Consider the following 72,089-nt stretch of genomic DNA (forward strand, 5'->3'; position numbering starts at 1 on the left):
TAACGGTGAGGTAAGAGGAAGGCACATACACAGAGGTGAAAGCAGATTCAGCAAATGAGGCCCACTAATACTAGATAGCAGAAAATAGAAAAGGGAATCTATGCGGTCAGTAAAAAACCCTTACAAAATATCCACTCTGAGATTTCAAGAACCCCCACACCAACTAACGGTGTGGGGGGAGTAACTCAGTCCCCTAGAGCAACCAGCAAGCAAGGAAATCCCATTTTAGCGAGCTGGACTAAAAACATAATGAACATTGATAATCAAAAAATGATCAAACAAAAACTTAGCTTGTCTTGGAAAGACTGGGAGCAAGGTAGACACAAGGAATCTGAAGAGCACTGAATACATTGATAGCAGGCAAGGAACTGAGTCTCCAGGTGAACTAAATAGGAAACCAACCAAGGATAACGAACCAGCTGATGCAGCCAACCTGTCATGATTCCCCAATGGCATGGGAACATCAGAAGCACAAAATAACAGACTAGCTCTCGGGTGATGGAAACTCAAGCTGACCGTGACCTAAATCTACCACACAACTAACAGTAGCCAGGGAGCATTACTACGGCTGCCTAAATGCCACGCGCCAGCCGGAGAACTAACTATGCCTGGAAGAGGAAGGAACAGACCTGGCTTACCTCTAGTGAAATTCCCCAAAGATGATAGTAGCCCCCACATATATTAACGGTGAGTTCAGAGGAAAAGACATACACAGTATGAAGGTAGATTTAGCAAAGCGAGGTCCACTTACTAGATAGAGGAAGGATACAAAAGAGGACTTCACGGTCAGCTGAAAAACCCTTTCAAAAACCCATCCTGAGATTACTTTAAGACTCCTGTGTCAACTCATGACACAGGAGTGGCAATTTCAGTCCACAAGAGCTTCCAGTAACAGGGAATGACAAAACTGTAAACTGGACAAAAAATACAAAACAAAAAGGACAAGAGTCCACTTAGCTGATCAGCAGACTAGTAGCAGGAACATGCAACTGAATGACTCAGGTTACAATGATGACCGGCAAGGAAGTGACTGGAGAGCAAGGCTAAATAGGGAACTCCCAAAACTGATGGAAACAGGTGAGCTGAGGGATTAAAGCACACACAAGCCTCCAGTACCACCAGCCACCACCAGGGGAGCCCAAAAAGTGGATCACAACAGTACCCCCCTCTTAAGGAGGGGGCACCGAACCCTCACAAGAACCGCCAGGGCGACCTGGATGAGCCCTATGAAAGGCACGAACCAAATCCGAGGCATGAACATCAGAGGCAGTTACCCAAGAATTATCTTCCAAATACACAATCATAAATTTATCCAGATATTCACGGAAAATATCATGCATAAAGGACTGAAAAACTGAAGGTGCATTAGAAAGGCCGAAAGGCATCACCAAATACTCAAAGTGGCCCTCAGGCGTATTAAATGCGGTTTTCCACTCATCCCCTTGCTTAATTCGCACCAAATTATACGCCCCCCGGAGATCAATCTTGGAGAACCACTTAGCCCCCCTTATACGAGCAAACAAATCAGTAAGCAGCGGCAACGGATACTGATATTTGACTGTAATTTTATTCAGGAGTCGATAATCAATACAAGGCCTCAGTGAGCCATCCTTTTTAGAGACAAAGAAAAACCCAGCTCCTAAAGGTGACGAAGAAGGACGAATATGTCCCTTTTCCAGGGACTCCTTAACATACTCTCGCATGGCAGCATGCTCAGGTACAGATAGGTTAAACAAACGACCCTTTGGAAATTTGCTGCCTGGAATCAGATCTATGGCGCAATCACACTCTCTGTGGGGAGGGAGAGAACCAATTTTAGGCTCCTCAAAAATATCCCCAAAATCCGACAAAAAAGCCGGAATCTCAGAGGGAATAGATGACGAGATAGAAACCAAAGGTATGTCCCCATGAGCCCCCCGACATCCCCAGCTTAACACAGACATAGTTTTCCAGTCCAGTACTGGGTTATGAGATTGTAACCATGGTAATCCAAGCACTAAAACATCATGTAGATTATGCAACACGAGGAAGCGAATCACCTCCTGATGGTCTGGAGTCATACGCATAGTCACTTGCGTCCAGAACTGTGGTCTATTACAAGCCAGAGGTGTAGAATCTATACCCTTTAGAGGTATAGGAACTTCCAGAGGCTCCAAATCAAACCCACAGTGCCTGGCGAAGGACCAATCCATGAGACTCAGAGCGGCGCCAGAGTCCACATAGGCATCCACGGTAATAACTGATAATGAACAAATCAGAGTTACAGACAGAAGAAATTTAGACTGTAAAGTGCCAATAGAAACAGACTTGTCAACCTTCCTAGTACGTTTAGAGCATGCTGATATAACATGCGCGGAATCACCACAGTAGAAGCACAAGCCATTTTTGCGCCTATAATTCTGCCGCTCGCTTCTTGACAGAATTCTGTCACATTGCATTTTCTCTGGCATCCCTTCAGAAGATACCGCCAAATGGTGCACGGGTTTGCGCTCCCGCAAACGCCGATCAATCTGAATCGCCATTGTCATGGACTCATTCAGACCTGTGGGCGTAGGAAACCCCACCATGACATCCTTAACGGCATCAGAAAGGCCCTCTCTGAAATTTGCCGCTAGGGCACACTCATTCCACTGAGTAAGCACAGACCATTTACGAAATTTTTGGCAGTATATCTCAGCTTCATCTTGCCCTTGAGACAGGGCTATTAAAGCTTTTTCAGCTTGAATCTCCAAATTAGGTTCCTCATACAGCAACCCTAAAGCCAGAAAAAACGCATCCACATTGAGCAACGCAGGATCCCCTGGTGTCAATGAAAATGCCCAATTTTGAGGGTCACCTCGCAGCAAAGAAATCACAATCTTAACCTGCTGAACAGGATCTCCAGAGGAGTGAGGTCTGAGAGAAAGGAATAATTTACAATTACATTTGAAATTCAGAAACCAAGATCTATCTCCGGAAAATACCTCTGGTGTAGGAATCTTAGGTTCAGAAATAGGAGTACGTATAACATAATCTTGTAAATCCTGAACCTTCGTAGCAAGATTATTAAAACCTGCAGCCAAACTCTGAGGGTCCATCCTTAAACCGGAGAGATCAGAGCCATTCAAGGGTTAGAAGGAGAGAAAGGCAAGGCTGTAAATAGAGCAGAAATACAACTGAGCCAACTAAGTAGCAAACATGAGAGGGAAAAAAAAAAAAAATCTACAGACTTCTTTTACTCTCCTTTCTTCTGCCAATTACTTTAACAGCGGCCGGTCATACTGTCATGATTCCCCAATGGCATGGGAACATCAGAAGCACAAAATAACAGACTAGCTCTCGGGTGATGGAAACTCAAGCTGACCGTGACCTAAATCTACCACACAACTAACAGTAGCCAGGGAGCATTCCTACGGCTGCCTAAATGCCACGCGCCAGCCGGAGAACTAACTACGCCTGGAAGAGGAAGGAACAGACCTGGCTTACCTCTAGTGAAATTCCCCAAAGATGATAGTAGCCCCCACATATATTAACGGTGAGTTCAGAGGAAAAGACATACACAGTATGAAGGTAGATTTAGCAAAGCGAGGTCCACTTACTAGATAGAGGAAGGATACAAAAGAGGACTTCACGGTCAGCTGAAAAACCCTTTCAAAAACCCATCCTGAGATTACTTTAAGACTCCTGTGTCAACTCATGACACAGGAGTGGCAATTTCAGTCCACAAGAGCTTCCAGTAACAGGGAATGACAAAACTGTAAACTGGACAAAAAATACAAAACAAAAAGGACAAGAGTCCACTTAGCTGATCAGCAGACTAGTAGCAGGAACATGCAACTGAATGACTCAGGTTACAATGATGACCGGCAAGGAAGTGACTGGAGAGCAAGGATAAATAGGGAACTCCCAAAACTGATGGAAACAGGTGAGCTGAGGGATTAAAGCACACACAAGCCTCCAGTACCACCAGCCACCACCAGGGGAGCCCAAAAAGCGGATCACAACACCAACCTGCAGAAAGACAACACTACACAGTACCGCTTGTGACCACTAGAGGGAGCCCAAAAATAGAATTCACAACAGTACCCCCCCCTTGAGGAGGGGTCACCTGTTATGATCCTAGTGGTAGAGGATCTCAGGAGTTGTAGCTAAGTCCGCAACCACAAAAACCAGCTCATAGGGAGGTAGTAACTTGGCTGACCGCATACCTGATCCTAGCACAAACAACTAGAAGCAGCCGGGGAACGTGCCTACGTTGGTTCTAGACGTCTCGCACCAGCCGGAGAACTAACTAACCCTTTCAGAGAAAATAAGACCTCACTTGCCTCAAGAGAAAGGACCCCAAAGTTAATATACAAGCCCCCAACAAATAATAACGGTGAGGTAAGAAGAAAAGACAAACGTAAGTATGAACTAGATTTAGCAAAGAGAGGCCCACTAATTAATAGCAGAAAATAGGAAGCGGACTTATGCGGTCAGCAAAAACCCTACAAAAATATCAACGCTGAATATCCAAGAACCCCCGCACCGACTAACGGTGTGGGGGATAATATCAGCCCCCTTAGAGCTTCCAGCAAAAACAGGAATCACATTTTGTACAAGCTGGAACAAAATAAGAACAAATGCAATAAACCAAAATAAGAAAGCGGACTTAGCTTTTCTTGCAAAAATCAGAGGACCAGGAGTCAGGAGAAAACAGACATAGACTGATTACATCGATTCCAGGCACTAGACTGAGCTTACAGGAAGTCTAAATAGGAACACCCAAGGCCTAACGAACCAGGTGGGTACCAACCTGGAGAAAGACAATCAAAGTGTCATACCGCTAGTGATCACAAGAGGGAGCCAAGAAATACAGTTCGCAACAGTCACCGAACCCTCATCAAGACCCCCAGGGCGATCAGGATGAGCAGCGTGGAAGGCACGAACCAAATCGGCCGCATAAACATCAGAGGCGACAACCCAGGAATTATCCTCCTGACCATAGCCCTTCCACTTAACCAAATACTGAAGCCTCCGTCTAGAGATACGAGAATCCAAAATCTTCTCCACCACGTACTCCAATTCGCCTTCGACCAGCACCGGAGCAGGAGGCTCAACAGAAGGAACCACAGGTACCACATACCTCCGCAACAAAGACCTATGGAACACATTATGAATGGCAAACGATGCTGGGAGATCCAAATGAAAAGACACCGGGTTAAGGATTTCCAAGATCTTATAAGGACCGATGAAGCGAGGCTTGAATTTAGGAGAGGAGACCTTCATAGGAACATACCGAGAAGACAGCCACACCAAATCCCCAACACGAAGTCGGGGACCCACACCGCGGCGGCGGTTGGCAAAGCGCTGAGCCTTCTCCTGTGACAACCTCAAATTGTCCACCACATGGTTCCAAATCTGCTGCAACCTATCCACCACAGAATCCACCCCAGGACAGTCAGAAGGCTCAACCTGACCCGAGGAAAAACGAGGATGGAAACCAGAATTGCAGAAAAAAGGCGAAACCAAAGTAGCAGAACTAGCCTGATTATTAAGGGCAAACTCGGCCAATGGCAAAAAAGTCACCCAATCATCCTGATCAGCAGAAACAAAACATCTCAAATAAGTTTCCAACGTCTGATTAGTTCGCTCGGTTTGGCCATTAGTCTGAGGATGGAAGGCCAACGAAAAAGACAAATCAATGCCCATCTTAGCACAAAAAGTCCGCCAAAACCTGGACACAAACTGGGATCCTCTATCACACACAATATTCTCAGGAATGCCGTGCAAGTGAACCACATTCTGAAAAAATAGAGGAACCAAATCGGAGGAAGAAGGCAACTTAGGCAAGGGCACCAAATGGACCATCTTGGAAAAACGATCACACACCACCCAGATGACAGACATTCTCTGAGAGACTGGAAGATCCGAAATAAAATCCATGGAAATGTGCGTCCAAGGCCTTTTCGGAACAGGCAAAGGCAAAAGCAAACCGCTGGCACGAGAACAGCAAGGCTTAGCCCGAGCACAAATCCCACAAGACTGCACAAAGAAACGCACATCCCACGACAAGGAAGGCCACCAGAAGGACCTAGCCACCAAATCTCTGGTACCAAAAATCCCAGGATGACCCGCCAACACCGAAGAATGAACCTCGGAAATAACTCTGCTGGTCCATCTATCCGGGACAAACAGTCTCTCTGGTGGACAACGGTCAGGTCTATCTGCCTGAAATTTCTGCAGAACTCGTCGCAAATCTGGGGAAATGGCAGACAAAATCACTCCATCTCTGAGAATACCAGCCGGCTCAGAAACTCCCGGGGAGTCAGGCACAAAACTCCTAGAAAGTGCATCAGCTTTCACGTTCTTCGAACCAGGCAGGTATGAGACCACGAAGTTGGAACGGGAGAAAAACAACGACCAACGAGCCTGTCTAGGATTCAGGTGCTTGGCAGATTCAAGGTAAATCAGATTTTTGTGATCAGTCAAGACCACCACACGATGTTTAGCTCCTTCGAGCCAATGTCGCCACTCCTCAAATGCCCACTTCATAGCCAACAACTCCCGATTACCAACATCATAATTCCGCTCGGCAGGCGAAAACTTTCTTGAAAAGAAAGCACATGGCTTCATCACAGGGCCATCAGAGCTTCTCTGCGACAAAACAGCCCCTGCTCCAATCTCAGAAGCATCAACCTCGACGTGGAAGGGGAGAGAGACATCTGGCTGACATAAGACTGGAGCTGAAGAAAACCGGTGCTTCAGCTCCCGAAAGGCCTCCACGGCCGCAGGAGACCAATTAGTCACATCAGAACCCTTCTTGGTCAAATCCGTCAAAGGTTTAACCATGCTAGAAAAATTAGCGATGAAACGACGGTAAAAATTAGCAAAACCCAAGAACTTCTGAAGACTCTTAACAGACGTGGGCTGAGTCCAGTCATGAATAGCCTGGACCTTGACTGGGTCCATCTCCACAGTAGAAGGAGAAAAAATAAAACCCAAAAAGGAGACCTTCTGTACTCCGAAGAGGCATTTTGAGCCCTTCACAAATAAAGCATTAGCACGCAGGACCTGAAACACCATCCTGACCTGCTTCACATGGGACTCCCAATCATCAGAAAAGACCAAAATGTCATCCAGATAAACAATCATAAATTTATCCAGATATTCTCGGAAGATGTCATGCATGAAGGACTGAAACACAGAAGGAGCATTAGAGAGTCCAAAAGGCATCACTAAGTACTCAAAATGGCCTTCGGGCATATTAAATGCTGTTTTCCATTCATCTCCCTGCTTAATGCGCACAAGGTTATACGCACCATGGAGATCTATCTTGGTGAACCAACTGGCACCCTTAATCCGAGCAAACAAATCAGACAATAGTGGCAAAGGATACTGAAATTTGACTGTGATTTTATTCAGAAGACGATAATCTATACAAGGTCTCAAAGAACCGTCCTTCTTGGCCACAAAAAAAAAACCTGCACCAAGAGGGGAAGAGGATGGGCGAATATGTCCCTTCTCAAGAGACTCCTTTATATAACTCCGCATCGCGGCATGCTCTGGTATAGACAAATTAAAAAGTCGTCCCTTAGGGAATTTACTACCAGGAATTAAATTTATAGCACAGTCACAATCCCTATGAGGAGGCAGGGCACAGGACCTGGGCTCATCAAATACATCCTGGTAGTCAGACAAAAACTCAGGGACCTCAGAAGGAGTGGAAGAAGCAATAGACACCAACGGAGTATCGCCATGAATTCCCTGACAACCCCAACTTGACACAGACATAGCTTTCCAATCTAAAACTGGATTATGAGCTTGCAGCCATGGCAGACCCAAAACGACAACATCATGCAAATTATGCAGAACAAGAAAGCGAATCACCTCCTGATGTACGGGAGTCATGCACATGGTCATTTGCGTCCAATACTGAGGCTTATTCTCAGCCAATGGCGTAGCATCAATTCCCCTCAGAGGAATAGGAAATTCCAAAGGCTCCAGGACAAAACCACAGCGCCTGGCAAACGACAAATCCATCAGATTCAGGGCAGCACCCGAATCCACAAAAGCCATAACCGGGTAGGACGACAAAGAACAAATCAAAGTAACAGACAAAATAAATTTAGGCTGTATAGTACCAATGGTGACAGGTTTAGATTTCTCTTTTAAGCGTTTAGAGCATGCTGAGATAACATGAGTAGAATCACCACAGTAAAAGCACAACCCATTTTGACGTCTATGACTTTGTCGCTCAATTCTGGTCAGAGTTCGGTCACATTGCATAGACTCAGGTCTCTGAAAATACCGCCAAAGGATGAGCAGATTTGCGCTCCCGCAAACGCCGATCAACCTGAATGGCTAAAGCCATAGAATCACTCAGACTTGCAGGGGTGGGAAACCCCACCATAACATTCTTAACGGCCTCAGAAAGACCTTCTCTGAAATTTGCAGCCAGGGCACACTCATTCCATTGAGTAAGCACCGACCATTTCCGAAATTTTTGACAAGACACCTCTGCTTCATCCTGACCCTGAGAGATAGCCAGCAACGCTTTTTCTGCCTGATTCTCAAGATTAGGCTCCTCATAAAGCAGTCCAAGAGCCAGAAAAAATGCATCCACATTAAGCAATGCAGGATCTCCTGGCGCCAGAGAGAAGGCCCAATCTTGAGGGTCGCCGCGCAACAAGGAGATAACAATTTTAACTTGCTGAGCGGAATAACCAGAGGAACGAGGTCTCAGAGATAGAAATAACTTACAATTATTCTTAAAATTTAGAAACCTAGATCTATCTCCAGAAAACAACTCAGGAATGGGTATCTTTGGTTCTGACATAGGGCTATGAATAACAAAATCCTGAATACTTTGCACCTGTGCAGTAAGATGATCCACACTAGAAGTCAGAGTCTGAACATTCATGTCTGCAGCTGAGCTCAAAACCACCCAGAGTTCAAGGGGATGAAAGAAGCTAAACAGACTGCAGCAAAGGAAAAGCGGGAGGAAAAAAAAATGTACTCAGGTCTTCTTTTTATCCCACTTCTGCAATGCATTAAACACTTTTTGGCCTGCTATACTGTTATGATCCTTAGTGGTTGAGGATCACAAATTACTCCAGCTAAGTAACAAACATAGGACAAGCTCTAGGGAGGTGGCAAACTGGACTGACCGCAAATCTGAACCTATCCAAACACACTAGAAGTAGCCGGTGAACGTGCCTAAAAATCCTAGACGTCTCGAGCCAGCCTGAGGAACTAACTACCCCTAGAGAGAAAGAAAAGACCTCTCTTGCCTCCAGAGAAATAATCCCCAAAGATATAGAAGCCCCCAACAGATAATAATGGTGAGGTAAGAGGAAGGCACATACACAGAGGTGAAAGCAGATTCAGCAAATGAGGCCCACTAATACTAGATAGCAGAAAATAGAAAAGGGAATCTATGCGGTCAGTAAAAAACCCTTACAAAATATCCACTCTGAGATTTCAAGAACCCCCACACCAACTAACGGTGTGGGGGGAGTAACTCAGTCCCCTAGAGCAACCAGCAAGCGAGGAAATCACATTTTAGCGAGCTGGACTAAAAACATAATGAACACTGATAATCAAAAAATGATCAAACAAAAACTTAGCTTGTCTTGGAAAGACGGGGAGCAAGGTAGACACAAGGAATCTGAAGAGCACTGAATACATTGATAGCAGGCAAGGAACTGAGTCTCCAGGTGAACTAAATAGGAAACCAACCAAGGATAACGAACCAGCTGATGCAGCCAACCTGCAGAAAGACAACACTACACAGTACCGCTTGTGACCACTAGAGGGAGCCCAAAAATAGAATTCACAACATCCTTCCCTTCCGAGCTCTGCCATGCGCCCAAACAGTGGTTTACCCCAACATATGGGGTATCAGCCTACTCAGCATAAATTGCACAATCAATTTTGGGGTCCAATTTCTCCTGTTACCCTTGAGAAAATAAAAAATTGCAGGCTAAAAAATCATTTTTGAGGAAAAAAAAAAGGATTTTTTATTTTCACGGCTCTACTTTATAAATTTCTGTGAAGAACGTGGGGGTTTAAAGTGCTCACCACACATCTAGATAAGTTCCTTAAGTGGTCTAGTTTCCAAAATGGGATCACTTGTGGGGGGTTTCTACTGTTTAGGCACATCAGGGGCTCTCCAAACGCGACATGGTGTCCGATCTCAATTCCAGCCAATTCTACATTGAAAAAGTAAAACGGCACTCCTTCTCTTCCAAGCTCTGCGGTGCGCCCAAACAGTGGTTTACCCCCACATATGGGGTATCGCCATACTCAGGAGAAATTGCACAACAACTTTTGTGGTCTAATTTCTCCTGTTACCCTTGTCAAAATTAAAATTTGGGGGCAAAAAATATTATTTTTGAAAAAAAATGCGACTTTTTATTTTCACAGCTCTACGCTATAACCTTCCGTGAAGCACCTGGCGGTTTAAAGTGCACACCACACATCTAGATAAGTTCCTTAAGGGGTCTAGTTTCCAAAATGGTGTCACTTGTGGGGGGATTCCACTGTTTAGGCACATCAGGGGCTCTCCAAACGCGACATGGCGTCCGATCTCAATTCCAGCCAATTCTACATCGAAAAAGTAAAACGGCACTCCTTCTCTTCCAAGCTCTGCAGTGCGCCCAAACAGTGGTTTACCCCCACATATGGGGTATCGATGTACTCAGGAGAAATTTCACAACAACTTTTGTGGTCTAATTTCTCCTGTTACCCTTGTGAAAATAAAAATTTGGGGGCAAAAAGATCATTTTTGTAGAAAAAAAATCGATTTTTTATTTTCACGGCTCTACGTTATAAACTTCTGAGAAGCACCTGGGGGTTTAAAGTGCTCACCACACATCTAGTTAAGTTCCTTAAGGGGTCTAGTTTCCAAAATGGGGTCACTTATGGGGGGCTTCTACTGTTTAGGCACATCAGGGGCTCTCCAAATGCGACATGGCGTCCAATCTCAATTCCAGCCAATTCTACATTGAAAAAGTAAAACGGCACTCCTTCTCTTCCAAGCTCTGCGGTGTGCCCAAACAGTGGTTTACCCCCACATATGGGGTATCAACATACTCAGGAGAAATTGCACAACAACATTTGTGGTCTAATTTCTCCTGTTACCCTTGTGAAAATAAGAATTTGTGGGCGAAAAGATCATTTTTGTGTAAACAAATGAGATTTTTTATTTTCACGGCTCTACTTTATAAACTTCTGTGAAGCACATGGGGGCTCAAAGTGATCACCACACATCTAGATAAGTTCCTTAAGGGGTCTAGTTTCCAAAATGGTGTCACTTGTGGGGGGTTTTTACTGTTTAGGCACATCAGGGGCTCTCTAAATGTGACATGGCATCCGATCTCAATTCCAGCCAATTCTGCATTGAAAAAGTCAAACGGCGCTCCTTCTCTTCCAAGCTCTGCGGTGCGCCCAAACAGTGGTTTACCCCCACATATGGGGTATTGGCGTATTCAGGAGAAATTGCACAACAATATTTATGGTCAAATTTCTGTTTTTACACTTGTGAAAATAAAAAAAAATGGTTCTGAAGCAAAATGTTTGCAAAACAATAGTTAAATGTTCATTTTTGCCTTCCACATTGTTTCAGTTCCTGTGAAGCACGTAAAGGGTTAATAAACTTCTTGAATGTGGTTTTGAGCACGTTGAGGGGTGTAGTTTTTAGAATGGTGCCACACTTGGTTATTTTCTATCATATTGACCCCTCAAAATGACTTCAAATGTGATGTGGTCCCTAAAAAAAATGGTGTTGTAAAAATGAGAAATTGCTGGTCAACTTTTAACCCTTATAACTCCCTAACAAAAAAATTTTGGGGTTCCAAAATTATGCTGATGTAAAGTAAACATGTGGAAAATGTTATTTATTAACTATTTTTTGTGACATATCTATTAAGGGCATAAAAATCCAAAGTTTGAAAATTGCTAAATTTTAATTTTTTTTGCCATATTTCCATTTTTTTCATAAATAATCGCAAGTAATATCGAAGAAATGTTACCACTAACATGAAGTACAATATGTCACGAAAAAATAATCTCAGAATCAGCAGGATCCGTTGAAGCGTTCCAGAGTTATAACCTCATAAAGTGACAGTGGTCAGAATTGTAAAAATTGGCCTGGTCATTAAGTACCAAATTGGCTCTGTCACTAAGGGGTTAAAATAATGCAGGACTTCTAAGAGGAGACAAATGTTTTTATAGAGGCACCATATAGGAGCACATGTAACTATAGGGAGTCCACATGCTGCCATAAAGTACTCATGTACATGCTTCTGCTGTATGCAAGTGTCTTAAATAGGATCTGTCACTTGCTCAAAAAATGAGTTAAATATCTTGTATCACTTCATGAACTCTTGATGCTATTGTTTTGTTTTGTGCATCATCACTTCATTGCAGAGATATTCATATTCATTGCTTTTGAAGTGCAGTATGTGAAATCTCTGCTTGAAGTTCAACTGGGTGTTTGTTTGGAGTCTTCTTTGGGGATGTGCGCTTTCACTCCTCCTCAGATGCTTTCAATCATAGCTCGACAGCTGATCTGGCAATCTAGAAGTCTCAGAAGCTTCTGAGCTGTGATTGGCAGACGGAAGGGTGAAAGCACACGCCCCAAGAGAAAACTCTGAAGAAACCCTCTGTTGTACTACAGGAAGAGATTTCACATTTCGCACTCCAAAAGCAATATATGTGAATAGTTAAATAATGGAGCAATGGAAAAAGATGAGCAGTGTAAAGTAGAGTTGAGCGACTTTTACTTTTTTCGGATCGAGTCGGGTTTCGCGAAACCCGACTTTGTCAAAAGTCGGGTCGGGTGAAATCGGCCGATTATTGCGAGAAGTCGGGGGCCGACTGAAACACGAAACCCAATGCAAGTCAATGGGGAATCAAAGTCGGCAGTGAGTGGAGGACAGGAAAACACCTACAGTGCCCATTTTAATACCAAAAACATCAATTCTTATTACTGAGGCTTGTCAATCTTAATTTACTTTATAATAATAGTTAGGTATTGAAAACTGGGGGTCATTTGGCTAAAGTTGTGTGGGGGTAGGGCTTACTCACGATTTTCGTGGGCCCAGGAAAAGCGGAATATGTCACGGCGGTGGAGCAGGGAGAGGTAAGTATTTCAACTTTGCAAGTGCTGTGATCCTGAGCAAGCAGTGGCGGCCCACTCATTGGCATTGGCACTGGCACAGGGCTCCTCATAGTACGGCGGTGTGTTTGACAATGGGTGGCGCCTCCCACCGGCAGAGACACTTTTGCGTACTATGAGGGGCCCTGTGCCAGTGACGTCGCCAACGAGTATGCACCCCACCTGATGAAGGAACCTGCACTTTCATCTGCACCTTCCTCTTTGTCCCCGTGTAAGGTGGTATAGTATGCGGGAAGGGGAACCTGACTTTCAGCAGGGTCAGATTCTGGCTGTGTAGAGTTCAAGGGGAATGTAGTGGTCTGAGTCAATGTACCAGCAGACTCATCTAGCAGTGGCTGGGCAATGGGCAGGATGAGGAGGAAACACAGATATAGGCCCAAATAATAAAGTGGGCTAAATGCAGTTCAAATGTGGTAACAGGACTAAACAGGCGGCATTGCTTTGTTCAGTGGAGGAAAACTGTAATGAGTGGCAGACATAGTTAGTAGGCCCAAATAATAAAGTAGGCTAAATGCAGTTCAAAATTGGTAACAGGACTAAACAGGTGGCATTGCTTTTTTCAGTGGAGGACAACTGTAATGAGTGGCAGACATAGTTAGTAGGCCCAAATAATAAAGTAGGCTAAATGCAGTTCAAAATTGGTAACAGGACTAAACAGGCGGCATTGCTTTGTTCAGTGGAGGACAACTGTGTAATAATTATAGGGGATAACGAAGGAGACTCTTTGCATGGAACAAGACAACTACAGGACACAGTTTTATAAGTGGTAAAGTCTATATTATCACACGGTGATTCAAACAGGTGCAGAGAGAAACTCAAGTCCACAACACTTGGTGCAAATATCAAATATCAGCTCAGCAGTCTATAGGAAACTTCAGAGGAAAGTGCAATCACGCAGAAAGTCTATGAAGCACAATTATTCTTGAGGATGCTTGACACAAATAAATCCTTGTCTTAGTCCAAACACAGATAGATAAGCTTATAAGGCAGTTCAAATAATATCTTAGCTCAACCAGGGAGGCCTGGTTAATAGTCTCAGGTTTTTGCAGAGCAGCAAACAGCTTACATGTCCAGCAAATGCAGATGGAAGTAAATACGAGCAGCAGATGAAGGAGGATTACTGGAACTGGTGTATGCAGCAGGAACGCAGAGCAGAGTAGCAGGATCACCACACAGGTTCACAGGAGCAGGTATATAGCCAGGGAGTAATCAGAGGTCAGGAGCTGGATGGAAGGCAGAATACTCTAGCACAGACTGAAGGCTGGGGTGGAGTTTTATAGCAGGAAGACACAGTGCACATGAGACCAAAGACGCCATCTTGGAAAAGGGCAGTAATGCACAAAAGGTAAAAAATGTTCAGAGTCCTGACAAACTGTAATGAGTGGCAGACACAGTTAGTATGACCAAAAAAAGAAAAGCCAATGCGTATAAAAGTGCACACCTGCTGCAAAATGTAAAAAAATATATATAGAATACATTTTAATTACAAGCAAAGACACAATAAAAATATAAAATCAATTAAAACCTATACCAAAACACAACACCCTTATCCAACAGCCTATATGAAATGATATATGATATACAATAAACACGCTTATACATGCTGTGATAATGAACAAGGCACTAACAAAGTATTGCAAATGATGCAAAAAATGACAAATTCCCCCATGCGGGGATTGCGTGATATGTCCCTACATGCCACCAACAAAAGATCATTTTACCAATCCTCTTGATAAATCTGATCATTCTCTTTATCAATATGTCAATTATAGGTCAAGTTTTACGCAATCATCTGCCCCTGTCGGAAAGTCTACGTTGGTCAAACCTCGCAGGAGCTGAGGAGATGTGCACAGAAACATCTGTCAACAATTAACCTGGCATCCACGGACCTTAAGAAGGGTAAGACCTTGACTCCCATAGCACTGCACTACCTCAAGAGTCATGGTGGCAACCCCAGCAACACCTCAATTTATGGCCTGCAGAAAATCTTTTGTAATGAAAGAGGTGGTGACAGCGTAGACTCCTTCTCCAACATGAAGCCCGCTGGATTTTTCGCCTAAATTCCATGGCGCCTTCCGGATTAAATGAAGAACTACTATATACAGGTTTCCTGGGCTAACTGATATCTCCATATGGCCCTGCTGTCCTGTTATTTCAGTCATCTGTGTCTGTTACTTCTGGACTTTGTTTGTGTATTTTTGTTTTTTGCAATGGTCCCAGGGAGCTACTTTTTTTTTTGTATTGTGTCTTTGCTTGTAATAAAATTTATTCTATATATTTTTTTGTACATTTTGCAGCAAGTGTGCACATTTATACGCATTGGCTTTTCTTTTTTTGGTCATATTTGCTCTTTCCATGCTTTATGTGTCACCCTGTCATTTTATTATACATCGCTTAATACTTTAGTAGTGCACCCGCTACTATTATCTCTTGTTGATTGTTGTTCATATTTATATATAAAACCATGAAATTTGTCTTTGGAGGTCATCTATACCTTTATTTAGGTTATTGTATGTACTCTGTCTATAGCTTTATATGTTTATTGGCTCACGATTGTAGTTATATAATTTACATTCTTATGGGTCATTTATTATTGCTTTATATTATTTTCTCTGTGGGCATAATTAATATGTACATATTCTTATTTATTTATATGTTTGTTCTGCTGACATTTTTCTGTAGTCACATGCATTTTCTAACATTCATCAAGTTTTTTCTCAGGTCATGACTTAAGCATATCCTGCTCTATTTTCTGCCCCTTCATGGCTTCAGCATTGCTCTTTCTTCATTTCTTTTTGTCTGCGCTCTATTTTTTGTTGTGCGGCCGCACACTGCACCAGCTCCCCTCTCCTTTTTTATCATTACCTCCGGCTGTTCTTCTTTTTATTTTTCTGCCCACGCAGGCGCCATATCCTGCTGTATTTTTCTTCACTTCTGCACGTGCGCCGTCCTCTTCCACTGACTTCCGGTCTTTTCCTATGGACGCTGCACACCGGTAATTATTTCTCTCTCATCATATTATTATATATAGCGGATACTTACTCTCGGGAAGTAACTCTCCCTGATGAAGCTGCTATTTTGCAGCGATACGTGTGGGATCTTCCCACACCCCGTATTTTTGCCTTGATGTGCCCGGGTCATTTTTTGGACTTGCATCCTTGTTGCCTTTATTTCCAGGCACTACACTTTTCCTTCTCTTCCTGAGATCTGTATACTCGCGCTGTTTGTGTGATCGGTCTTTAGGGTGTATCACCTTTATTACTCGGCTCATTAGATCTTGTTTGTCCATCCTGAGCTGTTCTCAGGCTACACCTGCAGATTTGCACACTGTTGTATTCATCTTGCTTGCAATCCTCCTCTTACCTCCATAGGGCCATAGTTTTCATTTCACACATATGCATGTTACATGCTTTTTGGCTATAATTATGACACAAATAGGGACGCCTATATTGTGTCTTCTGCAGGGCATGGTTTAGCAATTTTGGTTGCTATATATAAATAGAGTTGGCTTTATTTGTCATTTTTTGCATGATTTGCAATACTTTGTTAGTGCCTTGTTCATTATCACAGCATGTATAAGTGTGTTTATTGTATATCATAAATCATTTCATATAGGCTGTTGGATAGGGGTGTTGTGTTTTGGTATAGGTTTTAATTGATCTTATATTTGTATTGTGTCTTTGCTTGTAATAAAATTTATTCTATATATTTTTTGTACATTTTGCAGCAGGTGTGCACATTTATACGCATTGGCTTTTCTTTTTTTGGTCATATTTGCTCTTTCCATGCTTTATGTAGCACCCTGTCATTTTATTATACATCGCTTAATACTTTAGTGGTGCACCCGCTACCATTATCTCTTGTTGATTGTTTGTTAGACACAGTTAGTAGGCCCAAATAATAAAGTAGGCTAAATGCAGTTCAAAATTGGTAACAGGACTAAACAGGCGGCATTGCTTTGTTCAGTGGAGGACAACTGTAATGAGAGGGAGACACAGTTAGTAGGCCCAAATAATAAAGTGGGCTAAATGTCTGCCAAAAAATTGTTCATAAATAAATAGGTGGCATAGCTAGGTACAGGGGTGGGCTCCTCTGCTGAGTAGCAGTCAGTGGTAGTAGGCGCAATGTATTAACTGGTCTAAATGGAGGCCAGGGCACCTGTATATTTTAACTATCAGCTATCATTTCAACAAATTTGTATTGGCAGTGCCATTGAAGGATTTAACAGCACAGACTACACAGTGGTGGATCAGGGAGAGGTAAGTATTTCAAGTGGTAGGGCACTGTTTGAGCTGGGGGGAGCACTCTCTCGTGGGCGGTGGTACTGGCACAGGGCCCCTCATATTACGATGGTGTGTCTGACGTTGGTTGTGCACCACCACCGTCAGAGACACTTCATTGTACTATGAGGGACCCTGTGCCAGTGCCGTCGCCCAAAAGTGGGCACACCCACCTGTCCAGGCAAACGGCACTTGCACGGGTGCTTGCGCCAGGTGGTGACTACGGCCCTGTGGGGGGAGTCAACCCATTTAGGGAGGTATAAAAATGGCCTATGGTGGACATTCAGCAGCTGCAAATGGAGGAATTGGAGAAGTTAGCAAGAGGAGGCCAAAAGCAAGACATTTTTCAGGCAAGCTATGTGTCAGCAAGGGAAGGTGGGTCCAAATAATTTGAAGTCCAAGATTGGTTCATTTTGATGAAGGTTAGATCATCAACATTTTGGGTAGCCAGACGTGTCCTTTTTTCGGTCAGTACTGAACCAGCAGCACTGAAGACTCTTTCTGATAGCACACTAGCAGCAGGGCAAGTGAGCTCCTGTAATGCATATTCTGCCAATTCAGGCCAGGTGTCTATTTTAGATGCCCAGTAATCAAAGGGAAATGACCTGTGAGGGAGAACATCGATAAGGGAGGAAAAGTTTTTCGTAACCATACTGGACAAATGCTGTCTCCTGTCACTTTGAATCGATGCAGCAGTACCTGTCGTATCAGCGGTCATTGCAAAATCACTCCACAACCTGGTCATAACACCCCTCTGTCCAACGCCACTTCGGATTTGTGCACCTCTAACACCTCTGCCATGTTGCCCCCTATGACTCGTGTGAGAACCATCACCGCCGCTGTGTGCTGGGAATGCCTGAACCAAACGGTCTACAAGAGTTGCTTGTTTGGTAGCCAATATTTGCTCAAGGTTCTCATGTGGCATGATATTTTGTAATTTTCCTTTATATCGTGGATCCAGGAGGCAGGCCAACCAGTAATAGTCATCGGTCATCATTTTGATAATGCGGGGGTCCCGTTTTAGGATATGCAAGTCATAATCAGCCATGTGGGCCAATGTTCCAGGTGTCAATTCACTGCTTGTGCTGGGTTGAGGAGCACTTTCTTGCACATCAACATCACTTGTGTCCCGCAAAAACCCTGTACCTGACCTTGCAACGCCACCAGTTTCTGTTGCCCCCTGAGAAGCATCCTCCTCCCATAAATATTCATCCCCATCATCCTCCTTCTCCTCCTCTTCGTCCGCCACCTCGTCCAGGAGAGTTCCCTGAGCAGACAATGGCTTACTGTCATCAAGGCTTCCCTCCTCCTCGGCTGCAGACGCCTGCTCCTTAATGTGCTTCTGCATTAGTGGGCTGCTCATGCTTATGATGGCGTCGTCTGCACTTACAAGCCGTGTGCATTCCTCAAAACACTGAAGGACTTGACAGAGGTCTTGTAGCTTCGACCACTGCACACCAGACAACTCCATGTCTGCCATCCAAGTGCCTGCCTGTGTATGTGTATCCTCCCACAAATTAATTACAGCACGCCTCTGTTCGCACAGCCTCTGAACAATGTACAGCGTGGAGTTCAACCTTGTTGCAATGTCGATTATTAGACGGTGCTGGGGAAGATTCAGCAATCGCTGATGGTTCAGCATACAGCTGGAGTGTACGGGCGACCGGCGGATGTGCGAGCAAAGTCTTCGCACCTTCAGGAGCAGGGCTGGTAACCCCAGATAACCTTGCACCTTTCCACTGACTGATTGCCTCAGTGCATGGACAATGCGGTCTTTGACATGCTGGTGGAGGGCTGGGATGGCTTTTCTCGCAAAGAAGTGCCGACTGGGTAGGTCATAGCGTGGTACTGCGTAGGCCATCAGGTCTTTGAAAGCTTTGCTTTCAACCAACCGGTAGGGCATCATCTCTAACGAGATTAGTATAGCAATGTGGGCGTTCACACCCTGTGTACGCAGATGAGAGGATGAGTACTTTCTTTTCCTAACGAGAGTCTCTTGTAGGGTGAGCTGGACTGGAGAGCTGCATATGGTGGAACTAGCGGTGTTGGTGGTGGTGGACATGGCGGATTGAGAGAGGGTTGGTGATGGTATTCTTGATGTTGGCCTACATACAGTGTTTCCTACAAATAACCTTGTGATTCCCTGACTGCTTTGGCCTTGCGACGATACCTCCACATTTGCTGCTGGTGGTGTCCTAACCGGAGGGCATACAGTGAGGGAAGCAATGTAGCATTGCTGACTACCTTCATTCTGAGCAGGTGCACCAACGGTATGGGACGTTTGGTAGTTAGTCCAGGCTTGCAAGTGCATGCTGGTTAAATGTCTAAGCATGCACGTTGTATTTAAATTTTCCCTCTGCTAAAGGTCTTTGAGCATTTCTTACAGATAACTTTGCACTGATCATTCGGATCTTGCCACACTACACTCTTCCTACGGAATAGTGCCTATGGAATACCTTTTCAGGCATTGCACGCTGTGCTACTTTCACTGGATGGCCATGCTGTCCTAAAACTGTTTTTGTTTTAGACAAACGTTTTTGGCCTGATACGGGCCTGCCGGATGACAGCTGTTGCGATGTAGATAACTGCTGCAAATCATCCTCCTCTGCTTCTGAGCTACTGGCAGCGGTACCCTCTTCCCCCAATGGCAGCCAATCTGGGTCAACAACTGGGTCATCTATCGCCTCCTCTTCAATGTCATGTGCACCTTCCTCTGTGTCACCGTGTAAGGTGCTACAGCGTTCGGGACGGGGCACCATAGTCTCATCAGGGTCAGATTCTAGCTCAGTACATTGCGAGGGCAATGTAGTGATATGAGTCAATGGAACAGCATAATAATCTAGCTGTGGCTGTGCATCAGTGCACTCCATGTCCGATTCATCTTGTAATGGGTAGTGTTGAGCATTCCGATACCGAGTTCCGATATTTCTGTGATATCGGGAATCTGTATCGGAACCATATTCATGTGTAAAATAAAGAATTAAATTAAAAAATATGGATATACTCACCTCTCCGGCGGCCCCTGGATCTTACCGCTGTAACCTGCAGCCTCCGTTCCTAAGAATGAGCACGTGAAGGGCCTTCGATGACGTCGCGGCTTCTGATTGGTCGCGTGAGCGCTCATGTGACCGCTCATGCGACCAATCACAAGCCGCAACGTCATCGCAGGTCCTTCACGCGCTCATTCTTAGGAACGGAGGCTCCCGGTTACGGCGGTAAGGTCCAGGGGCCACCGGAGAGGTCAGTATATGGATATATATATATATATATATATATATATATATATATATATATACACTCACCGGCCACTTTATTAGGTACACCATGCTAGTAACGGGTTGGACCCCCTTTTGCCTTCAGAACTGCCTCAATTCTTCGTGGCATAGATTCAACAAGGTGCTGGAAGCATTCCTCAGAGATTTTGGTCCATATTGACATGATGGCATCACACAGTTGCCGCAGATTTGTCGGCTGCACATCCCAAAGATGCTCCATACAAGGCAGGATGGATCCATGCTTTCATGTTGTTTACGCCAAATTCTGACCCTACCATCCGAATGTCGCAGCAGAAATCGAGACTCATCAGACCAAGCAACGTTTTCCCAATCTTCTACTGTCCAATTTCGATGAGCTTGTACAAATTGTAGCCTCAGTTTCCTGTTCTTAGCTGAAAGGAGTGGTACCCGGTGTGGTCTTCTGCTGCTGTTGCCCATCTGCCTCAAAGTTCGACGCACTGTGCGTTCAGAGATGCTCTTAGGCCTACCTTGGTTGTAACGGGTGGCGATTTGAGTCACTGTTGCCTTTCTATCAGCTCGAACCAGTCTGCCCATTCTCCTCTGACCTCTGGCATCAACAAGGCATTTCTGCCCACAGAACTGCCGCTCACTGGATTTTTTTTCTTTTTCGGACCATTCTCTGTAAACCCTATTTCCAGCCCAATACGAGCTCTCAGTTTAGGAATGTTCTTTTTGAATAGTCCCCATACAGAACCTGGTTTCAGGTTATCTCCACCCTCTCTTTTATCTATGCCATGATTCATTGCCCTTGGACATAGATGTGTCCGTAGTTACAAACTGTGGGCATACATATGTATATTTCCTGTATATAATTTTCATGTAGTTTTTTTATATACATTTTGTAGCTTGATTAAGGAAATTTGTGTTTTTTGTCTTTATGAATTGCATGTTTTTCTATGCACATGTAAATATGTACAGCACACTTATACGTTGTATTTATTATTGCAGTGGGGTTTGAAAAAGACCGTGCCAGGTCGAAACGTCACCCTACCTTATGGTCCGCAACCTCTTGTTATCTATGTAAAAATCACTTGATGATGCCTGTACACTTGAATAAAAACAAAAGAAAAATCTTCACATTTCCAAGACTTGAGTGCGGCTATTTTTTGTATATATGGTACTGTAAAACAAGGTAAAAGGTATAAACTTGTTGAGAATTTGAATCTCCCTTTTTTGGGTGGGAGACTGAACCAAAACTCAGGCCCAGTGTATAAAACAACACAATGTAAGTGGCAGAAAGAAGCTGGCTGATATACGACAAACTAACAGGACTGTAGTATATCCACTTTGTGAGAATTTGAATCTCCCTTTATTTTGGGGAGACTGAACCAAAACTCAGGCCCAGTGTATAAAACAACACAATGTAAGCGGCAGAAAGTGGCTGGCAGATATGCGACAAACTAACAGGACAGAAGTATATCCACTTTGTGAGAATTTGAATCTCACTTTTTTGGGGGGAGACTGAACCAAAACTCAGGCCCAGTGTATAAAACAACAAAATGTAAGTGGCAGAAAGTGGCTGGCTGATATACGACAAACTAACAGGACAGAAGTATATCCACTTTGTGAGAATTTGAATCTCACTTTTTTTTGGGGGGAGACTGAACCAAAACTCAGGTTCAGTGTATAAAACAACACAATGTAAGTGGCAGAAAGTGGCTGGCTGATATACGACAAACTAACAGGACTGTAGTATATCCACTTTGTGAGAATTTGAATCTCCCTTTATTTTGGGGAGACTGAACCAAAACTCAGGCCCAGTGTATAAAACAACACAATGTAAGCGGCAGAAAGTGGCTGGCAGATATGCGACAAACTAACAGGACAGAAGTATATCCACTTTGTGAGAATTTGAATCTCACTTTTTTGGGGGGAGACTGAACCAAAACTCAGGCCCAGTGTATAAAACAACAAAATGTAAGTGGCAGAATGTGGCAGGCTGATATACGACAAACTAGCATGACAGAAGTTTATCCACTTTGTGTTAATTTGAATCTCACTTTTTTGGGGGGGAGACTGAACCAAAACTCTGGCCCAGTGTATAAAACAACACAATGTAAGTGGCAGAAAGTGGCTGGCTGATATACGACAAACTAACAGGACAGAAGTATATCCACTTTGTGAGAATTTGAATCTCACTTTTTTTGGGGGGGAGACTGAACCAAAACTCAGGTTCAGTGTATAAAACAACACAATGTAAGTGGCAGAAAGTGGCTGGCTGATATACGACAAACTAACAGGACTGTAGTATATCCACTTTGTGAGAATTTGAATCTCCCTTTATTTTGGGGGAGACTGAACCAAAACTCAGGCCCAGTGTATAAAACAACACAATGTAAGCGGCAGAAAGTGGCTGGCAGATATGCGACAAACTAACAGGACAGAAGTATATCCACTTTGTGAGAATTTGAATCTCACTTTTTTGGGGGGAGACTGAACCAAAACTCAGGCCCAGTGTATAAAACAACAAAATGTAAGTGGCAGAAAGTGGCAGGCTGATATACGACAAACTAGCATGACAGAAGTTTATCCACTTTGTGTTAATTTGAATCTCACTTTTTTGGGGGGGAGACTGAACCAAAACTCTGGCCCAGTGTATAAAACAACACAATGTAAGTGGCAGAAAGTGGCTGGCTGATATACGACAAACTAACAGGACAGAAGTATATCCACTTTGTGAGAATTTGAATCTCACTTTTTTTGGGGGGGAGACTGAACCAAAACTCAGGTTCAGTGTATAAAACAACACAATGTAAGTGGCAGAAAGTGGCTGGCTGATATACGACAAACTAGCAGGATAGAAGTATATCCACTTTGTGATAATTTGAATCTCACTTTTTTGGGGGGGAGACTGAACCAAAACTCAGGCCCAGTGTATAAAACAGCACAATGTAAGTGGCAGAAAGTGGATGGCTGATATACGACAAACTAACAGGACAGAAGTATATCCACTTTGTGAGAATTTGAAACTCACTTTTTTTTGGGGGGAGACTGAACCAAAACTCAGGCCCATTGTAAGTGGCATAAAGTGGCTGGAATGTAAGTGGCATAAAGCCACAATGTAAGTGGCATAAAGTGGCTGGAAGATATATGAAAAAATACAGGACTGTAGTACAATTTCAATCTCCCTACAATGATCTCAGGACAAGTATGGCAGCAATAAAAAGGACTGCTGCACACAAAAGTGTGGACAAATAAACAAGATAACTATGCAGAAAGGAGCAACAGGATTTTTGCTTTTAAAAAAGCAGTTGGTTTGCACAGCAGCGTGCAAACAGCAATGCAGCTATCAGGGAGCCTTATAAGGAAGCCTAATAAGCTATAGAGCTGATGCACAAAAATATAGCCTCCACTGTCCCTGCAAAAAAAATGGTGGTGTTGGACAATGGAAATCTCTACAGCACAAGCAGTTTGGGGGTTAATCTTCCCTCCCTAATTATATCCCTTCTTTTGATGAAGCTGCAGCAACCTCTCCCTATGCTAAGATCGGCAGAAGTAAGATGGCGGTCGGCATGCAAGCCCCTTTATAGCCCCTGTGTCGCCACAGAAAGCAAGCCAATCACTGTCATGCCCTTCTCTAAGATGGTGGGGACCGAGACCTATGTCATCACGCTGCCCACACTCTGCGTCCTCCTTCATTGGCTGAAAAATAGTGCTGAAAGCATCATAAGAAACGTGACTTTGGTGCGCAGATCGCTGACCGCGTGGCCGATCCCACACTAGGATCGGGTCGGGTTTCATGAAACCCGACTTTGCCGAAAGTCGGCGATTTTTTAATTTGTCCGATCCGTTTCGCTCAACCCTAGTGTTAAGGTAACTTAGAGATTTTTAGAAGGTATATTGCTCAAATTTTTGAGCAAATTACTGGTCCTCTTTAAAGACAACCTTTAATATGGATAAGCAGTGGTATAGCTAGCAATAGACATTGATGACACATTTCCTAGATTATTGACCCTTTACCCTGGATTTCCAAGTAACCAGTTCAGCAATAATCAAATCATCAATCAATTGCAACACACTGAGTTCACAGCATTTGAACAAGGTTTAACATGAAAATGCACACTAAGTGGCAATGTTATTGCATAAAGAAAGCAAAAAGGAACATTGATAAATGGCGACAAACAAAGAACTATTACTTTGGATTGACAAAAGGGGACACTATTTCTTCTTGAAAGCACTAATATCGTGAGGAACAAAATAAATATCATTGCTTAGTGGTGGACATAAAGGGGTAATTGTTACTGAATGGGAACCCAAATGGAGGACATTCTTTATCTGTCTGGGAATAATATGATAATTTTTACTGCCTGAGGACATAGAAGAGAATGGCACTATTCTTTAATATTTTGAAGACTGAATTAAAAGGGACATTAGAGGTCACAGCAAGATAAGTAGTTGTTGATAATTGTGATAATCTACAGAAGAAGAAGGAGCCAAAGATTTTGAGGCAGCAAGTTTTACAGAAACATAGCTGGGAGAAGTCTTCATGGCTTCATAGTAGTCTGAACTGAGAGAGAGGAGAAAAGAGAATTGTAGGGCTAAAAAAATACATTTTTAGTTCACAACTTTATGATCACTGTATGGTGCTAATGTTGGCCTTATTTGGTGATTTTTATTTACTATCAATTTAGGGTTGCCCCAAAGTCACTAGATCATCAAAAATAATCTTTTTATGTAACAAGCATTCACATTTATTCTTTTATGAACAATAAATATACTTCTTGGAAATTATATTTAATTAGTTTTGTATATTTTATCCATAAAATCAGGTAAGTGTGGAGGCCAATTGAATTAATAGTTTTGCAAAATTATCCACCATCCAAAAAATTGCCTTACAAGTAGTGTTGAGCATTCCGATACCGCAAGTATCGGGTATTGACCGATATTTGCAGTATCGGAACTCCGATACAGAGCTCCGATACTTTCAGTATAACGGATACCGGAATCAGAAGTTCCCATAATTCAAAGAGCCAGAATTCAGCCAATGAGGAATGATTAGAAGTGTGGGCACATCCTGTTCTGCATGGTGGGCATGTAACTACTGGCATCGCTGTGATTGGCTGCTGAAATGATGTCATGATGCACTATAAAAGTCGTCGCTGCCATTTTGGGCTCACTCTGCTGTGAATTCAGTTAGGGACAGGACGCTGTGTTCTGACTGAGGGCCAGTTTAGAGATAGCGATTTGCTTCATTGTGCTTTACCCAGGCTAATTTAGCAACCGCTGTGTGAGAACCTTGCTTTTGCCTTGCAGCGCCGTTCACGGCTGTCTGCACGGTCTCTGTGTGTGAGTGCAGCTCACTCTGTAGTCTGTCCGCAGCCAGAGCCGGTTGTAGTCAGCTCAGGGTGCGTCACTGCCTCATACTGTTCAATCCATTGTCCGTTTTTGCAAATAGTGCAGCCTGCTGCAAATTTTTTCAAATTTATCCTATTAGTGACTTTCCATCCGTATCCTGCTAGATTGTGGAAAAACACTATATAGGATTACATAGAGGAGCTTTTTTTGGCCTTGCAGCGCCGTTTACGGCTGTCTGCACGGTCTGTGTGTGAGTGCATCTTGCTCTGTAGTCTGTTCTGCCGCCACAGCCAGTTGTAGTCAGCTCAGGGTGCGTCACTGCCTCATACCGTTCCATTGTCCTTTTTTGCAATTAGTGCAGCCTGCTGCAAATTTTTTCAAATTTATCCTATTAGTGGCTTTACATCCGTATCCAGCTAGATTGTGGAAAAACACTATATAGGATTACATAGAGGAGCTTTTTTTGGCCTTGCAGCGCCGTTTACGGCTGTCTGCACGGTTTGTGTGTGAGTGCAGCTCAAAACAAAAGTTTATAAAGTTCACCAAACACTCCACTTTAGACTTGTGTAGGCCACAGTAGCTCATATTAAATTCTAGTCCACACTTGATAAAATTAGTGTTCCTTATACCTGTTAGCAGCTGTTCAGGAATAAGAATACTAAGCCCTTAGTACTTTTCTGCCTATCTTTATCAGTCTACCAAGAAGAAGAGGGCAGGGAGTAAGGCACGTGGGCGTGGGCATGGAGCAGGGAGAGGATGTGGGGATTCTGTGCCTGCTGCGGGCACCGGTGACTCATCCCCCAGTTTTAGCAGGGAACAGTCCTTCATGCGCAGCTTTGTTGGAGCTTGCCGTACCACGCTGCTGCGGGACGAACAAATTGAAGCCGTTGTCAGATGGATGGCAGCTAACACATTGACTTCAATTAGTGCCACATCCTCTCAGGCACAGAGCACTGAAGAGCACCCATCTGTCTCTTCACCACCTGCCAAATTGCCCAGGCAGTCAGAAAGCCCAGGACAGGAGCCATCTCTACTTCTGTTCTTTGAATCTCTTGGCTTGGAAAGAGGGGGCCAGCCAAGCAGCATTGGAGAAATGGAAGAAGAGGCAGTATGCAGAGATGCCCAACAGCTTTGTCTCTCTGACTCTGAAGAGACGGGTGGGCCAGTGCCTCCGGTCAGCACACCTCAGTACGCATCTGATGATGAGACTCAGGTGCCACTTTCAGGTGCGTACTGTGCTGCCGAGACTACCCCGGAGAAGCAGTTGGTGGAAGAGGGTAGTGTAGATGATGAGGTCCTTGACCCATCATGGCGTGAGGTACAGCAAGGTGGTGGGAGCAGCTCTGAGGAAGAGATTCCCCGAATGGCACATAGAGGGAGAGGGAGGGGGAAGACTGTGGTGCCTGTAGCCTCCACTTCAGCACCCATTAGGAGCATGCCTCTTCCAAAAGCCAAAACGGGCGCTCCCAAGACTTGCAGTGCCTGGTCCTTTTTTGACACAGTTGCAGATGACATTTGCTTTGTCAAATGTAAGGTGTGTCATCAGAAAGTCAAAAGAGGGAAAAGTGTCAGCAACCTCAATACCACAAATATGTGGAAACGTGCAGACCAAGCACGCGGTGGAGTTACAAAAACACACTGAAGACCAAGGCCAACCTACAGCGGCACCTACTACCTCTTCAGCTCGTTTTGTTGCCCCTTCCTCCAGCTCACACACAGCAGGTTTGGCTTCCTCACAGGATCGCCATGGAAGACCCTCTGGCCCTGTTGTCCAGAGACCCAGTGTAATTCCACCCACAGCACCACATTCCCAGTCATCCTCACACTCCCAGCCCAGTCTACAGCCATCGGTAGCACAGGCATGGGAGAAAAGGTGGCCATTCTCGGCAAACCACCCCCGAGCACAGGCTCTGAATGCTGGCATTGCAAAACTGCTGTCCCTTGAAATGCTGTCATTCAGGCTAGTGGAGACTGACACCTTCCGCAACTTGATGCCATTGGCAGTCCCACAATACAATGTGCCCAGCTGCTTTTATTTCAGTAGGCAAGCCATCCCTGCCCTGCACAAGCATGTGGAGGGACACATAAAACACGTGCTACTGAACGCCGTCAGTAGCAAGGTCCACCTCACCACCGATGCATGAACCAGTCACCATGGACAGGGGTGATACCTTTCCCTCAATGCCCATTGGGTTAATGTTGTGGAGCCAGGTACAGATCGTGCGAGTGGCGCAGGACGTGTTCAGCCAACTCCAAGGATTGCAGGAATCCAGTCTGTACACATTGACTCCTCCTCATACTCAAGTTCCTCAGAATCATTGCTGCAGAAGCTGTCACAGTCCACCTCCACATGGACCCGTGAACGTTTACCTGTTACGACGGATATGAGCACAGCCATGGCCAAACGTCAACAGGCCGTATTGAAATTAATTTCTTTGAGGAATCGAGGCCACACAGCGCAGGAGCTCTGGAATGCCATCAAGCAGGAGAGCGATGTGTGGTTTGTGCCAGCGAATCTCCAGCCAGACATGGTAGTGTGTGACAATGGCCGAAATCTGGTGGCAGCTCTGGCCCTAGGCAACCTCACTCACATCCCATGTCTGGCACATGTGCTCAACTTGGTTGTGCAGAGTTTTTTGAGGGACTATCCGGATCTTGATGCACTGCTGCACAAGGTCCGCCTTGAGTGTGCTCACTTGCGGCGTTCCAGCATGGCAAGATTGTGCATTGCAGCTCTGCAGCGCCAATTCCGCCTTCCCGAACATCGTATCATATGTGACCTACCCACCAGGTGGAATTCCACGTTACATATGTTGGAGCGGTTGTGTGAGCAGCAGCTGTTAGGGCTAGCGGAACGCACCAAATGAATAGAGAGACTTTATTATAATATATGCGTTCGCAGCCCGGGGTCCACCGTGCAGGAGAACCTGCTGCTAGCAAATGGCAGAACTAAATAGTGGTATGAGCTACCTCTGTTACTTCACAGAGTAGCTGTGAACTCAAAGCACTGCGCCCTGTTAACCTTCACAGTGGCACAGGCTAACTACCCAAACGAGAGCAGTCAGTGGTCATGCATGCACACAAAACTCCTCGCCGGAGGTGCCAGCATTCTAGGGGCTTATTTCAGCCAGGTCCCTGAATACTCAAACACACAAACTCCTCGCCAGTGGTGCCAGCATTCTAGGGGCTTATTTCAGCCGGGTCCCTGAACACTATCATACGTGACTACACTGGCGCAAAGTACAACATAGAACAATACTAGCGCATGGCCGTGCGGCCATGCGAGCCTAAAATAGTTGCAGCACGTACAGGACCTTAACTTAGAAGGACCAATGAGAGGCTGCCACAGAGCGTGAGCACCTACAGGGCCTTCCTGAAGGACCAATGGCCTTAGCTGCAGTGTCTGATCATGTGACCCTCGATCTCCACTGAGAGATCTTACTCTGGGCATGCTCAGAACGAGAAAAGCAGGACTTAGTCCCAGAAGCATCTGCTCGCCGCTGCCCAGCACTGACTGCAATGGCAGAAGCAGGAAAAGCAGCAGCAACTCTCTGTACAGAGTCAGACTGAGCGAGACGCTGGGACCAACGTCTCCGCTGAGCAGGCTCCACTGTGGCAGGAGAAGAATGGGAGACCGCAGCGGAGATGGCCCGAGATTCCCCCTGGGCAGAGGTGGGAACTCGACCCCTAACAGCAGCAAGCAGTAATGGAGTACCAGCTGCATCAGGCGCACAGAAGTCGCACTGCGCGCTGATCAGACTTCACAACCACTTAGTGGGCCACTATGAAGGACGTCTGCCAGGTTTTGCGTGCCTTGGACAATTCAAAGCGGATGGCGAGTGCAGATGATGCACTAGTCAGCATTACTGTCCCCCTTATCTGCCTGCTTGAAAGAACACTGCAAGCGCTAAGGGATGATGTTGTGGAGGATGAGGAGTCACCAATTCCATCTGCTTCTGGACAGTCAGCGCAACATGGTTCCTCACAAAGGCCTAGGCAGGGGTCACTTGATGAGGAGGAGTCAATGGAGGAGGAAGAAATCGGTCCAGAGGAGGGAGTTACACAATTCTCCAGTAGTCAGTGTGTAGAGCGAGGGTGGGGTGATGCAGAGCAGGTAGAGATCACGCCTCATGCAGGGGACAGCGTTTCTTAGCCAGTTGGCAGTCTGCAGCACATGGTTGATTTCATGCTGCAGTGACTGAGAAACGACCGCTGCATCGCCCACATTCTCAACATGGCTGATTATTAGGTGTACACCCTCCTAGATCCTCGCTACCAGGACAACTTACAAAGCCTCATAACACCGTTGAACCGGGAGCGTAAAATGCGGGAGTACCAAGACACACTGGTGAATTCCATCATCTTCTCCAGTCCAACTGAGAGAAGTGCTGCTAGTGCTTTACAAAGCAACTCAGTGCGTCGAGGCAGTGGAGGAAACTCTGCACAAAGAGGGAGCAGAAGCAGTGCCTCCGAAAAAGGCAAGACCAGTATGGCCCAACTGTGGCACAGTTTTGTGTGCCCGCCACAAATGTCTACACCATCACGGACGGCTCCAGTCAGCAGGAGGCAACGTTTCCGTCAGATGGTGACAGACTACATGTCTTGCCCTCTCAGTATAATCCCAGATGGCTCTTCCCCCTTCAAGTTTTGGGTCTCTAAGCTGGATACATGGCCAGAGCTTAACCAGTATGCATTGGAGGTGCTGGCTTGCCGTGCTGCTAGTGTATTATCGGAACGCGTCTTTAGTGCCGCAGGTGGTGTACTAACAGACTGTCGCATGCGACTATCCTCCGATAACAATGACCGGCTTACTTTTCTGAAAATGAACAAGGCCTGGATCTCGCAGGAATTTGCCACTCCTCTTCCAGATTAAATAATTGGTTGGCAATAGTATCCAGGTCTCCTGTTTTGTTCATGTTTCTACCACCTGAACTGCAATCCCTGGGCTCCAACACTGCCAGTTGCTGCTCAGAAGTGCCGTCTGCACAGTCAACACATGACCCAGTGTTATAGGGTTTCAGTAACGTCAGCTGATCCCCTGCTGTGTATCTGGCAATGTGTCCTGCTACCTCCACGCTGACACTACAACAGAAATTTAAGAGAACCTGTCCCCCCCCAGGCGTTTGTTACTGAAAGAGCCACCTTGTGCAGCAGTAATGCTGCACAAGGAAAAGGTGGCTCTTTTAGTTATGCTCCTTGCACATGCTGAACTTAACACTTATAAAATGTGTCCCCTGATACCGTGAAACCGTCCTGGAGGTGGGACTTTCCTTCATAATGAGACACAACACAGCTGTCTTTCCTACCCCCTTGGCACCATGCGCCACCTCCTCAGCGTTGTTTGAATCTGTCCCGGAGCCTGCGCTGTTATGTTCAACCTTGGCTATGCGCAGTTAGCGCTGCCCATCTTCTGACATCATTTTGGTGTCAGGATGACTGCGCCTGTGCGGCCGCGCTGCCAGAGATTCGGCCTCGCAGTGTCTTCTGATTTAATCACACTGTGGACTTGGGATTCATGGCCTTGCGCAGTGCATACCTTCGCCTCTCACTCATCTCCTTCCGCCTTCTTCAGACTGTGTGGCATCAGCTGATCCCTAATCACATGCCACGGCCGTGACGCCGCACAGTCTGAAGAAGGCGGAAGGAGATGAGTGAAAGGCGAAGATATGCACTGCACATGGCCATGAATCCCAGGCCCGCAGTGTGATTAAATCAGAAGACACTGCGAGGCGGGTTCTCGGGCAACGCGGCCACACAGGCACAGTCAGCCTGACACCAAAATGATGTCAGAAGAACATAGCAGCGCAGGCTCCGGGACAGATTCAAACAACGCTGAAGAGGCGGTGCATGGCGCAAAGGGGGTAGGAATGACGGCTGTGTTGCATCTCATTATGAAGGAAAGTCCCACCTCCGGGACTGTTTCACGGTATAAGGGGACACATTTTACAAGTGTTTAGTTAAGTGTTTCCAAGGAGCATAATTAAAAGAGCCACCTTTTCCTTGTGCAGCATTAGTGCTGCACAAGGTGGCTCTTTCAGTTACTAACACCTGGGGGGTCTAAGATAACCTTTCAATTTGCTCCAATTAAGCCTCAGCCTACACTCTGCTTCTCCTGCATTCCCTGGGCTCCAACACTGCCAGTTGCTGCCCGGAAGTGCTATCTGCAAAGTCAACACCCGCTCCAGTGCTTTGGGGTTCACTAATGCCAGCTGCTCCTCAGCTGTGTGTGCGGCAATAACTCAAGTCTGCTCCTCCTGCATTCCCTGGGCTGGGCTCCAGCACCGCCAGTTGCTGCCCAGAAGTGCTGTCTGCACAGTCAACACGTGCTCCAGTGTTTTGGGGTTCAGTAACGCCAGCTGCTCCCCAGCTGTGTGTGTGGCAACAACTCAAGTCTGCTCCTCCTGCTTTCCCTGGGCTCCAACACTGCCAGTTGCTGCCCGGAAGTGCTGTCTGCACAGTCAACACTTGCTGCCGTGTTATTGGGGTTCAGTAATGCCAGCTGCTCCCCAGCTGTGTGTGCGGCAATAATTCAAGTCTGCTCCTCCTGCTTTCCCTGGGCTCCAACACTGCCAGTTGCTGCTCGGAAGTGCTGTCTGCACAGTCAACAGATTCTCTTCTGTTATTAGGGTTCAGTAACCCCAGCTGCTCTCCAGCTGTGTGTGCGGCAATAACTCAAGTCTGCTCCTCCTGCTTTCCCTGGGCTCCAACACCACCAGTTGCTGCTCGGAAGTGCTGTCTGCACAGTCAACAGTTGCTCCTTTGTTATTGGGGTTCAGTAATGCCAGCTGCTCCCCTGCTGTGTGTGCGGCAATAATTCAAGTCTGCTCCTCCTGCTTTCCCTGGGCTCCAACACTGCCAGTTGCTGCTCGGAAGTGCTGTCTGCACAGTCAACAGATTCTCTTCTGTTATTAGGGTTCAGTAACCCCAGCTGCTCTCCAGCTGTGTGTGCGGCAATAACTCAAGTCTGCTCCTCCTTCTTTCCCTCTGGCTCCAACACCACCAGTTGCTGCTCGGAAGTGCTGTCTGCACAGTCAACAGTTGCTCCTTTGTTATTGGGGTTCAGTAATGCCAGCTGCTCCCCTGCTGTGTGTGCGGCAATAACTCAAATCTGCACCTCCTGCTGTCCCTGGGCTCCAACACTGCCAGTTGCTGCCCGGAAGTGCTGTCTGCACAGTCAACACTTGCTGCCGTGTTATTGGGGTTCAGTAATGCCAGCTGCTCCCCAGCTGTGTGTGCGGCAATAATTCAAGTCTGCTCCTTCTGCTTTCCCTAGGCTCCAACACTGCCAGTTGCTGCTCGGAAGTGCTGTCTGCACAGTCAACAGATTCTCTTCTGTTATTAGGGTTCAGTAACCCCAGCTGCTCTCCAGCTGTGTGTGCGGCAATAACTCAAGTCTGCTCCTCCTGCTTTCCCTGGGCTCCAACACCACCAGTTGCTGCTCGGAAGTGCTGTCTGCACAGTCAACAGTTGCTCCTTTGTTATTGGGGTTCAGTAATGCCAGCTGCTCCCCTGCTGTGTGTGCGGCAATAATTCAAGTCTGCTCCTCCTGCTTTCCCTGGGCTCCAACACTGCCAGTTGCTGCTCGGAAGTGCTGTCTGCACAGTCAACAGATTCTCTTCTGTTATTAGGGTTCAGTAACCCCAGCTGCTCTCCAGCTGTGTGTGCGGCAATAACTCAAGTCTGCTCCTCCTGCTTTCCCTCTGGCTCCAACACCACCAGTTGCTGCTCGGAAGTGCTGTCTGCACAGTAAACAGTTGCTCCTTTGTTATTGGGGTTCAGTAATGCCAGCTGCTCCCCTGCTGTGTGTGCGGCAATAACTCAAATCTGCACCTCCTGCTGTCCCTGGGCTCCAACACTGCCAGTTGCTGCTCGGAAGTGCTGTCTGCACAGTCAACACTTGCTCCTCTGTTACTGGGGTTCAGTAACGCCAGCTGCTCCCCTGCTGTGTGTGCGGCAATAACACAAGTCTGCTCCTCCTGCTGTTCCTGGGCTCCAACACCACCAGTTGCTGCTCAGAAGTGCTGTCTGCACAGTCAACAGATTCTCTTCTGTTATTAGGGTTCAGTAACGCCAGCTGCCCCCCTGCTGTGTGTGCGGCAATAACTCAAGTCTGCTCCTCCTGCTTTCCCTGGGCTCCAACACTGCCAGTTGCTGCCCGGAAGTGCTGTCTGCACAGTCAACACCTGCTCCAGTGTTTTGGGGTTCAGTAACGCCAGCTGCTCCCCAGCTGTGTGTGCGGCAATAACTCAAGTCTGCTCCTCCTGCTTCCCTTGGGCTCCAACACCGCCAGTTGCTGCCCAGAAGTGCTGTCTGCACAGTCAACACTTGCTGCCGTGTTATTGGGGTGCAGTAACGCCAGCTGCCCCCTGCTGTGTGTGCGGCAATAACTCAAGTCTGCTCCTCCTGCTTTCCCTGGGCTCCAACACTGCCAGATGCTGCTCGGAAGTGCTGTCTGCACAGTCAACAGTTGCTCCTCTGTTATTGGGGTTCAGTAACGCCAGCTGCTCCCCTGCTGTGTGTGCGGCAATAACACAAGTCTGCTCCACCTGCTGTTTCTGGGCTCCAACACCGCCAGTTGCTGCTCAGAAGTGCTGTCTGCACAGTCAACAGATTCTCTTCTGTTATTAGGGTTCAGTAACGCCAGCTGCCCCCCTGCTGTGTGTGCGGCAATAACTCAAGTCTGCTCCTCCTGCTTTCCCTGGGCTCCAACACTGCCAGTTGCTGCTCGGAAGTGCTGTCTGCACAGTCAACAGTTGCTCCTCTGTTATTGGGGTTCAGTAACGCCAGCTGCTCCCCTGCTGTGTGTGCGGCAATAACACAAGTCTGCTCCACCTGCTGTTTCTGGGCTCCAACACCGCCAGTTGCTGCTCAGAAGTGCTGTCTGCACAGTCAACAGATTCTCTTCTGTTATTAGGGTTCAGTAACGCCAGCTGCCCCCCTGCTGTGTGTGCGGCAATAACTCAAGTCTGCTCCTCCTGCTTTCCTTGAGCTCCAACACCGCCAGTTGCTGCCCAGAAGTGCTGTCTGCACAGTCAACACTTGCTGCCGTGTTATTGGGGTTCAGTAATGCCAGCTGCTCCCCTGCTGTGTGTGCGGCAATAACTCAAGTCTGCTCCTCCTGCTTTCCTTGGGCTCCAACACCGCCAGTTGCTGCCCAGAAGTGCTGTCTGCACAGTCAACACTTGCTGCCGTGTTATTGGGGTTCAGTAATGCCAGCTGCTCCCCTGCTGTGTGTGCGGCAATAACACAAGTCTGCTCCTCCTACTGTTCCTGGGCTCCAACACTGCCAGTTGCTGCTCGGAAGTGCTGTCTGCACAGTCAACAGTTGCTCCTCTGTTATTGGGGTTCAGTAACGCCAGCTGCTCCCCTGCTGTGTGTGTGGCTATAACACAAGTCTGCTCCTCCTGCTGTTCCTGTACTCCAACACCGCCAGTTGCTGCTCAGATGTGCTGTCTGCACAGTCAACAGTTGCTCCTCTGTTATTGGGGTTCAGTAATGTCAGCTGATCCCCAGCTGTGTATCTGGCTATGTGTCCTGCGACCGCCACGCTGACACTACAACAGAAATTAAAGGGAACCTGTTCCCCCTAGGCGTTTGTAACTAGAAGAGCCACCTTGTGCAGCACTAATGCTGCATTTGGACAAGGTGGCTCTTTTAGTTATTCTCCTTGCACACGCAGAACTAAACACTTATAAAATGTGTCCCCTGATACCGTTAAACCGTCCCGGAGGTGTCTCTTTCCTTCGTAATGACACGCAGCACAGCCGTCATTCCTACCCTCTTGGCGCCGGGCGCCGCCTCCTCAGCGTTGTTTGAATTTATCCCGGAGCCTGCGCTGTTATGTTATCCCTTCGCCATGTGCAGTTAGCGCTGCCCATCTTCTGACATCATTTGTTGTCAGGCTGGCTGTGCCTGTGCGGCCGCCCTGCCCGAGATCACGCCCCGCAGTGTCTTATTTATTCTCACTGCGGGGCTGGGATTCATGGGCATGTGCAGTGCATATCTTCGCCTCTCACTCATCTCCTTCCGTCTTCTTCAAACTGTGCGGCATCATGGCCGTGGCATGTGATTAGGGATCAGCTGACACCGCACAGTCTGAAGAATGCGTAAGGACATGAGTGAGAGGCGATGATATTTACTGCGCAAGGCCATGAATTCCAGCCCCGCAGTGTGAATAAATCAGAAGACACTGCGGGGCTGGGATTCATGGGCATGTGCAGTGCATATCTTCACCTCTCACTCATCTCCTTATGCCTTCTTCAGACTGTGCAGCATAACGGCCGTGGCATGTGATTAGGGATCAGCTGACACCGCACAGTCTGAAGAAGGTGTAAGGACATGAGTGAGAGGCGAAGATATTTGCTGCGCAAGGCCATGAATTCCAGCCCCGCAGTGTGAATAAATCAGAAGACACTGCGGGGCTGGGATTCATGGGCATGCGCAGTGCATATCTTCGCCTCTCACTCATCTCCTTCCGCCTTCTTTAGACTGTGCGGCATCACGGCTGTGGCATGTGATTAGGGATCAGGTGACGCCGCACAGTCTGAAGAAGGCGTAAGGACATGAGTGACAGGTGAAGATATTTACTGCGAAAGGCCATGAATCCCAGCCCCGCAGTGTGAATAAATCAGAAGACACTGCGGGGCGTGATCTTGGGCAGCGCGACCGCACATGCTGACATCAAATGATGTCAGAAGACGGGCAGTTCTAACTGCGCATGGCCAAGGGATAACATAATAGCGCCGACCCCAGTACACAAAAAAGCAACGCCCAGGAGGCTGCGCCCGGCGCCAAGGGGGTATGAATGACAGCTGTGCTGCATCTCATTAAGAATCAAAGTCCCGCCTCCATGACGGTTTCACAGTATGAGGGGCCACATTTTATAAGTGTTTTGTTCTGCGTGTGCAAGGAGCATAATTAAAAGAGCCACCTTTTCCTTGTGCAGCATTACTGCTGCACAAGGTGGCTCTTCTAGTTACTAACGCCTATGGGTGTTTAAAGGTTCCCTTTCAATTTGCTCCAATTAGGCCTCAGCCTACACTCTGCTCCTCCTGCTGTCCCTGGGCTCCAACACCGCCAGTTGCTGCCCGGAAGTGCTGTTTGCACAGTCAACACTTGCTGCCATGTTATTGGGTTTCAGTAACATCAGCTGATCCCCAGCTGTGTATACGGCAATGTGTCCTGCGACCGCCACGCTGACACAACAACAGATATTAAACTGCCTCGAGTGCAGGCTTCGGCCTACACTCTGATCCTCCTGCTGTCCCTGGGCTCCAACACCGCTAGTTGCTGCTCAGAAGTGTCTTTGGCATGGGTACTCCCTCCTGCCCAGCCCGGTTACAGCACGCCAGCTGTTTCCGGGTAGTTTCAAGGTCACTTGGCCTCCAATACGCTGTCCTGTCAGGTTGAGGTCAGGTTAGCCGACTCTATGGTGCCTGCAGTTTAGGTGCTTCCTATATGGGCTGCGGGAACTGGTAATCAAGGCTGGTTCCGTAGTGCCAATAGAACAAGCTCCCCCTGTAGGACTGTGGATTTTCGGTAACCACGGCTGGCTCGCAGCCTAGCAACTTTTGTTTTTCCTGTGGACCTTCTGCTGCCTATCTGAGTTCCAGCACCATTAGCTGGAAGACAATCTTGAATAGGTCCCCCTGGTTCCAGTACCATCAGCTGGTTCTGGGCAGAGCCTTTGGCTTAGGTGCCACCTTCTGGGTATCCGAGTTTTACCAACGTCAGGTGGTCCTTGGTAGTGCTTTCTGGCACGGGTACCTCCTGCTTAGTAACCGGGTTGCAGTAATGTCAGCTGGTCCTTGGTAGCTCCATTGGCTCTTGTACCTTTGGCTACCCATCCGGGTTCCAGTACCATCAGCTGGTTCTCAGCAGTATCTTTGGCTCTTGTACCTTCTGCTCCCCACCCTAGTTCCAGTACCATCAGCTGGTTCCGGGCAGAGCCTTTGGCTTAGGTGCCTCCTTCTGGGTATCTGAGTTCCACTAATGTCAGGTGGTCCTTGGTAGTGCTTTCTGCCATGGGTACCTCCTGCTTAGTAACCAGGTTGCAGTAATGTCAGCTGGTCCTCAATAGTTCCATTGGCTCTTGTACCTTTGGCTACCCATCCGGGTTCCAGTACCATCAGCTGGTTCTCGGCAGTGTCTTTGGCTCTTATACCTTCTGCTCCCCATCCTGGTTCCAGTACCGTCAGCTGGTTCCGGGCAAAGCCTTTGGCTTAGGTGCCTCCTACTGGGTTTCCTAGTTCCACCAATGTCAGGTGGTCCTTGGTAGTGCTTTCTGACACGGGTACCTCCTGCTTTGTAACCGGGTTCCAGTACCATCAGCTGGTCCTCGGTAGTTCCATTGGCTCTTGGATCTTCGGGTAGCCATCCGGGTTCCAGTACCATCAGCTGGTTCTCGGCATTTCCTCAGCCTTCTTGTACCTTCTGCTACATTTCCAAGTTCAAGACCCTAAAGACGACGACCCTGAAGACCACCCCTAAGATGGCGACGACCCTGGAGACGACGACCCCTGAGACGACGACCCCGAAGACGGCGACGACCCCAGAGACGATGACCCCGGAGACGACGACCCCGGAGACGACGACCCTGAAGACTGAGAAGCAGAAGAACAAGAAGCTACAGAACAAAGAGCAGAAGAAAATTAAGCATAAGACTAAACATCAGAGCAAAAGATATTATCTAAATTATAAGCAGAAGAAGACTAAGCAGTTGTATGGGGGTGATTCCGTTCCTCCTCGTGGTGCCCCTGGAAAAAGCCTGCTGCTGCAGGCCAAACTGAACCCGGACAAAACCTGTTGTAACTCTTTTGTGACAGGCAGAACGGAAGGTGTAATCTTCTAGATAACAACTAGAGGAATGCCTGTCACAAATAAGAATATGATAAAGAAGTAGAATATGAAGAAGAAGAATAGTTAAATAAAAAGAATATGAAGAATGTAACAAAAAAGAATAATAGGTAGAAGATGAAGAAGAAGATGAATAAGGTGAAGAAGAAGCTGATGTAAAAGATGCTGATGCTGAGGATGATGAAGAAGAAAGTGTCAGAGAAGTAAAAAAGGAGGTGAAGAGCATGGAATTAGTGAAACATTAACCCCTTCATGCCGCGGCCCTTTTTCGTTTTTGTGTTTTCGTTTTTCGCTCCCCTCCTTCCCAGAGCCATAACTTTTTTATTTTTCTGTCAATATGGCCATGTGAGGGCTTATTTTTTGTGGGATGAGTTGTACTTTTGAACGATATCATTGGTTTTACCATGGCGTGTACTAGAAAACGGGAAAAAAATTCCAAGTGCGGTGAAATTGCAAAAAAAGTGCAATCCCACACTTGTTTTTTGTTTGGCTTTTTTGCTAGGTTCACTAAATGCTAAAACTAACCTGCCATTAAGATTCTCTAGGTCATTACGAGTTCGTAGACACCTAACATGTCTAGGTTATTTTTTATCCAAGTGGTGAAAAAAAATTCCAAACTTTGCTTAAAAAAAAAAAAAATAAGTGCCATTTTGCGATACCCGTAGCGTCTCCAATTTTCGTGATCTGGGGTCGGGTGAGGGCTTATTTTTTGCGTGCCGAGCTGATGTTTTTAATGATACCATTTTGGCGCAGATGTGTTCTTTTGATCGCCCGTTATTGCATTTTAATGCAATGTCGCGGTGACCCAAAAAACGTAATTCTGGCGTTTCGGATTTTTTTCTCGCTACGTTGTTTAGCAATCAGGTTAATGCTTTTTTTTTAATTGATAGATTGGGTGATTCTGAACGCGGCACAACCAAATATGTGTAGGTTTTTTTTTTTTTATTGTTTTATTTAGGATGGGGTGAAAGGGGGGTGATTTAACCCCTTCACCCCCGGAGCTTTTTCCGTTTTTCCATTTTCGTTTTTCGCTACCCTCCTTCCCAGAGCCATAACTTTTTTATTTTTCCGTCAATTTGGCCATGTGAGGGCTTATTTTTTGCGGGACGAGTTGTACTTTTGAACGACATCATTGGTTTTAGCATGTCGTGTACTAGAAAACGGGAAAAAAATTCCAAGTGCAGTGAAATTGCAAAAAAAGTGCAATCCCACACTTGTTTTTTGCTTGCCTATTTTGCTAGGTTCACTAAATGCTAAAACTGACCTGCCATTATGATTCTCCAGGTCACTACGAGTTTATAGACACCTAACATGACTAGGTTATTTTTCACCTAAGTGGTGAAAAAAAATTCCAAACTTTGCAAAAAACAAAACAAAACAAAATTGCGCCATTTTCCGATACTCGTAGCGTCTCCATTTTTCGTGATCTGGGGTCAGGTGAGGGCTTATTTTTTGCGTGCCGAGCTGGCGTTTTTAATGATAGCATTTTGGTGTAGATACGTTCTTTTGATCGCCCGTTATTGCATTTTAATGCAATGTCGTGGCGACCAAAAAAACGTAAATCTGGCGTTTCGAATTTTTTTCTCATTACGCCATTTAGCGATCAGGTTAATGCTTTTTTTTTATTGATAGATCGGGCGATTCTGAACGCGGCGATACCAAATATGTGTAGGTTGGGTTTTTTTTTTATTGATTTATTTTGATTGGGGCGAAAGGGGGGTGATTTAAACTTTTATATTTTTTTTATTTTTTTCACATTTTTAAAAACTTTTTTTTTTACTTTTGCCATGCTTCAATAGCCTCCATGGGAGGCTAGAAGCAGGCACAACGCGATCGGCTCTGCTATGCAGCAGTGATCATAAGATCGCTGCTACACAGCAGATTTGCAGGTGTGCTGTGAGCGCCGACCACAGGGTGGCGCTCACAGCCACCGGCAATCAGTAACCATAGAGGTCTCAAGGACCTCTATGGTTACCTTCCTGACACATCGCCGACCCCCGATCATGTGACGGGGGTCGGCGATGCGCTCATATCCGGCCGCACGGCCGGATGCGGTAGTTAAATGCCGCTGTCTGCGCTTGACAGCGGCATTTAACTAGTTAATAGCGGCGGGTGATCGCGATTTCACCCGCCGCTATTGCGCGCACATGTCAGCTGTAAAAAACAGCTGACATGTCGCGACTTTGATGTGCGCTCACCGCCGGAGCGCACATCAAAGCGGGGGTCCCGACATGTGACGTACTATACCGTCACATGTCGGGAAGGGGTTAAACTTTTAAATTTTTAATATTTTTTTCACATTTTTAAAAACTTTTTATTTTCACTTTTGCCATGCTTCAATAGCCTCCAAGGGAGGCTAGAAGCAGGCACAGCCCGATCGGCTCTGCTACATAACAGCGATCATCAGATCGCTGCTATGCAGCCGAAATGCAGGTGTGCTGTGAGCGCCGACCACAGGGGGGCGCTCACAGCTACCGGCGATCAGTAACCATAGAGGTCTCAAGGACCTCTATGGTTACCTTCCTGATGCATCGCCGACCCCCGATCATGTGACGGGGGTCGGCGATGATGTCATTTCCGGCCGCCCGGCCGGATGCGGTAGTTAAATGCCGCTGTCAAATGCAGACAGCGGCATTTAACAGGTTAATAGCGGCGGGTGAATAGCGATTTCACCCGCCGCTATTGCGCGCACATGTCAGCTGTACAAAACAGCTGACATGTCGCGACTTTGATGTGCGCTCACCGCCGGAGCGCACATCAAAGCAGGGGACCCGACATGCGCAGTACATGTACGGCACATGTCGTGAAAGGGTTAATATCTGACAAAATATAAAAAATCTTAACATAGTCAATATCTTTGTAACTCCGAAAGTCTTTAAAAAAAAATAATTCCTGCTATTCCATTTGGGCTAAACCTCTATGCCTTTAATGTCTCCTCCACCTCCCCCAATACATCCTACATTATTCTTTGTTGTTTTCCTTCATGTAGAATGAACCTACAAGGAACAAAAGGGTTTATTTTAATTCCGATATTTTGGTCCCATTGCATTGGTATCGGGTATCGGTATCGGCGATATCCGATATTTTTCGAATATCGGCCGATCCAATCCGATACTGATACTTTTAGATATCGGAAGGTATCGCTCAACACTACTTACAAGATTTGGGGTCAAATCCTCAAAGAAGTAAGGATCAAGAACTCTTTATCCACTTACACTGCACCAAATCGTTACCTTTACAGGTTGCAACTAGTGTTGAGCGATACCTTCCGATACTTGAAAGTATCGGTATCGGATAGTATCGGCCGATACCCGAAAAATATTGGATATCGCCGATACCGATACCCGATACCAATACAAGTCAATGGGACACAAGTATCGGAAGCTATCCTGGATGGTTCCCAGGGTCTGAAGGAGAGGAAACTCTCCTTCAGGCCCTGGGATCCATATTCATGTAAAAAATAAAGAATTAAAATAAAAAATATGGATATACTCACCCGCTCATGTGACTGCTCATGCGACCAATCACAAGCCGCGACGTCATCGCAGGTCCTAAACTCCTCAATGAGGAGTTTAGGACCTGCGATGCCGACGCGGCTTGTGATTGGTCACATGAGCGGTCACATGAGCGGCACGCAACCAATCACAAGCCGCGATGTCATTGAGGGTCCTAAACTCCTCATTCTTAGGAACGGAGGCTGCCGGTTACAATCGGTAAGGTCCAGGGGCCGCCAGACGGGTGAGTATATCCATATTTTTTATTTTAATTCTTTATTTTTTACATGAATATGGATCCCAGGGCCTAAAGGAGAGTCTCCTCTCCTCCAGACCCTGGGAACAATACACTGGGACCTTCCGATTCCGATTTCCGATACCACAAAAATATCGGAACTCGGTATCGGAATTCCGATACCGCAAGTATCGGCCGATACCCCATACTTGCGGTATTGGAATGCTCAACACTAGTTGCAACTCATGCTCATGAAGTATTCTTTTGATTTCTCTCCCCCAAAATCATATATGTTGTTTATTGAGAAACCAGCTTAGATAAAAATGGGCTTTGTCACCCATAATGATTGTTAATTAATTATTTTTGCCTTGAAAAACCTTGGATCTGGGCAGCATACACTAATTGTGCCTGATAATCTGCTAACTTCAATATCTGCACTATCTTTATTTTATACGGAAATAAATTCTGGATCCTGTAAAGTCTGTCTGAGGCTACAGGCTCAAAAAGGCTACCTCAAACAGACTTGATACAAGCCACTCTGACTAGCAGACTCGAGAGAAACCCCAACCCTTTTAACACCTATACAGGGATTTGGACTTACAATGAGATCCAGTGGTTTGCTACCTATGGAAGGGCTACATTCCGGAGGTGTGCAGGAATAGTCACCAAGCAGGGTCAAAGCCAAGAAGTCACGTAAAGGAAAAAAAATTAGAATCCATAGGAATAGTCAGAAAACATAAGCTGAGCATAACACAATACACTAACAGACAGGACTGAATTAGAGAAGCACAAGACTATATCTGGCAGCTTCCAGCAGTAAGCTGGGAGCTAAAGTAGAGTGTGGTGCTCTCTAATTGGCTGGGGTAGTGGGAGCTGATATCTCCAGTTGGACAGTACACACACCCACAGTGTCAGACTGGATAACACTGCAGGTTCCATCCACCCAATTCTAAGTGCCTGGAGAGAGCCTGAGCCATCAAGAGCTTCTTGTTCCAAGCTCTCTTCTATCACCAGTGCCACTCACAGAATGAATACAGCATTCCTTTTATTATGGCATTTGACAGATGCATTTATTTATTGGGGTCATTCCCCAGTAGAGTATCTCCTAAAACCATGCCAATGTCTGTATTCAATGCACATACTGAATTATGTATTTTTTCTTCATTTTCTGTTTTAGAATATCATCTTTGTTCATGTTCATCTCACTATACACTTGTTTATATAAATGTTAAAACTTCACACAAAGCCTGTGTGATATTTAATGACTAAATCTTGGTGAATTGGATCTGAAATTGTGTGTTTTCCTACTGATCTCTGTGGAGAATAAATTACTCAGCTCAGTAGATGCTATAAACACTGCTTGAGGGAGTTTGTCAGCTAACCCAGTATATAAACGATACTTCACGAATAAACTAGAAGGAAAATAGAGGCCTTCAATCTTCATATGCTTAGTGTTTGACCTGTTTATGCACAAAATTATGACTACCTACATAAAATTGAATTTATATGCAGTATTAAATAATGATTATGACAGTAAATTTATAAGAAAAAGCAAATAAATATAATTTTCTATGTTTGTTGTGTCAATGGGCACCAGACAGGTCCTTGAGGGGATATATGTCTCAACATGGTTGGTAGCTTCAGTGATGTGAGCCAGGAAAGCATGCTCCAGCACATACGGCTCTGGCAAAAATTAAGAGACCACCAAATCAAAACCCTGTCATGGGCAGCCCAATCTCCAGACCTGAACCCCATTAAAAACCTCTGGAATGTAATCAAGAGGATGTTGGACAGTCACAAGCCATCAAACAAAGAAGAACAATTTACAATTTACTCAAAAATATACCTCTAAAGAAAACAATCTGACAAACTGAACATTTTGCAGTGGTCTCTTAATTTTTGCCAGGGTTGTATAATGCTGAGAGAGTTATTAGGCTATTCATGGTCAAGTTTTACGAGCAGTCAAAAGAGATGGGTGGGAATGACTGCTCACATATCCCCACTCCAGGGGCGTGGTTTGGCAGATAAAATGGTGCACGAGTGTCTCATTCAGTGTCTGGATCTCCTGTGTGTTTGGCTGTCCTAAGGCCTTAAGAACCGGACACTATCCTGAGCAAGCAAACCTGCAATATTGTATGGACTTTTTACTTTGTGTTTTCACTTTGTGCTGGAAAAGCCTATATTGTGTTAGATGTTGAGTTCCTGCCGCTGCACAGAGGGAATCTCAAACCATGTCTGCTGCGGTCTCCCATTCTCCTCCAGCCGCAGTGGAACCTGCTCAGCAGAGACATCGGTCCCAGTGTCTGGCTCAGCCTGATACAGTGCAAATGATTACTGTTTCCTTTCCAGGCTCTGCCCTTGTAGCCAGCACTGGTCAGCAGCGAGCAGGCTTTTCTGGGACTAAGTCCTGCTTTTCACGCATTGAGCATTGAGGTCGGGGGTCACACGCTCAGGCCCTGTTGCAGCTCCTATTGGTCCACCAGGAAGGTCCTGTAGAGCTGCAACTATAAAAGGTTTGCATGGCCGCACAGCCATGCGCTAGTATCAAATGTGTTTGGCTTATGCCAGTGGATACTATACCACTCTATATACACTCACCGGCCACTTTATTAGGTACACCTGTCCAACTTCTTGTTAACACTTAATTTCTAATCAGCCAATCACATGGCGGCAACTCAGTGCATTTAGGCATGTAGACATGGTCAAGACAATCTCCTGCAGTTCAAACCGAGCATCAGTATGGGGAAGAAAGGTGATTTGAGTGCCTTTGAACGTGGCATGGTTGTTGGTGCCAGAAGGGCTGGTCTGAGTATTTCAGAAACTGCTGATCTACTGGGATTTTCACGCACAACCATCTCTAGGGTTTACAGAGAATGGTCCGAAAAAGAAAAAAAATCCAGTGAGCGGCAGTTCTGTGGGCGGAAATGCCTTGTTGATGCCAGAGGTCAGAGGAGAATGGGCAGACTGGTTCGAGCTGATAGAAAGGCAACAGTGACTCAAATCGCCACCCGTTACAACCAAGGTAGGCCTAAGAGCATCTCTGAACGCACAGTGCGTCGAACTTTGAGGCAGATGGGCTACAGCAGCAGAAGACCACACCGGGTACCACTCCTTTCAGCTAAGAACAGGAAACGGAGGCTACAATTTGTACAAGCTCATCGAAATTGGACAGTAGAAGATTGGAAAAACGTTGCTTGGTCTGATGAGTCTCGATTTCTGCTGCGACATTCGGATGGTAGGGTCAGAATTTGGCGTAAACAACATGAAAGCATGGATCCATCCTGCCTTGTATGGAGCATCTTTGGGATGTGCAGCCGACAAATCTGCGGCAACTGTGTGATGCCATCATGTCAATATGGACCAAAATCTCTGAGGAATGCTTCCAGCACCTTGTTGAATCTATGCCACGAAGAATTGAGGCAGTTCTGAAGGCAAAAGGGGGTCCAACCCGTTACTAGCATGGTGTACCTAATAAAGTGGCCGGTGAGTGTATATGTGGTGTGAGACTGTAGCTTTGGGACTGCACACTCAGGCAGGCAGCTAGCATCAGTGGGGGCAATTAGCCTTGGCTTAGCATCTGGTTTCTTCTTGCGTGTGGTTAGCACAGAAGAGTTCCAGAGCAAGCACAACCCTTAGCTAGGGTATTAGTTTTGTGTACAGTGCAACTGTGAGTCAACAGAGATCGCATCCAGTTCACACGGGGTGAAGCTTAACCCACGTGCGAGCTGAGAGGTTATCCGCCATTACTTTACAGCAGATATCTCTGCACGGTGGACCCCAGGCTGCGAACGCACCTTGTAGCTACATATCTATACTCGGTGCATTCTGCTAGCCCTAACAGTATACTAGCGCCAGGGGCTGGCCAAGTAATGGCGGACAAACAGTGATTGCAGGGGTACATCCAGCAGCTGGAGGGCAGGTTGGCGGCTCTCAAGCATGCACCCTCAGCTGTGGATGTTACTGCAATAGCTGTTCAGGCTGCTAGCGTGGCTGCAGCAACTTTAACCACTCCCACCCCTGTTGTGACGTTATCCGACCTCCCGCTGCCAGAGAAATATTCTGGTGACAGTAAATCATGTAGGGGTTTCGTGAGCCAGTGCGGAATACATCTCGAGCTCTTGGCTGCACATTTTCCCACAGAGCGGGCAAAGGTGGGATTCATTATTTCTCTTCTGTCGGACAGGGTGTTAGAGTGGGCTACGCCGCTGTGGGAGCGCGACGATCATGTGGTGCAGAGTGCTCCTCGGTTTTTGAGCACTCTGAAACAGGTCTTTTTAGAACCTCGAGTCACCCATGATACGGCGCTCCAACTGCTGGCATTGACTCAGGGTTCATCCATGGTCAGCCATTTTGCCGTTTGCTTCCGGACTTTAGCATCCGAGCTGGAGTGGCCGGAAAAAGCCCTCATCCCGGTATTTTGGAGGGGGCTGGCAGACCATGTGAAGGACGCTTTGGACACTAGGGAGATTCCCGCCACACTGGAGGAGTTCATAGCAGTATCAACGTGCATCGACCTTCGTTTTAACGAGCGAAGATTGGAGCGAGCCCAGTGTAGGCAGAGGTTTCGGCTGGCTCCCACCTTCGCCGAACCCCTGGAATCTCCAGTCCAGGCGTCCAAGTCACATGAGGCCATGGAGGTGTCACGAGGGAGATCTAAGTCCCGGACCACTCATACACTTAAGGTCTGTCATGTTTGCTAGCAGTCAGGACACCTTGCCTCCAGGTGTTCTCAGCGGTCGGGAAAACATCAGCGTCTAGTGGTAGTCGGAGGAGGTACACTAGACATGGCAACATTTTCCTCCAAATTGTCCTTAAATGGGACAATTAGCATAGGCCCATCCACTCTTATGGTAGAGCTTTGCGTGGACTCTGGGGCGGAGGGCAATTTTATGTCATCTGCTTTCACCCAACGACATGCAATACCCCTGGTGATGCTCGCCAAACCTGTGATCGTTCGAATGGTAAATGGGTCGATACTACCCTCTCAGATTACACATCAAACCATTCCTTTCACCCTTTCCATGTCTCCATCTCATCAGGAGATTATTTCCCTATTAGTCATTCCCGAGGGTATTGATGAGGTCCTGTTGGGGATACCATAGCTACACTACCTCTCTCCTCATATAGAGTGGTCTTCAGGGAGAATTCTGGGATGAAGTAAATCCTGTGAGGGTAGGTGTCAGAGGGAGTGTGTTCTGGTTGCTACAACTGAGGTACCTGCAGATCTTTCCTCTCTCCCCAAGCACTATTGGCCCTATGAAGACATGTTCTCCAAAAGGGCTGCGGAGACCCTTCCGCCTCACCGCCCCTATGACTGTCCTATTGACCTCTTGTCTGGTGCAGAGCCTCCCCGGGGTCGAGTCTATCCGTTATCTCTTCCGGAGACGGAGGCAATGTCCCAGTACATCTGAGAGAATCTGGCAAGAGGATTCATTAGGAAGTCAGTGCCACCTGCAGGGGCTGGGTTCTTCTTCATACAGAAGAGTGGATAACTACATCCATGCATAGACTACAGGGGTCTTAACGCCATCACCATTAAGAAAAAGTACCCGCTGCCCCTGATATATGAGCTCTTTGATAGGCTATGGGGAGCAAGGGTATTTACAAAATTAGATCTGCGGGGTGCTTACAACCTGATTAGCATCCGTGAGGGGGACGAAAGGAAGATGGCTTTTAACACCAGGGATGGGCACTATGAATATCTGGTGATGCCCTTTGGGCTCTGTAATGCCCCAGCTGTTTTCCAAGACTTTGTGAACGACATTTTCCCAGATATGCTCACCACCTCGTTCATAGTCTGTCTGGCTGATATTCTCATCTATTCTCCAGATATTGACTCCCACCGGAGAGATGTTTGCAAAGTCTTTGACCTCTTATGGGCAAACTCCCTCTACGCCAAGTTGGAGAATTGTGTGTTTGAGCAGGAGTCCTTGATTTCCTGGGATATAGCATCTCTGCCCACGGATTGGCTATGGATCCTGCCAAGCTACAGGCTGTGATGGACTGGCAGGAACCCCATTCTCTTAAAGTAGTGCAGCGCTTTACGGTGTTCATTAATTACTATCACCAGTTCATTCCTCACTTCTCAACTTTGGTAGCTACCTTGGTTGCCCTCACCAAGAAGGGAGCAAATCCCAAATTGTGGTTGGAGGAGGTCTCCAAGGCCTTTCTCGCTATTAAGTCACACTTCACTAGCACTCCCATCCTACATCGCTCCGATGTAGATAAGCTGTTTATAATGGAAGTAGATGCCTCATTCGTTGGTGCCGGAGCAGTCCTCTTCCAAAAGGATGCTCAAGGTCGGAAGCATCCTTCTTCTTCTCCAAAACCTTCTCACCAGAGGAGAGGAATTATTCCAACGGGGACAGGGCGTTGCTAGCCATGAAGTTGGCTTTCTCAGAGTGGAGACCCCTCCTGGAGGGGGCACGCTTTCCCTTCCGAGTTTTTACAGACCACAAAAATTTGGTGTACTTACAGACAGCCCAGCGGCTAAATTCTCGCCAGGGCAGATGGTCCATGTTCTTCTTCAGGTTCCATTTCACCCTCTATTTTCTCTCCGGGGAGAAGAACATTCCTGCCGACGCTCTCTACCGCTCTGTAGTGTAATCAGAGGAAGAGGAGGAGGAGCCTTGGCTTATTGTCCCTTCTGAGAGCCTGAGAACCATGGCTCCGGTTTCACTAGAGTCTGTGCCCCCGGGCAAGACTTTTGGACCATAAAATTTGCTACTGGAGGTTCTATCTTGGGCTCATTCATCCAGGGTGGGTGAACATTTTGGGACCAAGAGGTCATTTGAGCTTCTGGCGAGGACATACTGGTGGCCGCATATGGCTTGTGACATCGGGGATTATATTCGGGTGTGTGTCTCCAGCGCCAAGAATCGATCTCCTCGGCAACGGCCTTCGTGGTGGGCTTACCTGAGTCTCATAGCTGCACCGTTATCTGGGTAGTCACCAATCATTTTTCTAAAATGGTGCACTTGGTGCCGCTTCCACGGTTACCTTCCGCATGGGCCTTGGCGGCATTGTTCATTAACCATATTTTCCATCTACATGGCATGCCTGACAAAATTGTCAGTGACCGGGGTCCCCAGTTTGCGTCTTGGATTTTAGAGAGAGCTCTGTCGTTTTCTCAGCATTGAGCTGAATCTTTCTTCTGCATACCATCCTGAGATGAATGGGTTGGTAGAGAGGGCCAACCAGACTCTGTTCACGTACCTACAACATTTTGTCTCTGCTAGGCAGGATGACTGGGCATCTTTGCTACCTTTGGCAGAATTTGCTTTGAACAATGCCGTAGCTGACTACACTGGGCAGACTCCATTTCTCCTTAACTACGGCCAGTATCTGCATGCCCCTGTGCCCATGCCCGTGTTATCCACTGATTCCAGGGTGGTAGACTGGGCAGTGGAGGCACGTGACATTTGGGACCACACACAGGATGCCATTCGGGCCTCCAAGGAGAGAATAAGGGTTTCTGCCGATGCACACCAGTGCCCCGCTCTGACCTTCACTAATGGCTACTTAGTGTGGCTCTCTGCCCGAAAAATCAGGCTGCGAGTTGAGTCCACCTAGTTTGCACCTTGCTACATTGGTACTTTCAAGGTTCTGGAACAGGTTAAACCTGTGGTCTACCGTTTGGCTATTCCTCCGCGCCTTGGTATCACCGACACCTTTCATGTTTCCCTCTTAAAGCCCGTCTATACGTCCTGCTTTTCCAAGTTATCTGCTGGGACATCGGGTTCATCCACGGATGAGTACAAGGTGAATTCTATCTTGGGGTGCAAGGTGGTAAGTGGCAAGAAGTACTATCTGGTGGACTGGAATTGTCACGGCCCAGAGGACAGAACCTGGGAACCTGTGGAGCACATTCGGGCTCCGCTGCTCCTTGCAGTCTTTGAACATAGTGAGTCTCAAGGAGGAGGGGGCCCTAGGAGGGGGGTAATGTTAGGTGTCGAGTTCAACTGCACAGGGGGAATTTCGAACCATGTCTGCTGTGGTCTCCCATTCTCCACCAGCTGCAGTGGAACCTGCTCAGTGGAGACATCGGTCCCAGCATCTGGCTCAGCCTGATACTGTGCGAATGGTTACTGTTGCGTTTCCAGGCTCTGCCCTTGTAGCCAGCACATGTCAGCAGCGAGCAGGCTTTTCTGGGACTAAGTCCTGCTTTTCACGCATTGAGCATGCCCACAGGAGGACCTCTCATTGGAGGTCGGGGGTCACATGTTCAGGCCCTGTTGCAGCTCCTATTGGTCCACCAGGAAGGTCCTGTAGAGCTGCAACAATAAAAGATTTGCATGGCCGCACTGCCATGCACTAGTATCAAATGTGTTTGGCTTATGCCAGTGGATACCATACCACTCTATATATATGTGGTGTGAGGCTGTAGCTTTGGGACTGTACACTCAAGCAGGCAGCTAGTGTCAATGTGGGCAATTAGCCTTGGCTTAGCATCTGGTTCCTTCATTTGTGCGGTTAGCACAGAAGAGTTCCAGAGCAAGCACAACCCATAGCTAGGGTATTAGTTTTGTGTACAGCACGACTCTGTGAGTCAACAGAGATCGCTTCCAGTTCACATGGAGTGAAGCTTAACCCACGTGTGAGCTCAGAGGTTATCCGCCATTACTTTGCAGCAGATATCTCTGCACGGTGGACCCCGGGCTGCGAACGCACCTTGTAGCTACATATCTATACTCGGTGCGTTCCGCTAGCCCTAACATCATGTGTTTGCTTACGGTTAAGCAGGTTTATGGATTTTTATTAAACCTGCCTGGACATTTTAATGAAACCGCTTCCTATGCTTACCTCAAGCAAAGCTGAGTCAGTACGAACCTCTACAATTGTTTATCAGCATTTTCCAGCAGATAATAAACCAGTTACTGTAAATTGCTGTTTATCTATGGATTCCTAAAATACAATAGGAGCTCATGCACATGGCCATAATACTGATCCATTTTGTAGAAAAATGCAATAGAGCTGCTATGAGTGCTGCTATTACCTCTATATATCTACAGTTTGTCATCAGTTAGAGATGAGTAAATTGTCTGGGGAAAATTCGGCAAAGCTGAAGAATCTGAATTTCAAACTTTTGATTTACAACAAATAAATGAAGATCTCAATACTGGAAAGGGAGGGGAGAAAAAAAGAGGCTACAATTTGTTTCGCTATGAACTGTCTAATTCATGAAACCAGTAAATCTGAAAACAAAATTCAACTCTGTTGAACATACTGTTAGTCCTGAGACAACTGTATTCCACTGGGAACCAATAACTCAGTAGTGTACTGGCCACCACTGTACATGTTATGATATTCATATTGATAAACTGGGATGTGATGTCATAGCGGCTTAATGGTAATGTCCACTTGGTCTTGCAAAATGTCATTAACCTGATTTTTTTCTTGCAAATCGAAAACCGAATCTCAAAATGTTTGAAATGAAGTGAAACCACAAATTTCAAGAAAAATGACTCAACCTCAATCCTACGCAGATTGATCTGCTAATCTCTATCTCCAATTTCATACCGCTACAAATGGAGGTGTATTTACCAAAGATTCCTGTTGGGTAAATAGGAAAGTTTAAGATTCACAGACAAAACTCACCCATATAGTGATAATAGAATGCCCACTTTTGGGCTGGGATTTCTTAACCACACCCCTTTTAGTCTAGGACTCACTGCATGTGCTAGGATTATGAAGACACAAAAGAGCATAGTAAAACCAGAAACACTCAGTTTAAAAAAATCTCAGTAATCCGCAAGTGCTAGTAAAAAGATGCAAAAAAACAGGGTATTTGGTTGATACGTTTTTTGCAAAAAATGTATACTAAGCTGCTCCACCAAACGTCAAGGTATACCCATATAGAGCAGTCCTAACTGATGTATGAAATCCCTATCTGATGTATTTAAAAACCTGATCATCTGTATATTACCTGTGTGAACAGGGTTCAGAGAGGAAATGTCCATGTGGACACGCATATTCCCTACCCTACCCTATATAATATTACCCTATTCTAAGGTTAAAATCACTGATCTAATTGGACAACAGTGTAATCTCAGATGTAATGACTGTTGTCCGTTACTAGTCACATTGTATTGTAAGATCAATATTGATCATGTGATTAATAACACAAATACCTTCCTACTACGTGTAAGTCAGTTTTAAGTAATTATAAAATGGCTTCCAAAATCTATCTAATTTACAAGGGCTCTTAAAATTGAGGAGTATATTGTAGCCTGGAGGGTATAGTTTAGCCTAGGCTATTTTACACCCCCAGGTACAGTTTGGCCTAGGACAGTTTATTCCTCCAGGGTATACTCTGGCCTGGGCCAAACTATATATGTTTAAAAAGTAGAGAACAACAAGGCACTCAACAAAAAATGACTTGTGGATGGTGCTCAAGTAGGGTATCCAACCCGTAATCTAAGCAAAAATAAAGTTGGCACTAAACTTGATGAAAGATGAGGAAATTTCATTTATTTTGCATCCAGACAAAAACAGAAGAAATGCCTGCATGTGTGGAGGTCCTCCTGTCCAGCTCCTGAGACCTCCACACACACACAGGCATTTTCCTCTTATCATCCTTCCAGCTTATTTGAAGCACACTGTCTTATCCTTCTGAACCAGCAAGATACCCTGATAAAGGTCCAATGTGAGACCGAAAATGTTCAGTTATTTCTTCTGTTTTTGTCTGGATGCAAAATAAATTAAATTTCCTCATCTTTCATCAATTTGAATTTATTTTTGCTTATATATTTGTTTAATCTGGACAGCGGTTAATTTGACCTGTTACACCAACACATAGTGGTCATTGAGTGCTCTTGCTGGCGATTCAGCTGCTCAATATCAACAGAGCAGCTCTTCTTCTTCTGGGCTGCTCTGCCAATGGGGTGTGATGGTTGACGTCATGCTGATTGATCACCGCACTTAGGTGGTCACTCCTAATCAACACTTCAGAGTGGAACAGTGGAAGCGTCTGCTCTCTCAATGTGATGTCAGTGGAAGCTTGTGAATCGTCGAAAGGAGAAGTCAGTGACTGCTCTGTGCCAGCAAAGATCGAAGCCAGGCACAACAGGCAGGTAGGTAGCAGCAACCTGCCTGTTAGTCTTTAAGCTCATAGTTAGTTTTGAGCGATACCTTCCGATATCGGAAAGTATCGGTATCGGAAAGTATCGGCCGATACCGTCAAAGTATCGGATCTCGCCAATTCCGATACCCGATCCCAATGCAAGTCAATGGGACAAAAATATCAGAATTAAAATAAACCCTTTCTTTCCTTGTAGGTTCATTCTACATGAAGGAAAACAACTAAGAATAATGTAGGATGTATTGGGGGAGGTGGCGGAGACATTAAAGGCATAGAGGTTTAGCCCAATCAAATAGAATAGCAGGAATTTTAATTTTTTTTAAAGACGTTCGGAGTTACAAAGATATTGACTATTTTAAGATTTTTTTTATTTTGTCAGATATTGATGTTTCACTACTTCCACGCCCTTCACCCTCTTTTTTACTTCTCCCACACTTTCTTCTTCATCATCATCAGCATCTTTGACATCAACTTCTTCTTCACCTTATTCATCTTCTTCATCTTCTACCTAAATTTTTTTTTTTTACATTGTTCATATTCTTTTTATTTAACTATTATTCTTCTTCATATTCAACTTCTTCATCATATTCTTATTTGTGACAGGCATTCCCGTAGTTGTTATCTATAAAAGTTTGAAGATTACACCTTCCGTTCTGCCTGTCACAAAAGAGTTACATTTGTCCGCGTTCAGTTTGGCCTGCAGCATCAGGCTTTATCCAGGGGCACCACGAGGAGGAACGGACTCACCCCCATACACTGCTTAGTCTTCTTCTGCTTATAATTTAGATAATATCTTTTGCTCTGATATTTAGTGTTATGCTTAATGTTCTTCTGCTCTTTGTTCTGCAGCCTCTTGTTCTTCTGCTTCTCGGTCTCCCATGTCGTCGTCGTCTCCAGGGTCGTCGTCTCTGGTGTCGTCGTCATCTTAGGGGTGGTCTTCCGGGTCGTCGTCTTTAGGGTCGTGAACTTGGAAATGTAGCAGAAGGTATAAGAAGGCTGAGAAAATGCCGAGAAACAGCTGATGGAACTGGAACTCGGATGGCTACCCGAAGGTCCAAGAGCCAATGGAACTACCGAGAACCAGCTGACGTTACTGGAACCCGGTTACTAAGCAGGAGGTACCCGTGCCTGAAAGCACTACCAAGGACCACCTGACGTTGGTGGAACTCGGATACCCAGAGGGAGGCACCTAAGCCAAAGGCTCTGCCCGGAACCAGCTGACGGTACTGGAACCAGGATGGGGACAGAAGGTACAAGAGCAAAAGACACTGCCGAGAACCAGCTGACGGTACTGGAACCCGGATGGGTAGCCGAAGGTCCAAGAGCCAATGGAACTACCGAGGACCAGCTGATGTTACTGGAACCCGGTTACTAAGCAGGAGGTACCCATGCCTGAAAGCACTACCAAGGACCACCTGACGTTGGTGGAACTCGGATACCCAGAGGGAGGCACCTAAGCCAAAGGCTCTGCCTGGAACCAGCTGACGGTACTGGAACCAGGATGGGGAGCAGAAGGTACAAGAGCAAAAGACACTGCCGAGAACCAGCTGACGGTACTGGAACCTGGATGGGTAGCCGAAGGTCCAAAAGCCAATGGAACTACCGAGGACCAGCTGACGTTACTGGAACCCGGTTACTAACAGGAGGTACCCGTGCCTGAAAGCACTACCAAGGACCACTTGACGTTGGTGGAACTCGGATACCCAGAATGAGGCACCTAAGCCAAAGGCTCTGCCCGGAACCAGCTGACGGTGCTGGAACCAAGATGGGGACCTATTCAAGCTTGTCTTTCTAGAGCCCCAACTAGCGGTGTTGGAGCAAAGGGTCAGCAGAGGGAGCAGAGTGTAGGCCGAAGCCTGCACTGGAGGCATTTGTAGGTCTGTTATGTCTGCGTGGCGTTTGCAGGACACGTTGCCGGCTACACAGCAGGGGAACAGCTGGCGGTGCTGAACCCCACTGACACATTGGCGGGTGTTTTTCTCTGTGCAGCTAGCAGTACCGGGCACCAACAGGTGGTGTTAGAGCCCAGGGTCAGCAGGAGGAGAGGGAGCAGAGTGCAGGCCGAAGCCTGCACTGGCGGCAGCTTTGTGTCTGCGTGGCTGTTGCAGGACACGTTGCCAGCTACACAGCAGGGGAACAGCTGGCGGTGCTGAACCCCACTGACACATTGGCGGGTGTTTTTCTCTGTGCAGCAAGCACTTCGGGGCACCAACTTGCGATGTTAGAGCCCAGGCTCTGCAGGGGGAGCAGAGTGTAGGCCGAAGCCTAATTGAACCAATTTTAAAGGTAACCTTTAACCCCCCCTCAGGTGTTACAAACTAGAAGAGCCACGCCTTATGCAGCAGTAGCGCTGCACAAATCAAAGGTTGCTCTTTTTATTTTGTTCCTTGCACAAGCTGAATGAAACACGTACAACATTTTGGCCCTTATACAGTCAATCTGTCTTGGAGGCGGGAGTTCCCTTCGTAATGAGACGCAGCACAGCTGGCAAAAATACCACCTTGGTGCTTGGCGCGGCCTCCTGAGCATCGCATTTTGCTGTACAGGAGTCTGCGTTGTTGCGTTATACCTTGGCCATGCGCTGCCCGTCTTCTGACATCAATTCATGTTTGCTGGTGCGGTTCGCGATGCCCATGAATCCCAGCCCCGCAGTGTCTTTACAGTGTTTCACACTGCGGGGCTGGGATTCATGGCCTGGCGCAGTACATATGTTCGCCTCTCGCTCGTGTCCTTACACCTGCCACAGACTGTGCGGCGTCAGCTGATCCCATATCGCATGCCACGGCCATGAAGCTGCACAGTCTGAACAAGGCGGAAGGAGCTGAGTGACAGCCTGGCGAAGATATGCACTGCTCATGCCCGTCAATCATACCCTTGCAGTCAAAATAAATAAGACACCGAGGGGCGTTGTGTCGGGCAGGGCGGCCGCAGAGGCGCAGCCAGCCAAACAATGATGTCAGAAGAAGGGCTGTGCTACCAAGGGGGTGGTTGCGTGTCATTACAAAGGAAAGTCACACCTCAGGGATGTTTTAATGGTCTCAGGGGACACATTGTATACGTGTTCTGTTCCACGTGTGCAAGGAGAATAAGTTTATGAGCCACATTGCACACATGCAGCATTACTGCTGTACAAGGTGGCTGTAAAACATACAAACACCTGGGGGAGGGGCGACAGTTTCCCTTCAATTTCAGTTCTTGTGTCTGCGTGGCTTTTGCAGGACACGATGCCGGCTACACAGCAGGGGAACAGCTGGCGGTGCTGAACCCCACTGACACATTGGCTGGTGTTTTTCTCTGTGCAGCTAGCAGTACCGGGCACCAACTGGTGGTGTTAGAGCCCAGGGTCAGGAGGAGGAGTAGAGGGAGCAGAGTGTAGGCCGAAGCCTGCACTGGCGGCAGCTTTGTGTCTGCGTGGCTGTTGCAGGACACGTTGCCGGCTACACAGCAGGGGAACAGCTGGCGGTGCTGAACCCCACTGACACATTGGCGGGTGTTTTTCTCTGTGCATCTAGCAGTATCGGGCACCAACTGGCGGTGTTAGAGCCCAGGGTCAGCAGGAGGAGAGGGAGCAGAGTGCAGGCCGAAGCCTGCACTGGCGGCAGCTTTGTGTCTGCGTGGCTGTTGCAGGACACGTTGCCGGCTACACAGCAGGGGAACAGCTGGCGGTGCTGAACCCCACTGACACATTGGCGGGTGTTTTTCTCTGTGCAGCCAGCACTTCGGGGCACCAACTGGCGGTGTTAGAGCCCAGGCTCTGCAGGGGGAGCAGAGTGTAGGCCGAAGCCTAATTGAACCAATTTTAAAGGTAACCTTTAACCCCCCCTCAGGTGTTACAAACTAGAAGAGCCACGCCTTATGCAGCAGTAGTGCTGCACAAGTCAAAGGTTGCTCTTTTAATTTTGTTCCTTGCACAAGCTGAATGAAACACGTACAACATTTTGGCCCTTATACAGTCAATCTATCTTGGAGGCGGGAGTTCCCTTCGTAATGAGACGCAGCACAGCTGGCAAAAATACCACCTTGGTGCTTGGCGCGGCCTCCTGAGCATCGCATTTTGCTGTACAGGAGTCTACGTTGTTGCGTTATCCCTTGGCCATGCTCTGCCCGTCTTCTGACATCAATTCATGTCGGCTGGTGTGGTTCGCGATGCCCATGAATCCCAGCCCCGCAGTGTCTTTACAGTGTTTCACACTGCGGGGCTGGGATTCATGGCCTGGCGCAGTACATATGTTCGCCTCTCGCTCGTGTCCTTACACCTGCTACAGACTGTGCGGCATCAGCTGATCCCTTATCGCATGCCACGGCCATGAAGCCGCACAGTCTGAAGAAGGCGGAAGGAGCTGAGTGACAGCCTGGCGAAGATATGCACTGCTCATGCCCGTCAATCACACCCTTGCAGTCAAAATAAATAAGACACCGAGGTGCGTTGTGTCGGGCAGGGCGGCCGCAGAGGCGCAGCCAGCCAAACAATGATGTCAGAAGAAGGGCTGTGCTACCAAGGGGGTTGTTGCGTGTCATTACAAAGGAAAGTCATACCTCAGGGACGTTTTAATGGTCTCAGGGGACACATTGTAGACGTGTTCTGTTCCACGTGTGCAAGGAGAATAAGTTTATGAGCCACCTTGCACACATGCAGCATTACTGCTGTACAAGGTGGTTGTAAAACATACAAACACCTGGGGGAGGGGCGACAGGTTCCCTTCAATTTCAGTTCTTGTGTCTGCGTGGCTTTTGCAGGACACGATGCCGGCTACACAGCAGGGGAACAGCTGGCGGTGCTGAACCCCACTGACACATTGGCTGGTGTTTTTCTCTGTGCAGCTATCAGTACCGGGCACCAACTGGCGGTGTTAGAGCCCAGGGTCAGCAGGAGGAGTAGAGGGAGCAGAGTGTAGGCCGAAGCCTGCACTGGCGGCAGCTTTGTGTCTGCGTGGCTGTTGCAGGACACGTTGCCGGCTACACAGCAGGGGAACAGCTGGCGGTGCTGAACCCCACTGACACATTGACGGGTGTTTTTCTCTGTGCAGCTAGCAGTACCGGGCACCAACAGGCGGTGTTAGAGCCCAGGGTCAGCAGGAGGAGAGGGAGCAGAGTGCAGGCCGAAGCCTGCACTGGCGGCAGCTTTGTGTCTGCGTGGCTGTTGCAGGACACGTTGCCGGCTACACAGCAGGGGAACAGCTGGCGGTGCTGAACCCCACTGACACATTGGCTGGTGTTTGTCTCTGTGCAGCTAGCAATTCCGGGCACCAACTGGCGGTGTTAGAGCCCAGGCTCTGCGGGAGGAGCAGAGTGTAGGCCGAAGCCTGCACTGGAGCAAGTTGAAAGGGAACCTTTAACCCCCCCAAGGCGTTTGTAGCTGAAAGAGCCATCTTGTACAGCACTAATGCTGGAAAAGGTTAACTTAGCTCTTTTAATTATGGTCCTTGCAAACGCTGTACTTGACACTTATGAAATGTGTCCCCTCACACTGTTAAACCGTCCGGTAGGTGGAACTTTCCTTCGTAATGTGACGCAGCACAGCCATCATTCTTACCCCCTTGGCGCCGTGCGCCGCCTCCTCAGCGTTGTTTGAATCTGTCCCGGAGCCTGCGCTGTTATGTTAGCCCTTGGCCATGCACACATTTTGCGCTGCCCGTCTTCTGACATCATTTGGTGTCAGGCTGGCTGCCCCTTTGCGGCCGCGCTGGCCAAGATCCCGCCTCACTGTGTCATCTAATGTAATCACTCTGCGGACCTGTGATCCATGGGCATGAGCAGTGCATATCCTCGCCTCTCACTCCCCTCCCTATGGCTTCTTCAGACTGTGCGGCGTCACGGCCGTGGCATGCTATTAGGGATCAGCTGACGTTGCACAGTCTGAAGAAGGCGTAGGGAGATAAGTGAGAGGCGGATGTTAAGATATGCCCTGCGCGTGTCCATGGATCACAGGCCCGCAGTGGGATTAAATCAGAAGACACTACGAGGCGGGATCTCGTCCAGCGCGGCCGCACAGGCGCAGCCAGCCTGACAACAAATAATGTCAGAAGATGGGCAGCGCTAAGTGTGCATGTCCAAGGGCTAACATAACAGCGCAGGCTCCGGGACAGATTCAAACAACGCTGAGGAGGCGGCGCACGGCGCCAAGGGGGTAAGAATGACGGCTGTGCTGCGTCACATTACGAAGGAAAGTTCCACCTACCGGACGGTTTAACGGTGTGAGGGGACACATTTCATAAGTGTTAGGTTCAGCATGTGCAAGGAGCACCACGAAAAGAGGCACTTTTTCCTTTTGCATCATTACTGCTGCACAAGGTGGCTCTTTCAGTAAGAAACGCCTGGGGGGGGCAGGTTCCCTTAAATTTAAGTTGTTGTGCCTGCGTGGTGGTCGCATGACACGTTGCCGTATACACAGCAGGGGAGCAGCAGGCATTACTGAACCCCACTAACATTGGTGAGGTGTTTTGCTCTGTGCAGACAGCACTTCCGGACAACAACTAGCGGTGTTGGAGCCCAGGGACAGCAGGAGGAGCAGATAAGAGGTATTGCAGCACACACAGCAGGGGAGCAGCTGACGTTACTGAACCCCAATAACAGAGGAGCGACTGTTGACTGTGCGGACAGCACTTCCAGACAACAACTAGCGGTGTTGGAGCCCAGGGACAGAAGGAGGAGGAGGAGGTGGAGGACAGAGAAGGGATTGCCACACACACAGCTGGGGAACAGCTGACGTTACTGAACCTCAATAATAGAGGAGCGACTGTTGACTGCGCGGACAGCACTTCCAGACAACAACTAGCGGTGTTGGAGCCCAGGGACAGAAGGAGGAGGAGGAGGTGGAGGAGAGAGGAGGGATTGCCACACACACAGCTGGGGAACAGCTGACGTTACTGAACCCCAATAACAGAGGAGCGACTGTTGACTGTGCGGACAGCACTACCAGGCAACAACTAGCGGCGTTGGAGCCCAGGGACAGATGGAGGAGGAGGAGGTGGAGGAGAGAGGAGGGATTGCCACACACACAGCTGGGGAACAGCTGACGTTACTGAACCCCAATAACAGAGGAGCGACTGTTGACTGTGCGGACAGCACTTCCAGGCAACAACTAGCGGTGTTGGAGCCCAGGGACAGAAGGAGGAGGAGGAGGTGGAGGAGAGAGGAGGGATTGCCACACACACAGCTGGGGAACAGCTGACGTTACTGAACCCCAATAACAGAGGAGCGACTGTTGACTGTGCGGACAGCACTACCAGGCAACAACTAGCGGTGTTGGAGCCCAGGGACAGCAGGAGGAGGAGGTGGAGGAGAGAGGAGGGATTGCCACACACACAGCTGGAGAACAGCTGACGTTACTGAACCCCAATAACATGGCAGCAAGTGTTGACTGTGCGGACAGCACTTCCAGGCACCAACTAGCGGTGTTGGAGCCCAGGGACAGCAGGAGGAGCAAAGGAACACAGTGTAGGCCGAAGCCTGATTGGTGAAAGTCGAAAGGGAACCTTTAACCCCCCCCCAAGGTGTTTGTAGCTGAAAGAGCCAGCTTGTGCAGCACAAAGGATGCAAAAGGAAAAGGTGGCTCTTTTCATTATGCTCCTTGCAAACACAGAACTAAACACTTATAAAATGTGTCCCCTGATACCGTGAGACCGTCTCGGAGGTGGGACTTTCCTTCGTAATATGACGCAGCACAGCCGTCATTCCTACCCCCTTGGCGATGTGCCCCGGCTCTTCAGCGTTGTTTAATTCCGTCCCGGAGCCTGCGCTGTTATGTTATCCCTTGGCCAGGCACACTTAGCGCTGCCCATCTTCTGACATCATTTGGTGTCAGTCTGGCTGTGCCTGTGCGTCCGCGCTGGCCGAGATCCCGCCTCGCAGTGTCATCTAATGTAATCCCCCCGCGGGCCTGGGATCCGTGGCCATGCGCAGTGCATATCCTCGCCTCTCACTCCTCTCCCTCCAGCTTCTTCAGACTGTGCGGTGTCACGGCCGTGGCATGCTATTAGGGATCAGCTGACGGCGCACAGTCTGAAGAAGGCGAAGGGAGATGAGTGAGAGGCGGAGGTGAAGATGTGCACTGCGCATGCCCATGGATCCCAGGCCCGCAGAGTGATTAAATCAGAAGACACTGCGAGGCGGGATCTCGGCCAGCGCGGCCGCACAGGCGCAGTCAGCATGACACCAAATGATGTCTGAAGAGGGTCAGCGCTAAGTGTGCCTGGCCAAGGGATAACATAACAGCGCAGGCTTCGAGACAGAATCAAACAACGCTGAGGAGCCGGCGCACGGCGCCGGGGGGGGTAAGAATGACGGCTGTGCTGCGTCACATTACGAAGGAAAGTCCCACCTCCGGGACGGTTTTACGGTATCAGTGAACACATTTTATAAGTGTTAAGTTCTGCGTGTGCAAGGAGCTAAACAAAAATAGCTACCTTTTCCTTGTGCAGCATTACTGCTGCACAAAGTGGCTCTTTCAGTAACAAACACCTTGGGGGGGGGGACAGGTTCCCTTACATTTCAGTTGTTGTGTCAGCATGGCGGTCGCAGGACACATTGCCGGCTACACAGCTGGGGATCAGCTGACGTTACTGACACCCAATAACACTGGGTCGTATGTTTTGACTGTGCAGATGGCACTTCTGAGCCTCAACTGGCGGTGTTGGAGCCCAGGAATTAAAGTTCAGGTGGTAGAAAGATGAACACAACTGGAGACCTGGATACTGTAGACAGTCACCTAATTATTTAATCAGGAAGAGGAGTGGCAAATTCCTGCGAGATCCAGGCCTGGTTCATTTTCAGGAAAGTAAGCCGGTCAACGTTATTGGAGGATAGTCGCATGCGACGGTCAGTTAGTACACCACCTGCAGCACTAAAGACACTAGCCACAGGGCAAGCCAGCACCTCCAATGCATACTGGCTTAGCTCTGGCCATGTATCCAGCTTTGAGACCCAAAACTTGAAAGGGGAAGAGCCGTCTGGGAGTACAGCAAGAGGGCAAGACATGTAGTCTGTCACCATCTGACGGAACCGTTGCCTCCTGCTGACTGGAGCCGTCTGTGATGGTGTAGACTTTTGTGGCGGGCACACAAAACTGTGCCACAGTTGGGCCATACTGGTCTTGCCTTGGGCAGAGGCACTGCTTCTGCTCCCTCTTTGTGCAGAGCCTCCTCCACTGCCTGGACGCACTGAGCTGCTTTGTAATGCACTAGCAGCACTTCTCTCAGTTGGAATGGAGAAGATGATGGAATTCTCCAGTGTCTCTTGGTACTCCCGCATTTTTCGCTCCCGGTTCAACGGTGTGATGAGGCTTTCTACATTGTCCCAGTAGCGAGGATCGAGGAGGGTGAACACCCAATAATCAGACATGTTGAGAATGTGGGCGATGCGGCGGTCGTTTCTCAGGCACTGCAGCATGTAATCCACCATGTGCTGCAGACTGCCAACTGGCCAAGAAACGCTGTCCCCTGCTTGAGGCGTGATCTCTGCCCGCTCGTCATCACCCCACCCTCGCTGTACACACTGAGTACTGGACAATTGTGTAACTCCCTCCTCTGGACGGATGTCTTCCTCCTCCATTGACTCCTCCTCATCCTCCTCCTCACAAAGTGTCCCCTGTGGCGCTGACTGTCCAGAAGATGATGGAAATGGTGAATCCTCATCCTCCACCTCTTCCACAACATCATCCCTTAGCGCTTGCAGTGATTTTTCAAGCAGGCAGATAAGGGGGACAGTCATGCTGACTAGTGCATCATCTGCACTCGCCATCTGCGTGGAATAATCGAAGGGACGCAAAACCTGGCAGATGTCCTTCATAGTGGCCCACTCTGTGGTTGTGAAGTCTGAACGGCGCGGAGTGCGACTTCTTTGCGCCTGATGCAGCTGGTACTCCATTACTGCTTTCTGCTGCTCACACAACCGCTCCAACATATGTAATGTGGAATTCCACCTGGTAGGTAGGTCACATATGATGCGATGTTCCGGAAGGTGGAATCGGCGCTGCAGAGCCGCAATGCGTGATTTTGCCGTGCTGGAACGCCGCAAGTGAGCACACTCTAGGCGGACCTTGTGCAGCAGTGCATCAAGATCCGGATAGTCCCTCAAAAAACTCTGCCCGACCAAATTGAGCACATGTGCCAGACATGGGATGTGAGTGAGGTTGCCGAGGCCCAGAGCTGCCACCAGATTTCAGCCATTATCACACACTACCATGCCTGGCTGGAGATTCGCTGCCACAAACCACACATCGCTCTCCTGCTTGATGGCATTCCAGAACTCCTGCGCTGTGTGGCTTCGATTCCCCAAAGAAATTAATTTCAAGACGGCCTGTTAACGTTTGGCCACGGCTGTGCTCATGTCGGTCGTAACAGGTAAACGTTCACGGGTCCATGTGGAGGTGACTGTGACGGCTCCTGCAGCGATGATTCTGAGGAACTGGTGTAAGAGGAGGAGTCAATGCGTACAGACTGGATTCCTGCAATCCTTGGAGTCGGCAGGACATGTCCTGCGCCACTCGCACGATCTGTACCCGGCTCAACAACATTAACCCAATGGGCTGTGAGGGAAAGGTATCGCCCCTGTCCATGTTGACTGGTCCACGCATCGGTGGTGAGGTGGACCTTGCTACTGACGGCGTTCAGTAGCGCGTGTTTTATGTGTCCCTCCACATGCTTGTGCAGGGCAGGGACAGCTTGCCTGCTGAAGTAAAAGCGGCTGGGCACATTGTACTGTGGGACTGCCAATGACATCAAGTCACGGAAGCTGTTAGTCTCCACCAGCCTGAATGACAGCATTTCCAGTGACAGAAGTTTGGCTATGCCTGCAGTCAGAGCCTGTGCTCGTAAGTGGTTTGACGAGAAAGGCTGCCTTTTCTCCCATGCCTGTACTACCGATGGCTGTAGACTGGGCTTGGAGTGTGAGGATGCCTGGGAACGTGGTGCTGCGGGTGGAATTACAGTGGGTCTCTGGACAACAGGGCCAGAGGTTCTTCCACGGCGATCCTGGGAGGAAGCCGAACCAGCTGCGTGTGAGCTGGAGGAAGAGGCAACACGAGCTGAAGGGGTGGTAGCTGCCGCTGTTGGTTGGCCTAGCTCTTCAGTGTGTTTTTCTAACTCCGCCACGTGCCTGGTCCGCACATGTTTCCACATGTTGGAGGTATTGAGGTTGCTGACATTTCGACCTCTTTTGACTTTGTGATGACACACCTTGCATTTGACATAGCAAATGTCATATGCAACTGTGTCAAAAAAGGACCAGGCACTGCAAGTCTTGGGAGCACCCTTTTTGGCTTTTGAAAGAGACATGCTCCTAACGGGTGCCAAAGTGGAGGCTGCAGGATCCGCAGTCTTCCCCCTCCCTCTCCCTCTTTGGCCCATTCGGGGAATCTCTTCCTCAGAGCTGCTCCCACCACCTTCATGTACCTCACGCCAAGATGGGTCAAGGACCTCATCATCTACACTACCCTCTGCCACCAACTGCTCCTCCTGGGTAGTCTCAGCAGCAGAGCACGCACCAGAAAGTGGCACCTGAGTGTCATCAGCGGATGCGTCCTGCGATGTGGTGACCGGAGGCACTGGCCCACCCGCCTCTTCAGACTCAGAGAGAAAAAGCTCTTGGGCATCACTGCTCCCTGCCTCTTCTTCCATTTCTCCAATGCTGCTTGGCTGGCCCCCTGTTTCCAAGCCAAGAGATTCAGAGAACAGAAGTAGAGACGGCTCCTGTCCTGGGCTCTCTGTCTGCCTGGGCAATTTGGCAGGTGGTGAAGAGACAGATGGCTGCTCTCCAGTGCTCTGTGTCTGAGAGGATGTGGCACTAATTGAAGTTGATGCATTAGCTGCCATCCATCCAACAACGGCTTCAATTTGGTCTTCACGCAGCAGCGGTGTACGGCGCTCTCCGACAAAGCTGCGCATGAACGACTGTTCCCTGCTGAAAGTGGGTGCTGATGAGTCACCGGTGCCCGCAGCAGGCACAGAATCCCCACGTCCTCTCCCTGCTCCGCGCCCACGCCCACGTGCCTTACTCCCTGCCTTCTTCATCTTGGTTGACTGATAAAGATAAGCAGAAAAGTACTATCGGCTTTGTGTGCTTATTCCTGAACAGCTCCTAACAGGTATAAGAAACACTAATTTTCTAAAGTGTGGACTAGACTTTAATATGAGCTAATGTGGCCTACACAAATGTAAAGTGGTGTGTTTGGTGAACTTTATTATTTATTTATTTTTGGGGGGCTGAACTGACAACAGGGAGAGCTGCAGTCACACGGAGACCGTGCAGACAGCCGTAAACGGCGCTGCAAGGCCCAAAAAAACTCCTCTACGTTGTCCTATGTAGTGTTTTTCCACAAGTTAGCTGGATACGGGTGGAAAGACACTAATAGGAATTTTTTGAAAAAATGGGCAGCAGTCTGCACTACTTAAAACAAAAGTAAAATTGATTTTACGGTATGATGCAGTGAAGAACCCTGAGCTGGATACAACCGGCTATGGCTGCACACAGACTACAGGGCGAGCTGCAGTCACACAGAGACCGTGCAGACAGCCGTAAACGGCGCTGCAAGGCCCAAAAATACTCCTCTACGTTCTCCTATGTAGTGTTTTTCCTACAAGTTAGCTGGATACGGGTGGAAAGACACTAATAGGAATTTTTTGAAAAAATGTGCAGCAGCCTGCACTACTTAAAACAAAAGGAAAATTGATTTTACGGTATGACGCAGTGATTTACCCTGAGCTGGATACAACCGGCTATGGCTGTTCACAAACTACAGGGCGAGCTGCAGTCACACGGAGACCGTGCAGACAGCCGTAAACGGCGCTGCAAGGCCCAAAAACACTCCTATACGTTGTCCTATGTAGTGTTTTTCCACAAGTTAGCTGGATACGGGTGGAAAGACACTAATAGGAATTTTTTGAAAAAATGTGCAGCAGCCTGCACTACTTAAAACAAAAGGAAAATTGATTTTACGGTATGACGCAGTGATTTACCCTGAGCTGGATACAACCGGCTATGGCTGTTCACAAACTACAGGGCGAGCTGCAGTCACACGGAGACCGTGCAGACAGCCGTAAACGGCGCTGCAAGGCCCAAAAACACTCCTCTAAGGTGTCCTATGTAGTGTTTTTCCACAAGTTAGCTGGATACGGGTGGAAAGACACTAATAGGAATTTTTTGAAAATATGTGCAGCAGCCTGCACTACTTGAAAAAAAAAAAAATAGAACAGTATGAGGCAGTGAACCACCCTCCCTGAACTGAATACAACCAGCTATGGCCTATGGCTGCACACAGACTAGAGAGTGGGCTGCACTCACACACACACACACACACAGAGACGTTGCAGATCGCTGTGAAAACAGCGCTGCAAGGCAAAAGCAAGGTGATTAGTAGGTGAACACAGCAGTTGCTAAATTAGCCTTGGAAAAGAACAATAAAGCAAATCGCTATCTCAACTGGCCCTCAGTCAGCACACAGCGTCCTGTCACTAACTGAATTCACAGCAGAGTGAGCGCAAAATGGCGCCAGCGACTTCTAAACTGCAGCATGACATCATTTCAGCAGCCAATCATAGCCTTGCCAGTAGTTTCATGCCCACCATGCTGAACAGGATGTGCCCACACTCAGAATCATTCCTCATTGGCTGAATTCATGCAGTTTGAATCCTGGGAACTTCCGATTCCAGTATCCGATACGCGGCAAATACCCGATACTTGCGTTATCGGAATGCTCAACACTACTCATAGTATAAAAATAAAAGAGTACTGGATAAACCCTTTATCAGGTGTGTTGTGGGTAGGGTTGCTTGACAAGAGATGGTGGGTTGTAGCATCTATTCTCATTCCCATACCTGTCTCTAAATCCAACATGCACTGGGGATATACTCTTCCCTTTTTTATAAAACTTATTGAAGTGCATCCTGAATTAAATATTATAATTATTTTCATGTAATGAAATGGTATTATTATTAATATGTAACGTCTGTTTTCATACATTTGTTTGACAAGAGAAAGAATGATGATGGTTTTGGTAGATGTCGATTTAAAGCAGCTTCCGTGCCTTCTATACTTACAGCTAAATATGCCATATTTTTTGCATTTTCACAGCTTGATAATTGGTGTATGTCAGAAACTTACTTCATATGCGTAATCAAAATGTCTACAAAGCTTCATTTTCCATTGTTAGGAATTTCTAACTGTAACTTGATGACATTAATGCTGTACAGATTTCCATTATGCAACACAAACACCATTTACTCTGAGTTCCTTTTGTAACAATAATCCCAGCACCATTTCATTAAATTCAATACAGTGAATCACATAAATGCATCTTCCTCCAAAACACCTAATGATTTTAATGATTGTACAGATGTCAAGGTTTACAAACATAAGACAGCACAATTAATCTCTCTTTAAATGTGATGGCAAGCAAAAAAGGGGAGAAATACACACAGATTTTCAATCCTAAAATGTCTTATTTTCCTATATCTCAGACAACTTTCTATTCCAATGTCGATTTATTCTGTTACACAAAGATTATATTTATGTTTTGCAGACTTCAAAGGGAACCCTTATTGTAAAACCTCATACACATAGTGTTAATGGTGAAGTTAAAGTGAAGATATGATAGTTTTCATCCCTCAACAACCACCTGAGGTTTGCAAACAATAAAGGATTGCTCTGGAGTAGAAGTGCTGATCTACCGAAGAAACAAACCAAATGAGGCCAAATGCAAAAATTAGTCACTCCAATAAAGGACAATAATGACCTACATAATAACAGAGAAGACTCTATTATATATAAAAAAAAAATCTTTATTACTATGATATATCTATACATATTAGAGGCATCGTGATTACTCGCTAATCCCTCCCCCTGCATAGTAGCACCGCCCCCACCACATCACCACACATAATCCCGCACCCCTTCACATTACCACACACAATACCGCCCCCACCACATTACCACACACAATCCCGCCCCCACCACATTACCACACACAATCCCGCCCTCCCACCACATTACCACACATAATCCCACCCCCACCACATTACCACACACAATCCCGACCCCCACCAAATCACCACACATAATCCCGCCACCACCACATCACCACAAATAATCCCACCTATCAACCACATCACCACACATAATCCCAACCCTCCACCACATCGCCACACATAATCCCGCCCCCCAACACATCGCCACACATAATCCCGCCCCCCACCACATCACCACACATAATCCCGCCCCATCACATCACCACACATAATCCCGCCCCCAACCACATCGCCACACATAATCCTGCCCCCAACCACATCGCCACACATAATCCCACCCCTCCACCACATCGCCACACATAATCCCGCCCCCCAACATATCGCCACACATAATCCCGCCCCCCCACCACATCACCACACATAATCCCGCCCCCACCACATCACCACACATAATCCCACCCCCCAGCACATCACCACACATAATCTCGCCCCCCCACCACATCACCACACATAATCCTGCCCCCCCACCACATCACCACACATAATCCCGCCCCCCACAACAATACACATAATCCCGCACCCCAGCACATCACCACACATAATCCCGCCCCCCCACATCACCACACATAATCTCGCCCCCCCACCACATCACCACACATAATCCCGCCCCCCCACCACATCACTACACATAATCCCGCCCCCCCACCACATCACCACACATAATCTCACCCCCCAGCACATCACCACACATAATCCCACCCCCCACCACATCACCACACATAATCCCGCCCCCCCACCACATCACCACACATAATCCTGCCGCCCCACCACATCACCACACATAATCTCACCCCCCCACCACATCAACACACATAATCCCGCCCCCCACCACATCACCACACATAATCCCAGCCCACCACATTACCACACAAAATCCTGCCCCCCCACCACATCACCACACATAATCCTGCCCCCCACCACATCGCCACACATAGTCCCGCCCCTCCACCACATCGCCACACATAATTCCGCACCTCCACCACATCACCACACATAATCCGCACCCCACCACATCGCCACACATAATCCTGCCCCCAACACATCGCCACGCATAATCCTGCCCCCCCACCACATCACCACATATAATCCCGCCCCCCACCACATCATCACACATAATCCCGCCCCCCCACCGCATCACCACACATAATTTCTCCTCCACCACATCACAACACATAATCCCGCCCCCCACCACATCACCACACATAATCTCGCCCCCCCACATCACCACACATAATCCTGCCCCCCCACCACATCACCACACATAATCCCGCCGCCCCACCACATCAACACACATAATGCCGCCCCCCACCACATCACCATACATAATCCCGCCCCCACCACATTACCTCACACAATCCCGCCCCCACCACATTACCACACACAATCCCGCCCCACCACATTACCACACAAAATCCTGCCCCCTCACCACATCACCACATATAGGATGCCCCCCACCACATCACCACACATAATCCCGCCCCTCCACCACATCGCCATACATAATCCCGCCCCTCCACCACATCGCCACACATAATCCGAACCCCACCACATCGCCACACATAATCTGGCCCCAACACATCGCCACACATAATCCCGCCCCCCACCACATCACCACACATAATCCTGCCCCCAGCACATCACCACACATAATCCTGCCCCCCATTACATCACCACACATAATCCTGCCCCCCCACCACATCACCACATATAATCCCGCCCCCCACCACATCACCACACATAATCCCGCCCCCCCAGCACATCACCACACATAATCCTGCCCCCCACCACATCACCACACATAATCTCGCCCCCCCACCACATCAACACACATAATCCCGCCCCCCCACAACATCACCACACATAATGCCGCCCCCCACCACATCACCACACATCATCCTGCCCCCCACCACATCACCACACATCATCACGCCCCCCACCACATCACCACACATAATCCCGCCCCCCACCACATCACCACACATAATCCTGCCCCCCCACCACATCACCACCCATAATCTCGCCCCTACCACATTACCACACATAATCCCGCCCCCCAGCACATCACCACACATAATCCCGCCTCCCCACCACATCACCACACATAATCCCGTCCCCCACCACATCACCACACATAATCCTGCCCCCCCACCACATCACCACACATAATCCCGCCCCCAGCACATCACCACACATAATCCTGCCCCCCACCACATCACCACACATAATCCTGTCCCCCCACCACATTACCACACACAATCCCGCCCCCCACCACATTACCACACACAATCCGCACCACATCACCACACATAATCTCGCCCCCCCACCACATCACCACACATAATCTCACCCAACCACCACATCACCACACATAATCTCGCCTCCCCACCACATCAACACACATAATCTCGCCCCCCATCACATCACCACACAAATTCCTGCCCCCCACCACATCACCACACATAATCCCGCCCCCACCACATCACCACACATAATCCCGCCCCCCACAACATCGCCACACATAATCCCGTCCCCCCAGCACATCACCACACATAATCCCGCCCTCCCACCACATTATTATACATAATCTCACCCCATCACCACATTACGACACATAATCCCGAGCCCCCAACACATCACCGCACAAGGCTCCGTCCCTCAACACATCACCACACATAATCCTGCCCCACACCACACTACCACACATAATCCCACCCCACCACCACATCACCACACAAAATCCCGAGCCCCCAACACATCACCACACATAATCCCGCCTCCCCACCCCATTACCACACATAGTCCCGCCCCACCACCACAATACCACACATAATTCCTAGCCCAAAAAAAACATCACCGCACATAATCCCAAGCCCCCAACACATCACCACACATAATCCTGCCCCCCACTACATCACCACATATAATCCTACCCCCCACCACATTACCACAGATAATCCCGCCCCCCCACCATGTTACCACACATAATCCCGCCCCTCCATCCTATTACCATAGATAATTCCGTTCCCCACCACATCACCACACATAATCTCGCCCCCCAGCACATCACCACACATAATCCCAACCCCCACCACATCACCACAAAATCTCGCCCCCTCCACATCACCACACATAATCCCGCCCCACCACCACATCACCACACAAAATCCCGAGCCCCCAACACATCACCACACATAATCCCGCCTCCCCACCCCATTACCACACATAGTCCCGCCCCACCACCACAATACCACACATAATTTCGAGCCCCAAACATATCACCGCACATAATCCCAAGCCCCCAACACAACACCACACATAATCCTGCCCCCCACTACATCACCACACATAATCCCACCCCCCACCACATTACAACAGATAATCCCGCCCCCCCAC

This window comes from Ranitomeya variabilis, chromosome 2 (genome assembly GCF_051348905.1).
Source record: "Ranitomeya variabilis isolate aRanVar5 chromosome 2, aRanVar5.hap1, whole genome shotgun sequence".
NCBI lineage: Eukaryota > Metazoa > Chordata > Amphibia > Anura > Dendrobatidae > Ranitomeya > Ranitomeya variabilis.